Genomic DNA, 71566 nt, shown 5'->3' on the forward strand with positions numbered 1-71566 from the left:
CTTTTGAGGACCTCTTGACACAATAAAATTTTTCTTTCCCGGGTCAAGTAGGGCCGATGGAAATGGAACTTGACTCGGTTCACCCTCAACTTTTTCATTCTTTCCACTTTCACCCAAACCCGGTTTTTTAATAATTGGTTCTTTTGGTTTAACCGGTGAAAGTTCATCATCACTTTCCATTCCCGTGATGTCCTCAACCACCCCCTCGACCAATTCGGGTGACAAATTGGCCTTAAACTCTTTCCCACTTCTTAGAACACTAACATGGTTAATATTAACGTTACCTCGTGACGAACCATGTGAAGGGTTTACCTTAGTGTCGCTTGGAAGTTGACCCTTACCTTTCTTTAATTCCGCCACATCGGTTGCTAGTTGACCCATTTGGGTTGTTAGTGATTGGATGCTTTTATCACGAACTTCATCTTTTTGCATTCGCACTTCGTCTAGTTGGTTCCGTTTTTGCATCTCCATTTGCATGCTCTTTAGCATCTCCATCACCTCGTTTCCACCCGAAAGCCCCCCTTGTTCTTGACCCGTTTGGTATTGTTTTTGATACCCTTGGTTATTTCCGCCTCGGTATCCACCTTGATTATTGTAAGATGGCCGTGAACCAAAATTACCTTGGCTACCTTGAAAATTTGGGTTCGCTTGATTTGACGGGTTCCCATATCTAAAGTTCGGGTGATTCCTCAATCCGGGGTGGTAGGTATTAGAATTCATGTTGTTGTAGTTCCTACCACCTCCTCCTTGACCTTGACCTTGAACCGCATGGACTTCTTCGTATTGTCCTTCCAACATCCCTTGGCAGTTTTCAGCCGCATGACCTATTTCATTACACAAAGCACAAACATTATATATTTGGTTAGTGGTTTGAACATTACCATCATCTATGGCGTGCACTTGTGGTCGGTTAGTGGTTGGTCGGGCTCTTCTTGAAGCTTGGGCCTTCCTTTTTGATGTAGTTGCCATGCTTTCCAAAAACTCCCAATCTTCATTCTCATAATTCGTTCCAAACGTCCCTCCGGTGATAGACATTAAATCACGTGCGTCTTCGGCACTCAACCCCTCATGAAAAGCGTTCATCAACTCCCATAACTCAATTCCATGATGAGGGCAGTTTTTAATCATCATGTTAAAATGCTCAAACGCCTCATGAAACATCTCACCGTGTTGTTGTTGAAAGCTTCTCAATCCCTTCCGCGCATCATTGGTCTTTTGGGTGGTGTAGAATTCATCCAAAAAGGTTTGTTGCATCTCCCCCCATGTATATATTGATGCCGAAGGCAAAGTGTAGAACCACTTCTTTGCCTTATCCTCCAAAGAAAACTGAAATAAGACCAACTTGACTTCATCGGCCGAAAAACCTTGACTCCCAAAAGTGTTGCAAATTGAGTCATAGGCCTCTAAATGGAAATACGGCTCCTCCGTTGCTAACCCTTTGTACTTCGGTAAACTTTGCAACGAGTTTGTTCTTACTTCAAAAGTTCTCCCTTGGTTGTTGTGAGGGATAACCACCGGTGAAGGGTTTTGAGTAATGATTGGCCTGAAATGTGCCTCTATTCCCCTTGCTTGTTCCCTAAGATGCCTTCTTGGAACACCCAATCGACCCCTCGGACGAATAGGACCCATTGGTCTTGGTATAGGCCCTTGTGGTGCAATTGGTTGTTGGGGCATCGGTGGGTATTGATTCGGCCTTTGAAATTGTGGTTGTACATGTTGTGGCCGAACTTGTTGCAATGGAATGGGTTGTTGGATTGGTGGCCCTTGTGGTCTTGGCCGAATGTGTTGTGGTATAATTTGTTGTTGTGGCATTCCACCAACACTTGCCATTCCTTGAGATTGACTTTGCAAATACCCAAACTCCCCTTGATCACCATAACCTCCATAACCGTACCCATCATCTTCATAACCTTCATAATCTTCAAATCCCTCATCATAACCATCTCCTTGAATTCTCGAGGTCTGCCCAAATGGGATGGTCGAATACTGAAAGCCCGACTGTTGTTGTTGTGGTCTAAAAGATGAAGTAGTATGCACGATAGTTGAATTGGGTGCAATTGTGAAGGTGGATGATGATTGACCCGTAGTCGGGGGAAAGAAGTGAGATAATGGTGGGATTGTGGTGGATGGATCGTAGGTGATGGTAGGCTCAGTTTGAGTAGTGATTGGTTGGGTGGAGTTGGATGGTGTAAATTCAGCAGTGGAGGATGAGGTTGTTTGACTGGTTGTAGGTGGAATCTGAGAATCAGCCATGATGTTTCTCGGTGTAATGGGTGAAGTGGGTGAACCAATGATTTTGTTTTCTCGCACTAAAACTCGGTTTTGTCGTAGCGTTCTTTCAATTTCCGGATCAAACGATAGCGGTGATGACCTGTGAGAGCCTCTAGTATGCATACACCTGAAGTACCTGCACACTAAACACAACCAGCGTAAACCCGAAAATAACAAACAAAACTATTAAATTAACACACGTTGCGCACTACTCCCCGGCAACGGCGCCAAAATTTGACGTGATGTCATGGGTCACGCAAATTTAATCCCTAAACAACTATAGTTAGTGGTAGTAGGGTATCGAACTCAGGGAGTATGTGGAAGATGTGTCGATTATATAGTTTTGTACTTAAACTAATGATTAAACTAAATTGCAGAAAATTAAAATTCAAGATTGTGGATTGTTGTTTTAGAAAACTAACTTAAGAACTAATTCAAATCAAAGTTGGTTGTAAACAATTAGGAGAGAACAATGATCACCCTAGGTTTCAGTTTCTTTAAACAGTTGTGTGTAATTTTGCTAGAAAGAGTTACATAGACATAACTCGTGTATATGTGATTGAAGTGATAAAAGGGAACAAAGTACTCGGATTAGATAACGCGAGGTTGTTTCCCGATGACCTATTAACCAATAACCAACCCTAACCCTTCCCGTGATATCTCGGTTGCCAACGGCACCAAGAACGTACGATTAAGACTAGAAATTGCAATATTGATTAACAAACTACAAACAATCAAACATACACCATGACATTCAAGCAACGCAAGATATCATTCTAGAAATGCGAAAATTAAACACACAAAAGTTTCAGAAACATTCACCTAGGATGATCACCGAAGAGTTTAGCCGGACATGGCACGGTGAATCATCATCAACATCAAACTATTGTTCATACGAATCGAAATAACAAACCGGATGATAGAAATTGTTCACAAACTAAGTCACAAGCCAAAATTCGCCCCTATCCTGTCCAAGAACCGTCCAATGATGAGATAATGTGAAAAGACACTCAAAAACGACTTAAAAAATGGCAGTTACACTTTTTGCTCGCAGGCTCCACCGTAAATTACGGCTCCACCGTAATTTACGGTGGACATCAAACTTTTACGGCTCCAACAATCTGTGTTACAGTGGTGACAAGATGGAAATCAGGTCTACCGTAAATTACGGTAGAACCGTAATTTACGGTACTCAGCTGCTTTGACTTCTTTGTTCTTTCTTTTGTTCTCCTCTCGACCCATTCTCCACCAAAGCCTCCAAAACTGCCTTTTATCCATCTTTTAGCTCCTAAATCGTACCTGAAACATAAGCGTCGTAGTTATCTAATTCAAGATAATTACACGGTTAAATGGAAGATTATTTCATCTTTTAACGTGCTTAAGGGTTGTCCAAAGGACCACCCGTCAGTTACTGCACAGGCTCAAGTTGCGCAAAATCAGCCTGCGCAACCGCTTGCCAAGAAACCATACTTTGGCAATGCACCCTTGTGCAATAGGTGTAACGGTCATCATCAACCACACCATCAGTGCCATCAATGCACCAACTGTGGAAGATCTGGTCATCTTGCTGCTACATGCCGCATTCCTGCCAACCAGAATCGGGCAGCTCAGAACCCGGCTCAACAAGTTGCTCAGCCTCTTGCTCAGCAACAAGGTCAAGCTGCACGACCTCACTACCCACCAGGTTCTTGCTATAACTGTGGGGATCTGACCCACTATCGAAATCAGTGTCCAAGACTGGTTAATGCAAATCAGAACCAGGCTCCAGCTCGAGGTTGAGTTTTTAATATGAATGCTGCTGAGGCTCAGGCAGACAATGAAGTGGTCAACGGTACGTTCTTTGTTAATAATCAACCTTCGTCTGTTCTTTTTGATTCAGGGGCCGATAAGAGTTTTGTGTCATTGTCTTTTGAGCCCTTGCTTCGCGTGTCTAGAACGAAACTAGGTAAGCCTTTGACAATCGAAGTTGCAAGTGGAGAACCCGTTGTTCTTGATTCTGTTCTTCGCAACTACCAGTTGAACCTTAACAACCATCTCTTTCCTATTGACCTCACGCCTATGCAACTTGGAAGCTTCGACATTATTGTGGGTATGGATTGGTTAGCCAAGCATCGCGCAGCGGTAGTTTGTTTTGAGAAGATCGTTTGTGTGCCGCTTTCATCAGGTGAGATACTACAGGTTCGTGGTGAGAAACCTGCTAGTAGCCTCAAGCTTATGTCTTGTTTTCAAGCTCGGAAGTATCTGCGAAAGAACTATGTGGCCTTCTTGGCACATGTTACAGCAGATTAAGGCAAAGGTAAGCCTATTCAAGATATCCCTGTTGTTCGGGATTATCCGGAGCTGTTTCCTGAAGAGTTACCTGGTCTACCCCCAGCACGCCAAGTCGAGTTCCGTATTGATCTCGTACCTGGTGCAAATCCTATTGCCAGAGCTCCATATCGTCTTGCACCGTCTGAGATGTAAGAACTGTCTAAGCAGCTTCAAGAGCTTTCTGACAAAGGTTTTATTCGTCCTAGCTTTTCACCTTGGGGTGCTCCCGTTCTTTTTGTCAAGAAGAAGGATGGATCCTTCAGAATGTGCCTCGATTATCGTGAGCTGAACAAGCTTACCATCAAGAATCGATATCCCCTACCTCGCATTGAGGATCTCTTTGACCAGTTACAGGGTGCTACTTGCTTTTCGAAGATCGACCTTCGTTCTGGGTATCATCAACTTCGTGTGCATGAAGAAGATATTCCCAAGACAGCATTCCGCACTCATTATGGGCATTATGAGTTCACAGTCATGCCATTTGGTTTGACCAATGCTCCTGCTGTTTTCATGGACTTAGTGAATAGGGTCTGCAAGCCTTATTTAGATAAGTTCATCATCGTTTTTATTGATGACATCTTGATTTACTCTAAGACGCAAGCTGATCACGAGCAACATCTTCGTCTTACTCTGGAACTCCTGAAGAAAGAGCAACTTTTTGCCAAATTCTCCAAGTGCGAATTTTAGCTTAAGGAAGTTCAATTTTTGGGACATATTGTTAACGAACAAGAGATCCCTCCAAGATCAGTGCGATTAAGGATTGGGATATGCCTACTACTCCAACTGAGGTTCGTTCTTTTCTTGGTCTTGCGGGTTATTACCGCCGCTTCATTGAGAACTTCTTGAAGATTGCAGTTCCTCTAACTGCTCTAACTCAGAAGAACAAACCCTTTGAATGGGGTTCTAAGCAAAAAGAAGCGTTTCAGACCTTGAAGCAGAAGCTTTGTGATACACCTATTCTGACTTTGCCTAGGCAATGATGATTTCGTCGTTTATTATGATGCATTGAAATTGGGTCTTGGCTGTGTTCTGATGCAAAGGAACAAAGTCATAGCCTACGCATCAAAGCAATTGAAGGTGCATGAGAAAAACTACACAACTCATGATCTTGAGTTAGGTGCAGTTATTTTCGCTCTCAAAATCTGGAGACACTATTTGTATGAATGGCACAAAATGTGTGGTTTTCATTGACCACAAAGTCTTCAGCATATCTTCAATCAGAAAGAACTCAACATGAGGCAAAGACGTTGGGTCGAACTCCTAAACGACTATGATTGCGAGATTCGCTACCCTCCTGGAAAAGCGAATGTTGTGGCTGACGCATTGAGTCGTAAGGAACGTACTAAGCTTCATTGTGTTCGTGTTCAATCCGATATTCAAGCTCAATCCGATATTCAAGCACGCATTTCTCAGGCTCAACATGCTTGTGTTTCACAAGATTTGATGGGTAAGGAATTACCCTATCATATTAAGCCTGATCTTGTGCTGAAGGAAGATGGTTCGTATTATTTCATGGACCGTTTGTGGGTCCCAAGCCAAAATGATCTTCGCGCCTTACTTATGGATGAGGCCCATAAGTCTCGTTATTCTATTCATCCTGGCTCAGACAAGATGTATAAGGATCTTTGTACTCGGTATTGGTGGCCTGGTATGAAGAAAGACATAGCCTTATATGTTTCAAAGTGCCTTACTTGTCTCAATGTTAAGGCTGAACACCAACATCCTTCTGGTCTTTTGGAGCAACCAGAGATTCCAGTTTGGAAATGGGAAAACATTGCTATGGATCTCATTACTAAACTTCCGCGCACTAAGAAAGGTCATGATGCCATCTGGGTAGTTGTTGATCGTCTTACTAAGTCAGCGCATTTATTGCCAATCCGTGAGGATTTTTCTGCTGAAAGTCTAGCTAAAATCTATGTGGATGAAATCGTATCTCGACATGGTGTTCCTTTGAACATTATTTCTGATAGAGATGCTCGCTTCTCTTCTCATTTTTGGAGAACCATGCAATCCGCTATGGGTACCCAACTTAATCTGAGCACAGCATATCATCCACAAACTGATGGCCAAACTGAAAGAACAATCCAGACTTTAGAGGATATGGTTAGAGCTTGTGTGATCGATTTTGGTGGTAGTAGGGATTCACATCTTCCCTTGATTGAATTCTCCTACAACAACAGTTATCACTCCAGCATCAACATGGCTCCTTTCGAGGCTCTCTATGGTCAAAAATGTCGTTCACCAGTCTGCTGGAATGAAATAGGTGAGGCTCAGCTTACTGGACCTGACCTCATTCTAGAGACAACTGACAAGGTTAAGAAAGTTCGTGATAACTTACAGACAGCTCGAAGCCGTCAAAAGAGTTACGCGGACCGACGATGCAAGCCCTTGGAATTTCAAGTTGGTGATTGAGTATTACTTAAGGTCTCACCTTGGAAGGGTGTGATCAGATTTGGAAAGAAAGGAAAACTTGCACCTAGATACGTTGGGCCATTCAAGATCGCCGAAAGAATCGGTAAGGTAGCCTACAGACTTGAATTACCTCCTGAACTTGGAAATGTTCATCCAACCTTCCACGTATCCAATCTCAAAAAGTGCCTAGCTGATGAGAACCTCCATATACCGCTTGACGAGGTTCGTGTTGATAAAACACTCCATTTTGTTGAGAAACCTGTGGAAATTTTGGATCGTGAAGTCAAATGGCATAAACGCAAGCGCATTCCTTTGGTTAAAGTTCGCTGGGAATCTAAACGCGGACCTAAGGTTACTTGGGAATGTGAAGATCAAATGAAGGCGAAGTATCCGCATCTTTTCCCACGAGTTTCCTCTAAATAAATTTCGGGACGAAATTTCCGCAAGTAGGGGAGACTGTGACATTTGTGCTTGTAATCATTGTGAACAATTCAGTTATCAATGAAATAAAGTTATTTGATCCCAATGTTTGTTTGTTTGTGTTTGATGTTTGTCATGTTTTGACTTTTATCCAATTTCAAACTCTATATTGCTTTCTAGAGAATTATACGCAAACTGGTGCGTAAACGTACTCAGTTTAACGCGAAAAATACTCCGGAACATCAATTTATGCTTAACATACCTTAAATAACCTTTACATAACTTAGAAGTAAGTTTTAAAGGCTTTGGTATGGCAAAATCAAGTTTATTCGCTTACAGGGACTAAAATTGACAAACTGTGAAAGTATGCCAATTTGAACTGTAACAAACATTCTGGAACATGCCCATAAGTTAAACACACCCTAAATATCCTTTACATAGCTTAGAAATAGGCTTTGAGGGGTTTGGTGTGCTAAAATAAACTTTTGGGGTCATTCAGGGACTAAAAGCGTCAAAAAGTGCATAAGTTTGCATTTTCGTGCATAACTTACGTTCTGAATACATCTGGACATCCAAAAATTTATGTAATCATTAAAATATTATGTTTTAGTGATTGTCTTGTCAAAAATCCATTCGTCGTGCAATTTGGACCGTTTTCGCGTCCGTTACGACTTCCGTCGTAATTAACCGAACAACGCAATCGTACGGCCAAACGAACCGACATCCGGCATATTTTTTAGCATATTTCATGTTCCCTATGCTTTATCATCCTTGTAGAGCTTAAAAATCGGTTTGACGGGTGTTAGAGGTGCCAAAACACGACCATACGCGCACATGGACCAAAGCTGCCAAAACTGAAACTTGGCTGGTCTGCAGGGTCCTTACGGACCGTATGGGTATGCTTACGGTCCGTAAGCCATGCCCAGAATAGCAGAAAGTTCTTTCCAGCTTGATCCAGCTTTTACCCACTTGTGCACATGGTTTTTGATAAACTATGGGCTGGTTTGTGTGCCCATCAAGGTACCCAATCAAGGTATGGCAAGTGTACGGTTTAGATCGTGTCCCCTTCTCCAAGAAACGATCTTATCGGTAGTGCTACACCTATAAATACCCCCACTCTTTTCATTCATTTCCCACATTTGATCTGAGTTTTTCTCTAAGTGGTTGTGTTTGTACACTTCCTACCTGAGATTACTTGGAATCAAATCTTGCGGGGACACGTTGTAAGTTTTCTTTCGTTTTAGCGTTAAAGTCAAACTGTGTTTGACTTTCTGCATTGACCAGTTTATGGTCAACGCGAAGTTCGTTTGAACTTCATAACGTGAGCGTAATCACGATGGTTGTAGTCCCTAGTGACTATACCTACTGATTACCACGTTATCTAGGCTCAGTGACGAATCGTAGTTTCGGCCAGAATACGTTTTCTCGCATATTTTGTAACCAAACTACTCTAGGGTATTAAAATCGTTTGTTTTAATACCAAACCTGTTTTCTAACTTTACTAAACATGTTCTAACATGTTTAGCTCGTCACTTTTAGATTTGTGCTTGTCTAGGGTTGTAAGGTAAGCGATCTAAACAATCGCTTATGCTTACGAACCCGACCCATTTGGTCGATCTTTAGGATCCGACCAAACACTTTGGGTGACCATAGTTGTATTGGGAATAACCTTCCAAGGTTATACCTTATGGTCACGTCGTCTAAGTAGTTGTATGATAAGTAGTTCTTATGCCTTAGGAAAATTACCAAAAATACCCTTTTTGCACTAAAATTCATTTTAAGCCTATGTAACGAAATTTTTGACATCTAAACTGATTTAGCAACAATATTAAACATGTTAAGGCATATCTTGCTTGTCATAGGGCTAGTTAGGCATTCCGAACGCGTTTTACGCAAACGACGCGTTAAAGTGGCATAAGCTACCTAAACGGGTCAAAAGCACTTAGGATAAGTTTCGTTTTAGTATGTAGGTTTTGTTAAACCATATTACATAAGTTCCTACACTTATGTGGTTTACGAACCCTCGTACTACCCGATCCTCCGATAGGTCCGTTATTAATCTAGATACCTATATTAGGTGCCGTTTGAATCTGTGATCTTCTAGCTTGCTTGGTGGATATCTAAAGTCTATTGAGCAATCTCAAGTGAGTACATAGTCCCCTCTTTTACTATTTTTCAAACGTTTTGGGGTGAAACACATGTGCCTACTTGTTACTTTCATGCTTTCCTGTTTTCATATCATATACTTGCTATATTCATTAGTACACTTATAGTACATGATTTCATTATGTTTTGCTATGTGTGTTTACTTGACATGCTAGCACATTGTTTTACATTACATTTGTTTTGCTATGTGTGTTTACTTAACATGCTAGCACATTGATTTACATGACTTTTCTGCTTTGTATGTTTACTTAGCATACTTAGTACATTACTTTCACATAACTTGTTTACATTTGGTATAACATTTGGTTTGTTTAACGGATCTTTATTACATTCATTAACACCGATCATGCCTCTCGGTAGTAAGTAGTGGTACCATAGGACTTGACAATTCCCGTTCCTGACATCCTAGGTTTGTTTGGGTGTAAGGAATGACTGAATCCGAAAACATTTTACTTTGATAACCTTTACTCTAAGGTTATCCTGCTGTCTCAAGGCTTGGATGTATGTGTTAACTTACTACATAAGTGTTTGTATCCATAAAACATGCATTCATTTTACAAAATATAACTTTTGATTTATTTCAAATACTTGTTTTGTTCATTTTTACTTATGGTTTAAGTAGTCTCATTTTTACTTACCATGCATAACTTTTGTTTACACTTTACATGACTTATACTTAACTTGGGTTATACTATGACATTTAACTATTGGTTCAAACATGAACGATTACATTGTTGGTTGGTTTGGGTGACTTGAATAACGAGGCATGTGTAATATGATACAAACATGGTGGATACGCCGCTGGTACTTCCTATATATAAGTGTTTGTATGATATTACATATCGAAGCGTTATTTAAGCCATTCAGTTTAGACATGTTACTTTTACAACACATTTTCACTTAAACATTTTTTTTACAAATAACTTGGTTTATACAAACTCTTTTTACTTGGTTACTCTTTTAACCATACATTACTCTTTTACATATACTTATCATCCGATTTTGCTATCATTTTTCAAATGATTTATAAAAGAAAACACTTAACAAGGTTCATGACTGATTTTCATTAAACATTTTCTTTAAACTCAAGTCATGAATCCTATTTTCACAAAACCTATGTATCTCACAAGTATTTTTATGCTGACGTACCTATTTTCACATGTGTTTTCAGGTGCTGTTGCTTAGGATGATCATGACATACTAGGGAGGACCTGTGCCTTAGAAACTTAAAATGAAGATAGACTTAGTTTAATATTGTGATGTACTTTTGTTTCTTTTTATTTTAAAAAAATGTAAACTGTTGGTTCTTGTTTTGAAACAATATATTCCACCCTTGGGTGATGAATAAAATATTATTTTAATTACCCTGGTTGTGGAACAATAATTCTGTTACAACACTCCCCGACGTTTCCGCCACGATTTGACGTTTTACGTGGTCGGGGTGTGACAGTAAACAAGTTCATTTATTTGAATCTTGAAGTTTTTAAAATCAAAAACAGTTTGTGAGATCTCCAAGGTCATTAATTTAGACTTGGAAGTTTATTTGTGAAGTTTTGGATTCTTAAAACTGTCATATATAAAGTAATTTGATAGGGGGAGTGAAGTCGAGTAATTCTGGAGAAATTCATACTGTTACATTTGTGTAATAGAGCCAGATTCTTGATCTAAAAAGATTTTAAAAGTCAGGTTATCGTTCTTGGAAAACCGAAAAAGCTTTCACTGTCACATATTTGAAATGCTCCAGCTTATGCTAAGCGTTAGGTTTTCAATCTTATATTGTTAAATTACTTATAAATGTTTGAGATTTGCAGATGATAGTGCCAGATTACGATCCCAATAGCTGAGGCTAAGGGGGAGTCTGAAGACGAGCTTATCGCAAGGGGGAGCTTGTAAACGAAAAACCAGGTGCCGATCCTTAAAGCACGAAAGCTTTACGAAAGGGGGAGCCTGAAGATAGAGTCAAGAGAAAGGGGAGCTGATTCAGAACGCAGAACAAGAAAAGGCTGAAGAGGGAGTATGTGATTGCTAAATATGTTAAAGCTTTGAGAAGACTCGGAGAGAGAAAAAAGACAGAAGCTACGAGATTGACTCCGGCAATATCCAAGGGGGAGTCTGTGAGTGCACGAATGTCTATCGCCTCCGTTAATCCGAACCATAGCAAGAAACTGATGAAGATAAGGTTTTATATTACAAAATATAAAGAAAAGTCTAGTTTAACTGAGGAGTGGCAAACTTGTAATTAATTAGAACTCCTTTAGAGCCTTGCCTATAAATAGGAAGCTTAGGTTAGACTTTGAGGACTTTTGCTCATCTAGTGACTTTTGGAGCTTTGAAGCTTAGAGAGAGAGTCTAGAGAGAGAAAGTAGCAAAGGTGAATATTCAAGGTGTAAACATTGTTAGATCTTTCAATAGAATCATCGTTTATTACGGTCTTGTGTTCGGTCCACACATGTGCACGGATTTTGCACGTCGTACGTGTCGTTTCGCAATCGTTCGGGAGTCAAAACCGGTCCTACAACATGTTAGGATTTGTAAACATTATGTATGATTAATGTAATTATTGAAGACAAAGGACCATGATTTGCAATAACATACATTCATACATAAAGGACGAGTTTTGTAATTTACTCTAAAGAATCATTGAGATTGGATTGTTTTTTTAGATGAAGTGGTATTTTATGGAATTATAGGGTTAACTGGTAACCTGCTTGAACCATATAATTGGTATTTTATGGTCATTGGTTGTGATGTGACATTGGTTCTATTTAACACGGCTTTACGACATGTCGTAATGCATTAGAGGTGAAGAGCTTAATACTAGTTATTCACAAATCATATTGTCTTATTTAGGGGGTGTTTGATGTTGCGTTTTCAAAATAGATTATGCGTTTTCAAAATAGATTTTGCGTTTTCAAAACTGCGTTTTGAAAAAGCATGTAGTTACATGCTTTTCCAAAGATAATCACATTTTCATCCAAACATTTAATAATCACTTCAAAACCTAATCCGAAACACCCTTTTATAATTATTATCTTCTCTATTATTCCCTAAGCCCATACGTAATGGGGCGGCATGTGAGGGCGGTATGACCCATAGCGCCGCCATAACCCCCCGCACACCAAAACTAGGGGCGCCATGTTTCAGAAATTTGGGGGAGGCGGTATAATTATCCCGCGGTTATGGGGGAATCTTTCAAAATTTGGACCAATCAAATTTAAGCAAAGTTTTTTATAATTAATTAATAAAATTGAAAATTAATAATTAGGTAATGATGGATAGGGGCGTTATGACTACGGACTCAAGTGATATAACGTCCCATAAAGCTCCCGTGTGACGTGACACGACACGTGTCGTATAACGCCCCACAAGAGGCTTTATGACTACGGATGACCTAACACAAACAAAACAAAATAACCGAGTTATAATATAATCCAATTCCTGAATCGGAGTGAGTAGAAATTGTGTCTCTCCCCTCTTTTCGATCATCAACAAAAGCAAAATGGATCATACCATAACCTAATTTTAGAAACATTTTTCATAAATCCTCTTCTTTTTCTCTATTTTCTTTCCAATTTCACAACCTCAGATCTGTGACCAAATGAAGAAATCTGTTAATCTCAAACCCTAACACATTCATCTTCATCAGATCGATGAAACTGCAAAATCTCACTCTAACAACAACAATGTCGTCGAATTCGGACCACCAGACTCATCACCACCGCTCCTTTGGATCTAATCAGCAACCACAATCAACGCCCGTCATTCTTCCACCGCCCTGCGTCCACTTGACGGAGTTTAAAGCCGATACAGGTACGACGTCGTTCACCAACTTGTTACAACGCCTTCGGGTGAAACCGTTGGGACGCGCGTCCGTACGGAGTGAAGCCGGTCAGGTTTTCCGCTGTGGCGCGTGTGGTCACGCGCCACCGCGGATCTACGCGTGTGTGACGTGTGATGCGGTTGTTTGTGACGTGCACGCGCCGGATCACGTACATCAGATTGTGATTGATGTGGATCGAGCGGAGTTGTTTTGTAGCGCGTGTGGGGACCAGGTGTACGATCGTGACTTTGATTCCGCTGTCGTGTTGGCGCAGACGGCGGCGGCGACGTTAGGTGGTTGTAACTCGCTTCACGCGCTACCGCCGGAGAGTTTGAGGAAGCGGCGGCGCGTGGATTACCGTCCGTGGACGCCGGATTCACGAGAGCGTGCATTGCTAGGGTTACACTCAAGTTTGTTGTCTGGAAACAATGAAGAACGAAATAATGAAGATACAAACTTTCCGTTGGGATTGAAAGGATTAAACAATTTAGGAAACACCTGTTTTATGAACTCTGTATTGCAGGCTTTGTTGCACACGCCTCCGTTGCGAAATTATTTCTTAAGTGACCGGCATAACCGGTTCGTTTGCCAGCAGAAGAATGGTGTTAGTTGTAATAAGAATGATAGGAAGAGTAAAATTGTACAGAGGCTGTGTTTGGCATGTGATACGGATGCGTTGTTTTCGGCTGTGTTTTCGGGTGACCGGAAGCCATATAGCCCCGCAAAGTTCTTGTACAGGTCTGGAACTCTGGATTTGTTATTTGGAAATATGCTGCAATGATGAATGATATTAGATTTTTGTCTGTTGTGTTTGTTGAACTAGTCTAGAGGCTGTGGGAGATTTACATGTGTTTGTAGAATATTAGAAATGAGGATGAATAAAGTTTTGAAATTTGATAGGAACATGTGGTGTGGATTGATGATGTTTTAAAGTGGGGCATGTCTTTATATTTTGCTAAAATATATTGTAGCTGTCTTAATCAATATTTTTAAATTAGGTGGACAAAGATAGGTGGTTGATATTTTTGAGAAATGTTTGAACTATAAAAAATCTGATTACTTGCGGTTGTTTTCCAGCTGGTGGCAGCATGCGGGAAACCTGGCGAGTTATGAACAGCAGGATGCTCATGAGTTTTTCATTTCCATGCTTGATGGGATCCATGAGAAGGTGGATAAAGACGAGCGTAAACATCACAGTCAAGGTGAGCTTTGTTTTGATCTGTTATTAATCGTTTTCTTGTTGAATCTGCAACTATTTATGTGGGTCATGTCTTGGTGCCATGCAACCTGTCTGTCCTGTGTTATTCTCAACTTATCTTGAATGTTCATTCGATGCCATGCTGCTAGTTTAAACAAGTTTTTCAAGCAGTCTTCCTGTAAATAAATTATCCGCAACTGATGCTCCTGTATAGTATTATGTGATTCTCTGTTGAATGATGCACTTTTGTTCTTAACTAGAGCATTCTCTCTAACAGACACACACGCGTAATATTTGTAGCACAACTGTCTGCAACTTAATTGGACCATGGAATATATATATGAAATTTTAACTTGTTTATTTTCTTGTCTGCTTGTTTATTGCTATCATCAAGCTCTAAAGACTGAATAACTTCCTGTAAGTTTGCACGTGACAAGAATATAGTACTCTTAGATAGCCGGTGGTTGTATTCGCTAAGAAGTAGGAAGATCGTTATCCCCTATCTTTAGGGGAACGTGGATAATCTTTTTCGCTGCTAACGTTTAGTTGTAAGATTTAGGAAGCTTGCATACGGTCAACTTCAGTAAGTCTAGTCCCGTAGGATTTTCTTGTGTCACATCTCTTCTTTGGCCATTGATAGGGTCTTTTATGTTTTGATACAGATTATCTGGAGCCTGGAGGAAGTTCAAGGTTTCCACTAGATTATCAAACTTTCCTACGTAACATCAACTGGATGAATATAGAAAGAGTGTGATGTGGCACAAGAATCCTCTAGTTTTCAGGATTAGTGGATCATACAGCTAACTTAACCAACAACTTCCTATTTTCACGTGTAAGACCTTGCTTGATATTGTTTGTAATATGTTGATGTCGTTTTCTTGTTAGTTCATCTGCTCAAACATTTGGTATGTTACCATCATCCCGTCTCGTTTTGTTGGACTTAATGACTTATTTCCCCTCTTTCTGATAGGTAGTGGAGACTGCTGTATCGCGCATAGAGTATTCTCCGGAATATTGCGGTCGGATGTCATGTGCACAGCATGTGGTTTTACTTCCACCACATATGATCCTTGCGTAGACATCTCACTTGATTTGGTACCCAACCACGAAGGCCCCAGAAAACCATCCTCCAAAACCCTTAATTCTTGCAACGGGAACACAGAAACTGTAAACCCGGGGGTGTCTACACTACTTGGGTGTTTGGACCGGTTCACAAGACCAGAAAGATTAGGTTCTGACCAGAAGTTTTTCTGCCAACATTGTCAAGTGAGACAGGAATCCCTTAAACAAATGTCGATACGCAAACTCCCATTGGTTTCTTGTTTTCACATAAAAAGATTTGAACACTCTCCAATCAGAAACATGTCAAGGAAAGTTGACCGCTACATGCAGTTTCCGTTTTCATTAGACATGTCTCCTTATCTCTCATCGTCTATTTTAAGAAGTCGATTTGGAAACCGTATATTTGGGTTTGACGGGGACGGTAATGGTAGCGCTAACGACCCGGATTGTTCAAACGAATCGACTTCAGAATTTGAGTTGTTTGCTGTTGTGACCCATAGTGGGAAACTAGATGCTGGACATTATTCGACTTATTTGAGGTTGAGTAACCAATGGTACAAGTGTGATGATGCATGGGTGACTCAAGTGAGTGAGAATATTGTGAGGGCTGCACAAGGTTACATGATGTTTTATGTTCAGAAAATGCTTTATTACAAGGCCAGTGGTACCTCATGAGAGAAACAAACTGTTTTTTTTTTTTTTTTTTGATGATTTTAAGGTTATTGTTTGGCAGATTTTTATGATTTTGTGTCGGGTCAAGTGTTGGTTCTTTTTGTGTTCTTTTTACCAACCCTTGAGATGGATATTGCAACAGTTGAGTTAAAAACATGTACATTTACAGCTTCATTACAGGAGATTTAACTTACTGTTTTTGCATTTCCTTTTCGGTTTCGTTAATGGTATTGTATACGTCATTAGTCTGATCCTTTGTAGGAGCTACCCGCAATAACGAACTTGCAAAACGCAGTAACTAGAAAGCCACAATAACCCAAAAACAAGATGACATGATTGTATATATTCTAATATAAAATTCCTACATCAACTCTTCCTCAAAATACATTTACAATTATTGCATTTGCCTCCCCTTCCAACTGAAACAAACCATTTATGCTTTATAAAAAACAGAACCGCAAAACTAAAAGCAAACAGATCAAGCAACTTCAGGGTCCTCCTTAACTGAACCACCATGTCGCGCTCGCCTAAAAAGAACCCTCAAAATCGAGGCAGCTGCAATCAAAGCTATTTCCAAATGCTCAGAACTACTTGTTTTGATGGTTAACTGCCCCATGTTTCGGTTGTTTATATTAGCGTTTATGGACATATTTGTCCCTCGCCCCACCCTAAAATCAGACTCTATGTTCCCACTCAAAACCGTCTCTTTGTTCATAGATAACACCGTCATAGTAAGGCTAATCTTGTCATTTCGCACAGGGTAATCCCTCCCTCTTATTACCGTCTGCAAACTCCCACCATAAGCCGCTTGTTCCCGACCCCTCATTTGACCACCATTGATTACAAACTTCACCCTATTCCCCACTAAAAAACTATCTTCCAGTTTCACAGCCGCATAGTAACTATTCCCAAAAGACAACAATGAGACTCCACATTCCGCTATATTCCGCTCTAACACACGCATTTTTGTGCTACTATGAAGAGTGTAAATTAGCTCTTTACCTGAGGATTGAACATCCAACGCAGCGCTATAAGTGGGCCCCCGTGGATCCAAAAAAGCCACACAACACTCTGATTGCACATTCAAATCCTGCTTGTCCTTGCTGATCTGTCCGGTAACCGATGCATATAAGTTTTTGCTTACTTTGGTAGCCGACTCTAGGTTTATTCCATCAAACCCGACATCATGGTCCCAACCATGGGGGTCAAGAACCGGTCTAGCTAGCCACTGGTCACTTGTAACAAGGCACCGATATCTATGCAACGGGTTATCAGAATCAAAACTAGGAGGAACTGCCATATCTGGTAAAAGCACGGGCTCCGGAGGATCAATATTCCCGTCACCATCTAAGTTACCATCTTCAGAAATCTTCTTCTCTTTACGTGCACGTAATTCTTCCTTTAACTGTTTCTTTAAATAAAGGGTCTCTCGATAATCCAGCTCATCAAGATAGTCGTTTTTCTGAGAATTCGACAACTTTTTGAACTGGGATTTTGTCAAGATTCGTATAGGAGGTAACTGATCATACTCTTCATCTTCTTTTTCCAAATCTGAAAGCGCAATATAGTCGATTTCACTTTCGGTTACATTAGGGTTTGAAATACGATGGCGAAGAAAAGACGAAAGAAGATGAGGTAAAGATGGGACCCGCGCACTATTCGACACCCCCAATTCAATTCTATCCTGGAAATCCAAAACCTTGTTAACATCACCCAAGATTTTTGTGCATAAACATGACAAAATAAACTGGGATTTCCAAATTTGCCCGTCTGGAAGAATCTTATCACCATTGACGTTGGTTCTACATTCCGGATGATTCTCCACAAACAGAAACGGGTTTTCAAGTTTCGAGTCGGAAATCGCCTGGTGAATATAGCGTTGTATAAGATCTGTGCATTGGGTACGATAAGATTCGTAAGTAGCAGGGTACCCATTTGGTCCTTCGGGAAGCGGTGAACACGAATGAGTCATGACGAGCATGGTATTGAACCAGATTCCCGTACCAAATACCTCGGTTATAAGCTTTAATAAAGGCAAATCACTGTAATTGTTATTAATCATGTCGAGCCTTTCAAAATACAAAACCATATCTGGAGGCGATTTTCTGATACGTTTCTTGATCTTGTGTAGAATCTTCCGGTTTCTACCGATAGTATTAGGCGATGACGGTAATAAACCGGGTGTATCTACGAAAGAAATCTTGATTCCATTGACGGTCCCCGCAACTTCTTGCACACGATCGGTAGCAGGTTGGAATGCATTTGTTTTCGCTTTTGCCTGATTAAGTATAGAATTAATGGTTGAACTTTTGCCAACACCTGTTTTACCGAGGACTAGAATTGTAAATTCGAAATCCAACTCCGGAACACCGGATGTTTCTTGTTGTATTGCGATCTCCTTGGCTTTGTCACTTCTGAGATTAACCCTTTTAAGATCAGATTCTCCAGCGCGTATTAACGTTGCCAGGTGGATCCGGTATAAAACTTTGGCCACGATGAGATCGTCTTGTGGGCGGCCCAAACGATGAAGAAGACGTAAGAATTTGATTTGAAGCATCTCAATCTTGGCTAATGGATCCAAATTCTTTTCCTTGGTTGTATGATGGTGCTGGCGAGGGTTCTCGAAAGCGACTTGGCGTAGCGGTGGTGCGGTTTCTTGGCTAGGAACCGAAGGATGTGATAAATCGGCCGACACCTCGGGTGATGGAGCGTTGGCAGTTTGCGCAGAACCTGAAAGTAAATAAATATACTAATTAGGGATCATGCCAAGAAAGCAAAACTAACCATCTTTAATGTTAAATATGGACGGACAAAAATATAAGAAATTTACAAGAGAAAAATGTGTAAATATGTATTGAACACTATGTAGTTAATATCCTGATATAACAACCGATATATCAGTGATATATCGGTTATCGGTCATCTGCCGAGATAGTGGTACAAAATATTGGTCGGAATATCGGTACCGATAATATCAGCGATATTAATGTCCGATATTTGACCAATATAGGACCGATATTTGATCGATAAATCATCGATTTTCCCGATATCAGTACCATTCTTCTTATCTCTACCGTTCATTTTTCTTCTTATTGCTGCTATTAGTGTTTTAAGTCTAAATTGTTAGTTGTTACTGTTAAATGTTAGTGTTTTAAGTCTTAGTGAGTTGTTACTTGTTACAATTGTTAGTGTTAAATTGCTATATATATAAATTTAGTATGATATTAAAATGACCGATATCTCAAATATCGGTCCTTGACCGATATCCGATATTTTACCGCATTAACTATTAAGATTGAACACACATGAAAAGTTATCTAAAATTATCATAAGATAGATGGGGATGAGTCGTATATTATATATACCATGAACATTATCATTAGCAGGGTGGTCACCTTCAAAGAAAGTGTCATTGCCAGACAATGGTCTTGCTGAGGCTAATGAGTTTGAAACCAACTGAGATACAACCCAATCCTTTATGCTCATCATGATTCCTGACAACACAGGAAAGAAACAACTATCAAAATCCTTAATTCTTCTTGTAAATATCATAATCAAAATTGTATCCTAGGGTTTTAGAAATACAAAGGATTATATTATAAAGTAAAAATAGCTTACTGTCTACCATTTAAAACATGGGTAACTAATTATTTGGGGTTGAAAGGTGCATTTGTGAGAAAGCTCATCAGTATCAAATACAAAAAAGGATTGATCCTCACATGACTGAACTTCCTTAAAAAATGCTTGTTTTAAGTTCAGCACATAAAGATTCCATGAATCACGCAGGCACAAAGACATGCCTGCATAATAATAATAATGCCTATCTTCTAAAAAACATGGATACAAAGGATTGATCCTAGTTAATCATCAAATGACTTGAATTCAAAACCAGACTCAATAGAAACAACAAATTGGAGTGATTTAACTGATACCTGACTTGTAAATCGATTCTTCTTCTACAACAGCTTCTTAATTAATTAATTAATTAAGCGGTACCAGCTACCCTCTTCCATCTAATTTGACTGAAATTACAACACGAACAGATACGTAGAAAGGAATTGAAATAAAAACCCTAGAAAGTGGATAGGGTTTGAGAGAAGGAGACGCGTGGGTGAGTTTTGTTTGTTTGGTTGGTAGCGAAGGAAGACCAAATCGCAATCGGAAGGCGTGATTGTTGAGAACTAATGTAATGTAATGTAATCATGTTGTTGCTCTTGGCTTCCTTCTTCTTTCTTTTCCCAACAACCCCCTCCACTTTCAACAAAATGCACTCTCTATATTGCTTGAAATCGTTTGTTTACAAATGAGTCTACCTCACTCGTTTAACTAAACTTGTTTAACTTATGGAGAAGGTTTATTGGGTAACACTAAAAAAGTGGGAACAACGGAGAAATCGACTCAAACGAACTCCGATTGGACTCATTCCAGCGGCGTTGGAATCGGCTCGTCGAACCCTAACTAGGATCTCTTAACCCTAAATCCTAACTCCTAAACTCTAAACCCTAAAGCTAAAAAATAAGGCTAAAACCTAAGCTAAACCGTAAAATCTAAACTATAAACCCTAAAAGCTAAACCCTAAAGGCTAAACCTAAAGCTAAACCCTAAACCCTAAAAGCCAAACCCTAATATATTTAGGGTTTAGGGGTTATGATTTAGGGTTTAGGGTTAAGAGATCCTAGTTAGGGTTCGACGAGCCGGTTCCAACTCCGCTGGAATGAGTCCAATCGGAGTTCGTTTGAGTCGGTTCCCCACTGTTCCCCACTTTTTTAGTGTTCCCCAATGAATCTCACACTATAACTTATAACCTGTTACACCCTGACTTTTGCGGGAGCGTGATTTGGTGTGACTTGCTTAATATCATTGCATTCAACCATAACAAACAACTATATGATAAAACCAAGATGTTCATCCATTGATAGTTTTCAAAATAATACAACCGTCATTGTTTAACATCAAACTAAGACTTCAAGTTTACATAACCACCCATTGTTTTAAGTTCTCTACTGGACTTCACAAAAGTTACTTAACAAAATAAGGCTTCAAATCATGTATCCTATCAAAGATATAATACATGATCCAATCCCTTCAACGTTGGATGGCATCATTTATAGAAGATTGTTATGGGTGATTTTCTGAACATATATCATGACTAATATTCTGGCTTTGATTGTTTATCTGTGATCAGGATACCGTAGCAGGATATTGGTAACATCCCGATACGATATCCTGGTAGTGACTAATTTAACCACGTGCAGATTAGAAAGTGCAAGTCTCCAACGTTCAAGTGGACTTCTTCTCCTCAATACTCGGGCGAATCAGTTGGGTTATAGACGTTGAAGCCGGAAGACGTGGACTACAACGTTCACTTGAGGAATATTCGAAACATCTCGGTTTTATAACACAGTTTGTTATTTTCTTTTTACTATAAAAGGGGATTGATCGGATCAGATTAGGGACACACAATCTCTTGCACACTTTTTCTCTCCAGCTGCAAACACTCGCAACTCAGTTACGCCTGTACTCAGATTACATTGTAACACTTAGTTGATCGGCATCATATCCTGCACTGTATCCTGATATTTGAAGTAATAGAAGAACAAGGCAGCTGCGATTGTCAGCTCCCGAGGTTTTGTGCCGGCAATCTAGATTGATCAAGGGCTTTACCCGTACATCATGTGTCACCCTTTACATTTTAGCTCATTGTTTGATCATAAATACAGCTCTATATCCTGAGCCGTATCCTGAAACTGTTTTTGCAAACAACATATTTTTCACACATTTCTTCAGCACACTACCTCACTTAACTAATTTGATCACTTAATTGCTTCGGTAATTTTTGACCAAAACAATTTGGCGCCCACCGTGGGGCAAGTGGTGCTATTTCTACTAAAAGCTTTTGCAAAATCATTACTTGGTTTTCTATTTTCAAAACTTTTTGCTACACTGTTTCCAATGGCCTCGTGATCAAACATGAGCTCTTCCACCGTGTCTGCTACAACCTCTGCAACAATTGGTTCGGTGCTTCCACCACCTCCTCCGAGATCTCAAGCTTCTTCCCAAGGAACTGAAATTCATATGGCTCAGGATGTTATCCCCGCTCGCAATACCCAGGGATCTGGTCCTGTTTTGGCTTCTAATGAGCAAATTCTAAATTTGTTTGGTAGTGTACAGGAACAGATGAGGTAGCAGCAGGAAACTAATCAGATGCTGATGAGAGAAATACAACTCTTGAAATCCAGCTAAAGCAGACCTGCTGAAGATACTGTCACTCCCTTGCAACCCAGGGCTTTGAACTTCAGTTCTGCAGTTTATGTTGAGGATAACCGGGGAATATTGTGCCTAGCCACTCCCAGAATCATACTCCTGAGATACCCTCTTCAGTCAGAGTATCAACTGTGAGAAGCTCAGGATATGCTTTAGGATATGGCCAGAATCCTCAGACTTGTAATGTATATAATAATAATAATAATAATACTCTTGCTACTAATGGTGTTGGATCTTTGCAGGATTCAGGTGTGACATCAGCATTATCTAGGGAGCTTCAGAAATTGAAGGACATGATATCCAGTGTGCCTGGGGTGGTCCAGCCAATTCCAGAAGTATCCCAGGACAGCCACAGGATATCCCAGTTCGCGTATCCCATTTGTGATGCTGAAATCCCAAAAAGATTTCAGACCCCTAACATGAAGCTCTATGACGGAACTACGGATCCTGAAGAGCATATTGCTCAATATAGGGAAAGGATGGAAATTAACCCTATCCCTCCAGATCTCAAGGAAGCATGCCTCTGCAAGGGTTTTGGTTCTACCTTAACAGGATCAGCCTTGAAATGGCTCTTAAACGTTCCTCCTCATTCAATTACTTCTTTTGCCCATTTGGTTAATTTATTTAATAGTCAATTTTCTTGCAGCCGAAGTTTTGAGAAACTGACCAGTGATCTTTACAGGAAAACTCAAGGACCCCAGGAATCCTTGAGGGATTATGTGAACAAATTTAGCCGTGAATCCTTAGATATCCCGCATCTTGATGTTGCAACAGCTGTGCAGGCTTTCAAAATGGGATTGCAAAAAGATTCTTAATTTTACCAGCATCTTGTAATGAATCCCTGCAGGAATCTGGATGAAGCTCGTAACAGGGCTTTAAGATATATTCGGTTGGAGGATGACAAAAAGATGCAAGAGAGGATGAATTCATCCACAATTTATGAATCGACCAATAGGAAATCAGAATCCTCGTACAAACCTGTTGGTGCATATGTCTGTCGACTTCATCATGTATCGAGTCTTGTAATAGGTTAGATACATCAGGGCACATTATACGAGAAAAACGAGAAAAATATGGGATGTAGCCATTTCGCACGAAATGGAACATGTCCATTTCGTACGAATTGGAACAGGCCATTTCGTGAGAGCCATTCCATGCGAAATGGACTGCCTATAAATAGTTGCCTTGTTCATTTCATTTGTAACTTTTCTGATTCCGGTAGCGAAGCTCTGCCGAAGTGTCTCCAGCCTGTAAAACGATCTGAAATCAATACAAGAGATAGTTTAAGTGATTATGTATGCAAATCAGCTGAAATAACTCCAATACGTCTGTTTCTGCCTTTCGTATTGGATGAGATCTCTTCTGCACGACTCGTTTGGTCGTGCAAACGATCCTACAAAACCATATCGCTCTAAGCCATACGATAGAAATGACAGCAAAAAAGTGAATGCTGTTGAAGACGAGGATCCTGAGGAGTATCCTGAGTTGTCTGAATATTGTTTTTCTGTTAATATACCAAAATTGATGTATGCTATGCAGGGTTTAGGAGACAAAGCGAGATGGCCCCAGAAGAATCAACAAAAAGCTGATTGGAAGGATAAATCCAAATGGTGTGCCTTCCACGAGGATTTCGGACATGTTACTGAGGATTGCATTGCTCTAAGGAAAGAAATAAGCTATCTCTTGAGCAAGGGATATCTAAAGGGTCTCCTTGGAAGAAAGAAGAATAAAGCTTAGGATCCTGAGAAGGATCCTGAACGAGCGGCATCACCTCCTACGGATGCAAAGATAATTAACTTTATCTCAGGAGGGTCCGACATTTGTGGGACTTCATATTCTGCGGCCAAGAGACATGCAAAGGAGTCTAAGGCCGAAAGAGGAGAAAAGCCAACCAGGGTGACGACCCTCACGACTGACAAAGTGATCACATTCGACAGCGATGACAGGGATACCGTCCAGGATCCTCACCATGATGCTCTTGTAATAACATTATATGTTGCTAACCACTTTGTGCGCATGATACTGGTGGATAATGGCAGCTCCGTCAACATAATTCAGCTAGAGACTTTGAAGAGGATGAATGTATCCCCGATGGACATCACTTCGAAATCCACTGTGCTTGTTGGTTTTAGTGGAGAAGCCAGAAATACCGTAGGAGAGATAAAGTTGCCTGTGTATGTTGAAGGGGTCAACTCAATACAGCGCTTTTGTGTCATGGATTCCCTATCCTGCTATAATATTATATTAGGTAGGCCTTGGATCCATGATATGAAAGTTGTGCCGCCAACCTATCATCGATGTATCAAGATCCCTACCCCTTGCGGAGTGGTCAAGGTGGAAAGTGATCAACAGGAAGCGAAGGAGTGTTATTCTTCTTCAATGAAATCCTCAACAAAGCCTAGTGCAGTATAGCAATTAAAGATGCGGGGCCAGGATATCATGATCCTTCATCCTTTTTCACTAAGTTCTGAGTTTTGTAGAACTGGGTTGTAACACCTCGAAAATTCCTGCCCAATAAAATAAAGACACGTGTCATGAGACAAACGTGTCAGTAACCCGGATCAAATAAAAAGATGTATGGTAGGATTTTAAAGAGGGCGTCATGTTATTAAAAATACCCCTGAACGACCCAAGGGCGACATGTTATTAAAACACCTCTGAGCGACCCAAATTTATAAATCCCAAGATCCTTAAATCGTTTGATAAACATCTTATATATTAACCGGTTGTTTTCTAAATAAATAAAATTCCATCCTTTATATGGAAATTGGGTTATTAGGAATGTTACTACTACAATTCTGATTTAAATCCTAGTCTAATTGGAGTTAGAAGTAGTTGATTAAACTTGTTCAACTATTATGAGAATCCAAGACATGTTCTTGTAATTTCCGTCACTTTAAACTCTCACATGGATCCAAAAGCATGTAAGGGACTTGCAAGCATGCAATGGCTGAGCTAAAGGACCCACAACTGAAAAGGATAGCATGTAAATTCGGACTTGTAAGTTGCATGGTCAATACTTGGAAGTTTGTAAAATTTTTGGCTTCTGGCCATCGGTTACGGACCGTATGGCTTTAAGCTTACGGTCCGTAAGATGCATACCTGGGCGATTTCAGCAAAGGTCGGTTATGGACCGCATCAGTTCAAGCATACGGTCCGCAAGAGCTGCATACGGACCGCAAGAGCTTAGGCTTACGGTCCGTAAGCCTGTCGCTGGCAGCAGAAAATGGACAGCTGCCTGTTCAGCCTGTTGCACCGCCTTATTGAGATGGTTTTCGAAACAAGGGACTTGCTAGGCAGTATTTAGCCACATAGGGACATCTGGGATGATCTTGTAACTATCCTAGACTACCTTGGCATGATCTTGGACCCTAAGGTTCACTATATAAGAGCTTGAGTTGTGAACATTTCATTCATTTTCAACTTTGCATAAGTTCACTCCTGGAGCTCCTCTGGTCAGCAACAAATATTCTTAGCATCCCTAATCCTAATTAGGACTCTTGTAAGTGTCCTTAACCTCCCTTAATTCGTTTTAGCTTAGTTAATTAGCGAAAAGTCAAACCATCGTAATTAAGGTTTGACTTCGAGATTAGTCCATAATTACTCAGTCAAATCTCGAATTAAAAATACCTATAAGTAGGTAATTATGTGGGTAACAAACTCTTAAAAGGGTATTTCCAGATTTCCACTCTAACCATGTTAATTGTCGAGTCAAAGTATACTTTAAAAAGTAAACAGAATGCTTAAATCCAATTTAACACATAATTAGCAATGTCGGATACGTGCAACATGTTTGATCATTAATATAACTTGGTAACTAATGTAAGAACATGTCCCAACATGTTCAACTCGATAATTTTCTGTTTAGACCCGGTTTGGAACCGAAAGTCGCATAGTTTGACTTTCGCTTTGACTTTCAGTTCTGACCCGTTTTAGTCAAGTTTAGTATTGCCTTAGAGCTTCTTTTGGACCTAGTTACATGTTAGTATAACCCTCCGTGATTATACGGCTTGGTTCACTAGTTGTCTAATTATTATGCAAGTTTCCGTTAAATGCCGTATGTTGACCATTATGCCCAAATATCCATAAAATGTGATTTTTGAAAATATGAAAGGGTAAACATCTTAGTTACTGAATTATAAACTTGTACCAAAAATTTGACATCAGTTGAAGGTCTAGATTAAGAGTTATGCTCATTAGCGTAATTAGAAGCTTTCTTAGTAATTAATTAGTGTAATTTGCATATAGCCTATCTAAACCCAAATTTTTGTACAAAACTTTATACTCACTGATATATAATAATATTTTGGGATTTTTAAAGGTTTTTATTTATTTTTAGGCTGAGCATAACTTAGAGTTTTAAGCTTAATTCGGTAATTGCCGGTTTTGCCCTTTTGGGCCATAAAATGAGTTTTATAGATCCTTTTGACCCCAAACCTTTTTCTACTAATTTATTATGTTAAATATATTATTTTGAGCCTGCTGGAATTATAAAAATATCAGCTTTTCTTTCAGAACCCGAAAATGGCTCCAAATCGCCTTTTTAGGCATTTTTACGACATAGTATGTATTAAAACTAGTTTATATATATAAGGGTTGATACCTACTGATATATTTAGTAAAATTTTGTATTATAACAGTAAATTAAAGTTTCAAACTCAGGTTTCCAGTTTTGACCTTTTTAGGCTTAAGTGAAATTACCAAAATGCCCTTTCGGTTCATAAGATGGTTATAATTAATAAAATTCACATATATTTGATACCCTACTGACATAACATAGTAAACTAAGTATATTTACTGATTTATTCAGACATGTAACTCAGATTACTAGTTTAACTCTATTATACCCTTTAAAATTACCAAAACACCCTTATGAGGCATACTTTAAGTTTAAACTTATCTTGGGCATAATTGGACATATCTTACTGATATCACAACATGTTTAGTGCATATAATCTCAGGGAACTTGTATATGATTTATATGGTTACCCGTTACGCGCTTTCGCGTTCGGATCGGCTTACGTAACTAGTTTACGCATATTAGCCGAAACGGGTCAAACCATATCATCTTTGTCTCAAAATCCAGATTATGTTTAGTTTACCCATAGTATATAAGTCTCCAAACTTGCTGGGTCTAAATCACATTCCTTTCGGTTTTCTCCTTTCATGCGATTAAACCGCATTTATTTTTGAAACTAACCGGTCTAAGCTTAGGCTAAGTAAAAGACCCGTTAGGATTCTAATAGGTTATTATAAACCTTCGTTCCAGAATAGGAGACCCAGTAAAAGATACTTGCACTTGCTTGTTGTGGTTATTACTTGCTCAGGTAAATACTTTTAACTTATTTTCCCTTATACGGGCTTGGGGTACGGTATATAAAATACCGCTTGGTCGGGCAATTGACCCTAACTCATTAGTAGTTGGGTATTATCAATGTGACCCGTTTGAAAATTGGTTTTGTTTGTTTTACGCCTTTGGGAGTTTAATGACCATGTCCCGGATATCCTTGGCATCATTCATGAAATGGCCACGACCTTGACACGCGGGTGTAGGCGTACACCCGACAATGTGTCCATATTTATTAAGGTATAACCGTTGGATTCCCGCTGCGGTTTTATACTATATGGTGTGCCTATTAATCTTAAACCCGGCACGAACCGGGCGACTGAACGCATAACAATCATGTAATTCTTTTACAAGTTTAAAACTTATTAATTATCCCAAGTTATAAAAAGTTTTGTGCCATGTGCATCCAAATAAATTTTTATGTTTTCAAAATGAGTCAGTTAAATTGTATTTACCAGTGTAAACTGACGTATTTTCCCCAAAAAGATTAAGTGCAGGTTCTACACGTAATAGGCTGGCCACTCCTTAGCATCGTTAGAGTCTCGCAAGCTTGGATGCCATTATCTGTTGAACAATTTCTCCTTTTTATTTTGATCCGCCTGTGGATCTATTTCAGCTACATTGTGATACTTGGATATTACAGTTTGTTTGGTTGAAATAAATCTATCTTTATGCTTCCGCTGTGCATTATAATTTGTGTTGTTTGACTATGATGATATCAATTACGTCACGATACTCCCTCACCGGGCCCACTGGTGACACGTGGAAATTTGGGGTGTGACACGTGCATCTTTAACAAAGGATCAAGTATCCACAAAAGTCTCCTAAGTTTAATGGGCTTGTCCCCAGTTTTATGGGTTTATCCCCAGTTTTTGGGCTTGTCCCCAGTTTAAGGTATCTACTACCTTCGCCAGTAGCGCACGATTATCCTGGTGCATTTAAAGGCAATGGGACCAGTACCTGCTTTAGGGGCTGACAATTTCATTGTACTGGCTGTATTCAGGATCCTAAGTATAATGGTAGACGCACCATACATCCGTTCCTAAGGTTTCTAGCGTTTTCACGTTAGCTAAGGTTTTGGCATTTTCATGTCACTAAGTTTGGATAGTCACCAGTAAGGGCCATACTCCAGTTTACACAAGATCCTTTGGGCTTGTCCCCAGTTTTTGGGCTTGTCCCCAGTTTTTTGGGCTTGTCCCCAGTTTTTGGGCTTGTACCCAGTTTTTTGGGCTTGTCCCCAGTTTTTGGGCTTGTCCCCAGTTTATTGGGCTTGTTCCCAGATTGTTGGGCTTCTCCCCAGATAATAACTCTTTCTTTACAGTTGGCTTAGTCCCAAGTTGTGTCTCATTTCAGGTTTCTAAAGCTAAACAGTTAAGGATCCTGGATCCTAACTATGTACAAGGGTTTGTCTTTTGGTTATCCCAATTGTAAGTATCAAGGATTTAGGATCCTAACTTGGATTCTCTGGTATGATCGGTATTTACCTTGTCTTTATTCTTGATTTATCTAAGTTACCCTTATTCTTTCACAACAGGATATGTGATCCTAAAGTTATTTCACTTTTTTAACTTTTCGATTGTAGGATATTTGATACTTGATCATATCCTAAACTTTTTGACATAATCTAATTTTTATACTTACATTCTTGACTTATAAATTCAAAGAAATTGTACAATAACAATTGATAAGTAAATCTACACAGAATGAACAACACAAGATAGCCAAAGGTTAAAGTTTTATTTATTTATCATAGTTAACCCTTCAAATGGTTGTCAAAAATTGCCTACCCAAACATATACCAGCAAAACGTGGCCTGTCCGCTTGGGTATGCAAAGGGTGTCCATACTAAAAGTTCGATAAACGCAGGAAATAAAAGGCGAGGGGCATCAAAGGCTTCATCCTCCACAAACAGAAGGACCCATCCACCTTTGTTACCCCCTATTGTTCGAAGGATCGGTGATCCTTAAACCCTAATACTATTGTTCACCATACAAACCATTGTTTAAACATCATCAAACAAAAACCATTGAAACCATAAAAAAATGGGCTCTGGCCGTGTCTAGATAAATCCATTATCGCCCATTGTTGCGGCCTAAACCTTCGCTGCATCGTCACCACCAGCTACCTCTTCCACTGGATCCTTCAGCCCACTGCTACCAGCCTCAATTGCCAAGACCTCCTCAGCTTCCTCTCATCATCCAGCTCCGCTAGCTTCTGCTTCCAAGCCTCCTGATTCCAGGCAGACCTGTCAAAGGAAGGATCCTCAGCCTCCTTAGCCATTTGTAGCTTGATCTTGAGCATGGCGATTGTAGCAGAGAGCTTTGCCCCTTCCATCACCTCTTCCATCTCCTGCTGAGCAGTGATCTGGGTCAGGGTCAGGGCCAACTCCTTCTTCACCAGGTTAAAATCCTTCTCAAGGGAAGAAATCTTCTTGTCCTTGGCCAAGAACATTTGCTGGAAGTCCAGGTTCTTCTGTTCAGCCTCTGCCAGATGGTGATCCAAGATCATTTGGATCTCAGCAAATTTCTGCATAAAAGAAGTATATGTCAGGATCCGTTATCCTCAGAAAGGGAAGTTCAGATTTAAGGATCCAGGATCTTTACCTCAGAGACATACTCCTCGAACTGGTGTTGGATGAGAGGGAGGCCTTCAGTGGGCTCAGAGGTCTTTCTTTTCTTGGCACCCTTGCCCCGTGTGCTCATGCCTTTAGGGTTCAGGATGTTGGGACTGGCAGCTAGTTCCTTCTTGATGGACTTTGAGGAAGCAAATGCATCAAGATCACTGACACTGAACCTGGAAGCTGATTTTAAGGATTTTCCAGCGCCTACAAATGCAAAACACAGATAAGTATTCATATTTTACTTTCACTTAAATATTTATTCAGACACAGATTTGAATACTTACTTGACATTGTGAAGGAACCGGAGGATACTTCTTGTGAATCCTTTTCTTTGGCTTGAAATGTCCTTACAGCGGGATCAAGGTTCCAGAAAGCAGAAACCCTTTCTTTTGTTGTAGGTGTTTCTTGAATGTGAGAGAGCGAGATAGCTGCACAACGAAAACAGAAAGAAGGATCAGTTATCCTTAACAGAAAAAGAATCCTACTTTGGTCCTTGTCTAAGGATCCCATATCCTACCATGGGTGATCCACTTTTTGGGAAGGTCTTTCCCATCTGGGATTGAGTACCTCCTCACAAAGAAGAAATAGCTCTTCCAGTGGGTATCATTTTTGGTGGTTTTGAGGATTGGATGAGGCTGGACAGGTTGTATAACTGACTCAACTCGGACAACCCTATTTCAACACCCTCCTGCTCGATGATGTTCTCAAGGGTATAAAGAACTCTCCACATCATTGGCATGGCTTGTATGTAGCACATGCCCGTGAGTGTGAAGAAGGATTGTGTAAAAGCAGGGAAGGGATAAGAAAACCCTATCAGAAAAGGGGTTGCCGGAAAGGAGATCCAAGCATTAGAAACACAGTCACTCTTCATTGAAGAGTCAAATGATCTGAAGACGGCTCCTGCTAGGAAACAATGGTGAATCCGATCAATTTCAGGATCGGTGAAACGACAGAGTTCCAGTGAAGGATTTTTGGTGACACCTTGGCTTTTCAAAGGGCTGTCCTTCTTAGGATCCTTAGCAGGTGAGGATCAGAGGGTCATCTTCGCCATGGATGCTCGGAAAACAGAAAATCGGAAGAAGAAGAAATCTTAGAGAGAAGGATTAGAGGGATACCTGTTGGAGTCTCCGAATGAAGATTTAAAGGAGAGAAACGCTCGAATTTAAATGCATCTCGATCCTTATCTCTAACCCTGTATATATAATGATGATTTTGCAAGAAGTCTTGTCGCTGATGTCACATTCGCAACGGCTAGTCCGTTGGCAACAGCTAGTTTTTCGCTAACCAAGTTGTTCCGGATCAAATAGAAAATATGAGTCATCTAGTTACAATTAATTCCTCATATTTTGGGGGCAATTGTTAGGGATGGATTTTCATAACGTATGGATCACGGATCCTCAAGTGCAGCCAGGATCACGGATCCTCAGTTCTCTTTGAATTAAGGATCCTCAGAAGACGTTGCAGAATTAAGGATCCTGGATCCTCATTATTATCCTTATACTAACAGTTGTTTCCACTATATTTGAACTTGTTTTGCAAGAGTATTCGAGTGGGACTTGGTCTTGCCGAGATTCCAGAGGAATATACCTTTTAATTCTACACATGCATGGCCTTCGTGACCGTTGTGCAGATCGTGGGAAGCTAGCATCTTTTTTGGATTGTTAGTTTGTTAGCTTATTTCTATTTTTATAAGGGGATAACAAGCTTGATTAGATAGAACAATTAGCAACACACACTGCTCGAGAACTCTCTGCAACTTATTGGCGATTACACACTTTTTGCACACTAGTGATCCTTGTAACAAGCTTGTTGTTATCCCGAATTGTATACATTGTTTGTTTAATATTCTTGGTGATCGGTAGTTTCCATCACCCGAGATTTTTTGTGCCGGAGATCATACATTGATCAAGGGTTTTTTCCTCGTATAAATCCTTGTGTACAACATGCATTTCATTCATACATTGTTCATACATTTGTCCATTTATTCAAGCATCACACCTCACAAAATCGGATTTGGTTGCATTATCCTTGAGTGATATTTGACCAAAACATCCATCACCCGAGGTTTTTTGTGCCGGAGATCATTCATTGTTCAATATAGTTGGGACGCGATGCTCTTTATGACTATTGCATATTGGTTGCATCAAGTTGTAAAACCAATATAAAAACCGAGTGTCCAGAGGTGAATGGAATATACAAAAGGAACAACAATTCACTGGAAATACAGGTAATATTATCTGCTTCTAGAAGCTATTCCGGTTAGAGGTGGAAAAACGGGGCGGGTTGCTTAACGTGTCAAGCCGGTGAGACTGGCTTAATGTTGTTTTTAGTATAATTAAGAAAATTATAATCTTATTTTTTAAACAAAAACAGTTTAACAAGTTTATAGACTTCACCAATAAAGCATAACCTACGTCAAACCATTTACGTTTAAATGGGTTGAAATTGCCACTTTTATTTCTTATCCTCCAAAAAATAAAAATGAAGATATTTTCATTACAGTTATGCTAATCACATTCTGAATTACAGAAATCTATCACAAAACGGGTTGAAATTGCCACTTCTATTTCTTATCCTTTAAATCTTTGACTTAAAAGTTTGACCCATCTGAAAAGACAACCCAAATCAACTCATTCGTAAGTAATGGGCTCACAACTACTGTTTCTAAACAAAATAATATTGAGACCATTTTCTACAATTAATACTGATTACTGCGACATTACACAAAGGTTTCATCTTCTGAGGGTGGCACAATTTGTGTTTAAGGCTACAAAGTGAAGCAAAGCAATGCAGACATTCTTGAAGCCGTTTTTGGGAAATACTGGGACATAGCAGCTGATTGTATATTCGAAACATCTTTTATGAGGCCATCGATCCTAGAGGTTGTTTGTGAAGTTGTAAGAAGAATTTAAACCAATGAAGTTGTTGAGAAAATGGAAGATACAGAGCGCCTGGTGTCAGATGCAGCCATTCGCAAAAAGACGGAGTGTTCGGAAAGGTCAAATAAGCTCAGGGAAACAATAAAACAATTCCTTTTGGTTAAAATAGGGGTCCGGAAGGATTTAAAAGAGATGGATGCCGAGTGCGTGGCTGCTCTAGAACGGGTCGGGCAGACTGAAATGTTGGTGGATGAGCTCGCTATTGATGAGAAGAATTTGGATGACAAGCTGGTGGAATGTAAAGCTAAACTAAACAGTCTTGACTCGTTGGTACGACAACCCCTTTTATAGGTTAATTAAGACGAGTTAAGTTTTAAGGATGTAGCTTTTCCTATAACACTTAAGATTAACTTGTTAAAGATCACAAGACTATGGACTTATTTAGAGTGATGACACACTTATTATCTATCCTCTCTAATAAAGGAATAAAAACTTGGACACGTGTCACTCTCACAGACAACCCCAACCTTTTTTTTCCCGCCCATTACCCACATAACCCACTTGGTTATATCGATCATTTTTTTTACCCGGAAACAAAACACAAGAACATTTCCTACCCTTTCTTCTAGACCCTTTCTTAACTAAACCCTAATTTTATTCCAGCCGCACACACATTCACCCTCTCTTCTCTCTGTACTCTCCATTGAAACACATCTCAATCACCTAAAAGACAAATACCCCCTAACGATTCATTGAGGTATCATCCTTCAAACCTTTTACGTCATCCTTCCTTTGCTAATCTGCTAATAATCTTCTATTTGAAACCCTAGCGCGCGCGCACACACACACACTCTCTCGACTTTCTTCGGCCATGTCATCCCGGCGGCTCATCGCCAACCTCATCTGCTCCAACCTCCATTGTTCCCCGTCCGGATCTCCGTTCACTCACCCATAGATAAACAGAGAGAGAAACAAACCCACCCCCAAAAATCATTCCTTTTGAAGATCTTGATCGACAAAAACGGTGTGTGTTGTTGGTGTGTGTAAACTACAATTGGGTTTGCCATTGTTACCGGTAAAGAATCAAGATTTTTACAAATATGCAAAAGAAAAGAAAAGATGGAGGAAGTTCGATAAAGCTCCTGATCCTTATAAGCTCCCTACGGTGATCATCTTTAACTTTTTTTTAATATAAGTAATGATTCTTGAATGGTGTAATGGTGTAACTAGGGTTTAAGTGGTTTTTTTTTTAATCCTAATTTGTTAGTTAGATTTATCGTTTGAAATGTTATTGTTTGTTTGTTGTTAAGCTAATATTAAAGATTTGTTTTGCTAAAAGTTTTTTGATTTTTTTGGGTAAAATTTGATTATGGTTCCTCTTTTTTAAATTAAGATTGCTGTTTAAAAGTTTAGTCATTGTAAAAGTTGCCAATTTGGGTAGATCATTGTGAAACTGTGCTATTTTATGATTTTAGATGTTAAAGATGTTAATTGCAACGTTTGATTTCTTTGTGCTAATGTGTGGATTTGTTGTTTAATGTTAGTTCAGAAAAGCAATAAGTAATTCGAGTCCTGTAAGAACAGTTTGGTCCATCAAAGGTGTTATTGGTTGATTTAGGAATGATTATATGAATGAGTTGTTATTTTATTTAAAGTGGATGTTAAACAATATTTTTATATAAAGTGGTTGTTAAATAATCAGCACAATTGAGCGTTTCCTTAGGCTGGGTTTTAAAAAGCGCGTTACTCTTATCACAAAATAAATACAATAATATATTGGGGATCTTTAATCTTTAATGTTTAATTTAATGAACCAATTCTTGGGTAATCGCAGGTCATATTTATTTGTTATTTTTCTCTAGACTTATTAATAATATTTGTTATTTTCCCTATAGTAATTCTTGAAATTCTTGAAATTTGAATTGTTATTTTGATAAATTATAAAATTTTGTGGGTTACCAAAATTATGTTCCCAATATATTTGGTAACGTGGAATCTTATATTTCTAGAAAACTAGAAAATGCCATATTTATCATTCTGATTTTGTATTTTGTCATAATTTACTACATTTTGTGATGCAGTCATCGATTCTAAAGATGCAGTCATCGATTCTACCGAGAGGCCACAATTGCCGCGAGCAAACATATTAATGACGAGGAACGCGTTTTTGTTATGCTACTGATACTTGTACTTGCTCTGCTATTCTGCCCCATCCTCCTGGCTGAGGAAGAGTTACGGGCGCGTAAAACAAAAAAATACGCTGATGGGGGACGGGCATACTATGTGTAATGCTTCACTCATTTACGATAAATAATAAAGAAAAAGGCCATTCCATTTCGACAAAAGACCCACACCCAAGTTCCATAGCTTTTGGTCCGCTATCCCGATCATGATTTTCCTACCCCCAGAGGGAAAGGCCCTTCCCTTTTGGGCCGGTTGTGGGCGAGGAGGGATTCGAACCCCCGACACCGTGGTTCGTAGCCACGTGCTCTAATCCTCTGAGCTACAGGCCCCACTGCGTCTCCACTGGATCTGTTCCCGGAAGTACCCTCAAAAAAAGGAACCTTTGCTCTCCTTCCAAAATTTTTGGTAATAACCTGGCCAATCATGTTTTTAATGTCGGATTGACCACGTTCTAAGGTAACTTCTCTTTTTAGAGTGTTTTTTTAATTTTAGACGGCTGAGATTTGATCTCAGCATGCACAAATCAGGATTAGTTTTCTTAGAAACAGTTTCTATTAACGCGGGTTAACAAAATAACTTCCTATATTTTTGGAATTTGAAATCATTCAGTTTTTAAAAGACAACTATAAAAACCATCAAACACCACCTCTTATCTAATCTGCTACTACAACCTTTTCTCCTCTTTAAGCCAGATTGCTACTGGTAAGTTCTTTGTATAAATTCTTATGTTATTTGTTCACTATCATCGTATATAACACTTTCATTCATACTTCGTGTTTGTTTTATGTTATGTTGACGTTCATTAGACTTAATTTTTCATTCGATTCACCATGATTTTCTACTTTATTACAGGTTTGATTATGGAACCTATGGATATCACCTTTCTGAACCACCTTGATGTTTCACACGACAACTACACACTCAAAGTTCGCATTATCAAACTATGGAGGCAACCTTCGTTTAAGGTCCCTGGGGAAACATATGCAATCGAAATGATCCTTATGGATGAGGAGGTATTTTACATATATTCAGACCAATATATATTAATTAATATACATTTTTAGGGTTTTAATGTTTTTATTTGTTCAAGTTTTTAGGTTTTTTTTAAATTTTCGTTAACCTTAACATCGTTACATTTTATTTACTGTATTGATATCTTAAAGTTTTTTAATGTTCAGACGAGATTTACTGTATTCACTGTATGATATCTTTGGTATATTATTCTTTATTATTTGTTTCAGGGCAATAAGATCCAAGCAACTGTAATGAACAAGTACTTCGTTAAGTTTGAAAAGCTGCTGGAAGAGAATGTTTGTCTACTGATCAAGAAACCCTCCTTAGGTGACAATACGTCATCATACAAGTGTGTGGATCATCCACATAAACTTTTTCTGAATTTCGACTCTACAGTTAAAAAATGCAATGATTTCGTGGGACCTATACATGGGTTCTCATTCACTGCCTTTGATCAGCTTCGTGGCAACCTCATTCCTGACGATTCAACTGTTGGTTAGTACACATCATGATACATGATCTTTTATTTCCGCTTTATTTTTGTATTATATCAAGTTGTGTTTATCAAATTCTACTAACTGCAAATTTACTTTAGTATTTGGTTTAGATCTCATTGGCTATGTTCATACCTATTTTGAGATTGAAGAATTCAAACGGAAAAATGGCAAACTATCTAAAAAGATGAACCTTCAGTTACATGATTTAGAGCGAGTCACTTTTTAAATTCCATATTCTTTTTTATTATATATTGTTATGTTATGCACTATTTAAGTTATCAAATTTTTCTAGAGCCCGTAACATTTTTGTTACCTTATTCGATTCCTATGCTGAAAAAATGTGGAATTACCTTTCTAAGAAGGAGGATGGTGTTCTTGCTGTTATTATCTTGCAGTTTGGAAGATATAAGTTTTTGAGAGGTTTTTTAGTCTCCCTTTTTATTCATTTTTAAAAATGGTGTAACGTTTGCTGCTACTGATATTTAGCTTTAATATTTATTAACTCTTAATTTTAATATATGTTTTATTCAGGTCGTGCTTATGTCTCAACGTTTTACAGCGCTAGCAGTCTTTACATTGATGATGACATCGACGAGATTACGGTTTTCAAGAAAAAGTTCGATACTCTCTATTTTAGACAATTATTTTCAATGCATATTCCACGTTTTACACTTATTTGTTTTTACAATATAATTCTATATAGTTTTATCAACAGCTTGCTTGCCAAAGAGGGTGATGAAACTGCTTCAAGCCATCGTGTAACTTCTTCGCTAATGCTTCCCAATTGGCGCGATGATTTCTTGACGAAAACGGTTTATCATACTATGGCAGAAGTCAATGAAATTGATCAGGTACTTTCTTTTTATTTTATTTTTATGTAGATTGTTAACTATGAAAGAATAATAACTGCTTTCACGCCTCATATAGGTCACGACTGTTATTGTTGTTGGTACAATCAAGTGCATTACGCAGGGTATTGAGTGGTTATATAATGCTTGCAAGAAGTGCAACAAGAAGGTTATAACAAAGCACATTGCAAGTGAAATACCTGATGGGTCTGATCAGTTTGAGGAAAAACAAATACTTGAATGCACCAATCAGAGTTGCAATGAACAAGTTGTTTTTGCTATCCCAAGGTTTTATTTTATTTATTGCTATGCTTATTAGTCATCTTTAGATTGTTACATTTTCATTTTCTATCTTTATAATTTTTTTTTAAATTTTATAGGTTCAAAATCCCTTTAAGGGTACAAGATAAAACTGGAGTTTTGTCTTTGACTTTGTTTGACCGTGATGCCCAGAAAATTTTTAAGAAGTCTGCTAAGGAGTTGGTTGATAAAATTTTAGATGTATGGTTTTCTCATTGTGAAATTTCTAAATATTGTGATAGTTATTTCTAAATATTTTCATATTTATACATAGTTTATAATTTCATTTTTTTACAGGGGGAAACTAACATCTTTCCAAATGAGTTCAAAGATTTGGTTGACAAAAAGTTTGCCTTCACGATCGATATAGCCAACTTCAATTTGAAAAACAATTACAAGTTTTTTACAGTGATCAAACTAACTGTGATCCAGCCATAATATCAGATCTCGAAAAGAAATCCAAAGTTGAGCAGGTAATTACTTTTAAAGTTATTTCGTTATCAAGTTTGCATCAATGTTTAACACATCCCTTTTTTTACAATGCAGCCTTCCAGCTTAGAGTCATTTGATGTTCATTGCACTGATTCTCAGTCCCAAGACATGGTTAATATCAAGGTATCACATATAATAGATCTTATCCATAAGGAAGATCCTGGGTCATCACATTATTTATTTCTTTGAAGTTAATAAAACTGTAGAAATGTATCATTTTTTTGTTATTCGTGGCTGCTATTTATTTTGTATTACTTACTTTCGAATATTATGTTTTCAGGATTCAATATCCGGTACCGGTGAGAATGAAACGCCTTTATCAGTTTTGGACATAAGCACCCGAAGGACTTTACTGCAAAATGAAAACACAAAAAAGACAAACATCTATGGCGAATTGAAGCGTAACTTGGTTGAGGTGTACGACCTTGACGAATCCCCCGGTCGATCAGCAACTAAACCCCGTCAAGATCCTACTGAAGGTCTGAAAGGAGATTCCGAGCCAACTCTCTTGGTTCCAAAGATCGAAAAATAATTATGTCTCCCAATTTTGAAGTTTTAAATTTGGTGGTTTTTTAAGTTATCATCGTATTTGTGTTTTCAAAGTTCTCGGATTTTAGTTGTTAATGTTGTTGACTATTTGGATTCTAAGTTTGTTTTTAATGAATAGCCTTTGTTTTCAAATTTTCAGATTTTAGGTATTGATGTTGACAGTTTGGATTAACTTTTGTTTTAATCAATGGTTTTCTATTACGTCAGTGTTTAAATATTTAACTATATAAATCATGTTGTAATTTGTCTTTATTAAATATTAAATATGGTATAACTAATAATTGTTAATTTTACATCTAATAATAATTATATTCACCTTTTTAAATAATTATTTATAACTACACCTAACATCCTTTTTAAATTATTTTTTATTTATAAGTACGCCTAACGTACGATAATATTATTATTTGTATTTCAGTTGCTTTGTATTTCAGTTACTTTGTCTATGATTTTTTTTATATTTGTTTCAAATATTTTAATACATGTATTATCTATAAATAAGTAATTTTTTTATTTACAAACAGTTATCTTATTAATTATTTTTTAACATGTAAAAATTTATACACTTATATGTTTGAATTGAACATTTAAGAAAATATAATTTAAATTAAATGACATTAATGATCATCATTACTTTTGTACAGTTTATAATCGCAACATTCAACATGAGGAGGTTGCCGAAAGAAGAAAAGCAAGAAGACTGTATTTGAATAACAAAAAATTCAATAATATGCGAACCTCAGTTAATGGTCAACATTCTGTGTCGCCAGCCAATAATGTCAATGTATCAATGCATCACAAAGAGAATTTTAATTCAAATAAATCAGTTACAGGCCACCATCCATCATCCAGTATTGGTCTAACAAACATAAATGTTTCAATGCCGTTTAATTGCGTTAATTCAGGTAATTTTGTCACTTATTCAATTATTATATCAACCATGATTTTTATCTATACTTTATTTAATTCATTTTTTTCTTATAGGTGTGTTTAGTTGTAACAGTAAAGATAAAACATCATCAACTTCAAGTTTCATGAGAAGACCTTTATCTTCAATTCATATTACACCAAAAAGTACATTGACATTAAATCAAAATTCAACTTTGACAAGGTTATCATCTGGAAAGCGTAAATTCATAAGTAATCGTGGGACCGTAAGGCCTATACCTATGGTTGACTTGACAGCAAATGAGGATAACAAAGTTCCTGAAATCAACCAAGACACATTAATAGGCATATCAAAAGGTATCACGTAAACTTTTTTATGGGTCTAATTTTTTTTCATTTATTCATTTTTAGAAACTAATTATATAATGTCTTTCGTTTATGCAAAATAAAAAACAACAGATTACTTGGATCATGGTGACCAGATTATAGTATGTCAATTATGTCATGCTAAATTATGGAAATCTGAGGCAAATAGGGGACCAAAAAAGGCAAACAAATCAGACTTTTCGCTTTGTTGTGGCTATGGTAAAGTTGTGTTACCAGAACTAAAAGAACCTCCTCAAAATTATAAAGATCTATACTTTGGTGGAGATTCCAAAAGCAAGTTTTTCTTAAAAAATATCCGTCGCTATAATTCGATGTTCTCATTCACTATTCACTTCAATGGGAGGGAGAATTGACAGAACTGTCAATCGTGGAAACGCTCCATTCGTCTTCAGATTAAGTGGACAAAATTATCATACAATAGGAAGTCTTTTACCCCAGGAAGGTGAAGAGACAAAATTCAGCCAGTTGTATATATATGACACAGATAATGAAGTTTCCAACAGGCAAAGTGCTTTTGGGTATGTGTTTACCTTTTCTATGTCAATTCATATTTATGTTATTAATTACATTCTAAATATAAAGTCACTAATATAATTGCCTTCAAATTGTTATAAAATAACAGTAATTCAAGGAATTCGTCTTCATCAAATGAACAAGCTATTGATGTGGAAATTATAGAAGAACTAAAATGTATGTTAGATTCTCATAATGCGTTGGTTAAAAGTTATCGGATGGCTAGAGATTGTTTTAAACATAATCCTCATATTGATCTAAAGCTCCGTCTTATTGGTAAGAGATCGTAAGACGGAAGAACATACAACCTACCGGAAGCATCTGAAGTTGCTGCATTGGTTGTTGGAGACATAACTCAGGCTGTTGAAAATCGAGATATTGTTGTCAAAACTAAAACAGGGCGTATAGAGCGAATTAGTGAATTACATCCTTCTTATCTTGCTCTCCAATATCCTCTGTTATTTCCTTATGGGGATGATATGTATAGAGTTGACATTCCGCACAGAGGTGTTACACCCTCAAGTGATAGCAAACGGCCTATGTGTACAATGAGAGAATTTTTTGCTTATCGAATCCAGGACCGGTGAATACTTTCTCACTCCTTCATAATGCAAAACGGCTTTTCCAACAATTTGTGGTTGATGCATACACTATGATTGAGAGTGAAAGGTTGTTTTACATACGCAGACAACAAACTCATTTGAGATCAGATTCTTTTGAGAACATACGGAACGCAAATAATGAGGGAAACAAAGATATGTCGAAAATGGGCACTCGTGTCATACTTCCTTCTTCTTTCACTGGCGGTTCTCGCTATATGATGCAAAACTATTTAGATGCAATGGCTCTATGCAAATGGTTCGGCTATCCAGATTTCTTCATTACTATTACATGTAATCCAAAGTGGCCGGAAGTCAAAAGATTTTTGAAAGACACTATCATTAAACCTGAAGACAGGCCAGACATATTATGCAGAATTTTTAAAATGAAGCTTGATTCCATAATCAAAGACTTGAAAGACAATGAGTTACTTGGAAAAGTTAATGCAGGTATGTTTCCTTTCAAATACATATTTTTACTATTCGCAACTTATAACTGTTATGCGCTGTTATTTGAATACTTTTTATTTTTGTTTTTGAAACATTTTAATTTTTTATTATTCAATATTTTTTATTTATAAATAATAATATTTAGTTTCTCATACTATGTAGTGGTTTATACCGTTGAATTTCAAAAACGTGGACTTCCTCATGCGCACATTTGTATATTTATGCATTCGAATAGCAAGATAGCGTTTGTTGATTATCTAGATCCAATCATTTCTGCTGAAATTCCTGATAAAAGTGAAGATCCCGAATTGTATAGACTTGTGGGAGAATTCATGATTCATGGTCCTTGTGGTGTTCACAATATGAATTGCCCATGCATGATCGACCGAAAATGTTCCAAAAAGTTTCCAAAGAAGTTCATTAATGATACATGCTTGGATAAAAAAGGCTTTCCATTATACTGTAGAAGAGATTTGGGTTCATTTGTTGAAAAATCTGGTGTCAAATTAGATAACAGGTATGTCGTTCCATATAATAAACTGCTCTTAAAAAGATACCAGGCACACATTAACGTTGAGTGGTGCAATCAAGTTGGTTCTATCAAATATTTGTTTAAGTACATTAACAAAGGTCCAGATAAAACAACTCTTAGAGTCGTGGAAAGTGACAATCAAGATGATCAGGAACCAGCAATAGATGAGATAAACCAGTATTATGATTGTAGATACATTTCTGCATGTGAATCATCATGGTGAATTTTTTCATATGATGTTCACTATAGGCATCCTTCAGTTATGCGACATCCTTTCCATCTACCTGGTCAACAAAATATAATTTACGGTGCAGACGATGACATTGATAATGTTCTCAACAAACCATCTGTTGCTTCTTCAATTTTCTTATCTTGGATAAAGTGTAACGAAAAATTGCCAGCAGCACGAGAACTCACGTACGTTGAGTTTCCTACAAAATTTGTTTATAAATTGAATACTCGGACTTGGGAACCAAGGCAAAGAGTTGGTTCAATGGTAGGATTCATTCTGTGTTCCCTTCTGCCGGTGAAGGATATTTTTTAAGAATTTTGTTAAACAAAGTAAAAGGACCCAAATCATTTGAAGATATTCGAACAGTCAACGGACATGTATATCCTACATTTAGAGATGCATGTTATGCTCTTGGACTTTTGGACGATGACAACGAGTATATTGAAGCTATTAAGGAAGCAAATATTTATGGAAATGCTTATTATCTACGAACATTATTTGGAACAATGCTAATGTCTGGTAGTTTGTCTAGACCGGATTTTGTATGGGAAAATACATGGAAATATTTGTCAGATGAAATTATCTACAAACGAAAAAACGCTTTAGATGTTGATGGTACGCTTTCTTTTTTCATTTTATCATTATTTAATAATTGGTTAATTTCTTTAAAATTATTTATCACTAATTTTAATGATTGTTGATTCATTTAATTTTATTATTGTATCTTTACACATTGTTATAACTTATATATATATATATATATATATATATATATATATATATATTGTTTACATTTTACAGAATTACCGTATTCAGAATATCAAATCAAGAATTTGGCTTTGTTAGAAATCGAGAAATTCTTACTTCGTAATAACTCATCGCTGAGAAACTATACAACTATGCCTTATCCTGATGACGAGTCTATTTCTTCAGCAAACAATCGTTTGATTAACGAAGAGTTATCTTACGACCAAAGTACACTGGAAAATGAGTTAAATACTATGTTAATAGCTTTAACAGATGAACAACGACACGTTTTTGATGATATCATGGAAGTTGTTAGGCGAAACAAAGGAGGTGTTTTTTTTCTTTATGGATACGGTGGTACTGGTAAGACTTTTCTATGGAAGTCATTATCTGTAGCCATTCGAAGTAAAGGTGAAATTGTATTAAATGTTGCTTCAAGTGGTATTGCATCTTTGTTACCATCAGGAGGTAGAATAGCGCATTCTAGATTTGCCATTCCTTTGAATCTAAATGAGGATTCTCTTTGCCGAATTAAGCCTGGGACCGATATTGCACATCTATTACAAAAAACGCAACTTATTATTTGGGATGAAGCTCCGATGATTCACAAACATGCATTTGAAGCATTGGATAGAAGTTTAAAAGACATACTCAGTGATGATTCTTCAAATAACATAGATTTACCGTTTGGAGGAAAGGTAATTGTGTTTGGCGGTGACTTTCGACAGATTCTTCCGGTTATTCCTAATGGTTCTAGACAAGACATTGTTAATGCTTCATTAAGTTCATCGTACATTTGGAACAAATGCAAACTTCTTAAGCTAACAAAAAATATGAGATTAACCATCGGAAGTGACAAATCGGTTATTAAAAAGACCAAAGATTTTGCCAAATGGCTTCTGGATTTGGGAGAGGGAAAGGTTGGTGGAGCAAATGATGGTGATGCTGTAATCGATATACCTAAAGATATCTTGATTATTGATTCTATCAATCCGATTGATAGTTTAATAAACTTTGTGTATCCTTCAATCCTTGAAAATTTCAAAGATCCAAATTTCTTTCAAGAAAGAGCAATTCTTGCTCCAAAAAATGAGATTGTGCATGAAATCAATGATAAGTGTTTCCTGGTGATCAAAAGGAGTATCTTAGTTCTGATTCAATATGCCAATCCGAGAATGTAAATGAGAATATACAACACAATGTATACCCTCCGGATGTTCTAAATGGTCTTAAACTTTCAGGGATGCCGAATCACAAGTTAGTTTTAAAAGTTGGTGTTCCGGTAATGCTTTTACGTAACATTGATCAGAAAAATGGCTTATGCAACGGGACTAGATTACAAGTCATTACACTCGGTGATCGTGTTACAGAAGCGAAGATCATTTCAGGAAGTAACATTGGAACACAGACTTTTATTCCAAGAATCAATTTGTCACCATCAGATAAACGAATTCCTTTCAAGCTACAAAGAAGACAGTTCCCACTTTGTGTTTGTTTCGCAATGACAATAAACAAGAGCCAGGGTCAATCATTATCAAAGGTTGGTTTATTTCTAAGGCAACCTGTATTCACTCACGGTCAACTCTACGTGGCACTCTCAAGAGTTAAAAGCATGGACGGTTTAAAAGTTCTAATCTTAGACAGTGAAGGAAAAATTACAAATAAAACAACCAATGTTGTTTACAAAGAGATATTCTCAAATTTGTAGTTTTTCTTGGATTTTTTCTCACTCTGTCAATGTTTTCTTATCATATGTAACTTTGGATTGATAATCAATTTGCTTGAAGTTTATTGTTTCCATATTTATTTTGTGTTTTATTTAATTGCTTCTTACCTATTTGAAAACATATTATTTTGTCCGCCCCGTGAAATTCACGGGTATTAGCACTAGTATTATTATAATTATTGACATATATTAAAATTTCCCAAGCTTTATTTTCCTTGTAATGTCTCAAAAGTGTTCTGAGTACAAAGTATACAATAATTAGCAACCGAATTCAATATGTTGTATTGATTAGTTTTTACACACGGACCGTCCATGTTTTGTTGGAATCAAGGGTTTTTTTTTCGTTAAAATAAAAACTAAGAGACTCAAATAAAACAAATATGAAACTTGATTTTTATTTTCAATTATAAGCTAAAATAGCAGTTGATGGCTACTTTGGGTCAGCATTCGTTAAGGGACGAGCCAGATAAGTGGTTGTGGAAGTCGAAGGATGTCAAAGTGGATTAGTGGAATTCGGAGTCAAAATAGGTTCGCGTGGATATAGAAGAACCGGGGGAAGTGGATGGTCAAAATTGTCGAAGGTGACTTGCTGTGTGTGGAGGGCGTTAAGCGGTAAGATTCCCACAACCATGGTGTTGGCGGCTGGAGAGGTGGTAGCTTTTGGAGACGGAAAATGTCCTTCATGTGACGTTGACGATGAGACCACTGACTACTTGTTAGTGTCTTGCACTCTTGCTCATTTGCTAATAAGATGGTATGGTGGCAAGTGTGCGCGTGGACTCGAGTCCCATCTAGGCCAGCTTTGATTTGGTTTCGCAGATGCTTTAACATGGAGCTGAACAAGAAAATGAAACTGGTGATATATGCGATTTTCCTCATGACTATAATACTACTTCATAAAGTAGAAGTTCAACATAAATCCTAGCCACTAGTACTTAATAACTTGCCCATTCTCCCTCACAGTAGTACTACTTCATTTTCAGGTTCTGGTTCCACAGTCACTGTAGCATCCTCCTCCTCCTCCACAGCCTGATTTATGGCGTTTGACCCCTTTCGTATCATTGTTTTCACCATCACCTAACATTTAGCCGCATGTACAAAGCCATTACTACAGAATCTTGTTGTTGTATCATTAATTAATTAGGAGGCTTCAAATATTAGTAGTAAAATAATCAGACAGAGAAACTTACTTTGGCGTTTGGTTGTAACATGCTCCTCCTCTTCTTTGGTATCATGATCACCTGACATTTACAAAGCCATTAGTTCTGAATCTTGTTGTTTGTATCATTAATTATTAGGAGGCTTCAACTAATCATAGAAAGAGAGAGGAACTTACTTTGGCCTTTGTCGACAGGCGGCACATACCAGGAATCTTTATCAGCAAATGGATGATCCAGATTCTTTGTGTAAAAAAACTTCAGCTGGACTTTACCATCCTCATCATAAGTGGGGTAATGAACCTTACCATAGCCATGTATTAAAAGCTCACGCTCCTCACTATCAGTATCAGAAAATACGCGCTCCTCTGGATTGTCCGGTTCCAGTCCCAGGATCTCTACCTTGTACTGCTCAAAAGGAATACCGTCCGCATAAGTGTCCAAAGACGTCACTCCTTGCGGTCCGCAAGGAGGTCGCTGGCAGCAAGTTTTGAGCTGGCATTGCAGCCTGCTCCCTTGTGCCACCTAGCTCCGATTTGTGCCACATTTCTCCTTCGTCCTACACCTGTTGAGACACTAATCAACACCTTAAAGCTCCAGGGACACTTGGCATCACCTTGTGATCCTTGCTCAAGTATAAATAGAGGTGTTCTTCATCCATTCCAACTTGCACCTTCAATCTTAAAGAAATTGGTCGGTACAGTGATGGTAAGGATGATGTCGGCTGAAGGAGAAGTTGAGGATGGTGTCGGCCGGAGGAGAAGCAGGGGAGCAGAGGATGAGGGGTGAAGCAGAGGTTGAGCAGCGACGGGTTATCTGAAGTATTTCTCTCTCTTGAAAGCGACAGTGTGATAAGTATGAGGTTACAGACACGCAAGCGGGACACGCGGCTCCCAAAGAAAGCTTACAATGAAAACAGCACAGCTTACAACACTTGTAAGCTTGAAACACGCCTAAAGCTAAATGTACAACTACATTAAGCAATTTTATGTTGCTAATAATAATTTATAGTTATTAATAGGGGTAGTTTTATAAAAACCTATCAGTTATAAACCATTTTTATAATTTAAAATCCACTTTTAATTATTCTAAAATTGATCCAAAAACAAAAACATAGAAAAAGAATAAAAAATAATAATAACGGGAACATCCAAAGTGTAACAACAACGAAACGATCCACTGGACTGAAACTGTTTCTTGTGTTTAGATTATGTTCGTTTTATTCTGACTTTGCAGACTTCCATCTTCTTCAATTCAATAATAGATACCCAACCAGAACCCTACTCGTAAATTAAACAACACCTTTATTGAAATTATATTATTAGGGGTTTTGATCTATAAAACAAAACGATTTGATAGAGATATTATGGTTTTACGTCAAGTAGCCGAATCTGAATTTCCGGCAAGATAAGAATGTGACGAGGTATGACCCGAATCGGTTAACCCGACCCGGTCATTACCTATTATTTTATTATAAATAAATAATCATAGACGTTTGTTCTAGAACATTCCATCTTGCATGGATAAATCACGTAACTAAATCCCCAACTTTTTGGGAAGATCACGGAGATCCCTAACTTATCGGAGCCCATCCTAGGTTAAGGAAACCCTAATGGTAAACTATAAATAGAGGTAAACATCAAAAGTATGGATCATCTTGCTCTAGCTTTACTCTCTTCTCTACACCTTCTCTTTTACTCCCAAAACCGAGACTTATTCTCACGCCGGAGGATGGTTGTAGGAATAACCCCATTCCTGTAACGAGTCCTAACGGTGTTCTGTTTTGCAATTAAGTTGTTTGGATCGCCAAACGTTGAAGTCCTCGTTGGATACTACCGTGAAGGTCAGCGTTTCTTCATTGGCGCCATCCGTGGGACTAGATTAGTAGCAACAACAAGACTGAACCCGATGGCAAGCGATCAGAACATAGTAGTAACACCAAGCCAACTAACAATCCGTTGTCGGAAACAAGCCCTGTTATCTCCATGCCGGTTTCACCGGTTGTAACCAGGTCACTCGACTTGGAGTTTGAAGCAGAGGGACCCCCACCAGGTTTTGCTGGTACTACCGTTGCCTCTTCTGGGACGAAGGCAACAGATTTATTTTCATACACTTTTTTACAACTCCAGTCGGCCGGACCAGTCACAACAGGCGTAAACGTTTTCGCCTCAGCCACAACCTCCAGTGTACAGACTATACGTCATAGCACTATGCCGGTTATCACATCAGTTAGCCCCAGCACCGTCATACCGCAGGTTGGCGCACCCCAATACTATCAACCTTCGGTCACTTATGCCATTCCACCTCTGTATTCAGCAGCACTGACAGCGGCGTTATCCACGCCGCCCCATCAACATGTGGTCATGCCGGCGGGAATAATGAACGCTCCGGTTACCCCAGGAAATCAGGCTTATTTTCCCGGGTATTATTTCGCTCCCCCGTACGGGTACTTACCCCAATACAATACCCCAACGTATACTCCCCAGGGAGGACCACAAGGTTACTTTCAACAATCACCATACGCGGCGTATATGCCGCCTTTGTGGACTTTCCCAGTATCTCAACCAGTTTACAGTCAAACCCCTCCCTCGGCGGAACCCACATATGATAGGGGAAATACGTCTAGGCCTCGTTTCTCTCCAGGAAGAGGCACAAGCTCAACAGTGAACATTACTCCAATTCCACCCCCTGTCACCCAGGGTGTCAGCTAGGGCGGGATAACCCCCCCTGTGCAACCCATCAATGTGGAAGAAGACGAACTTACCAGACCTTATAAGCCGGTAGATGCTACTTTCAAATCCAAATTTACCAGAAGAATAGCAGAAGCTCCTATCATGGAAAAGCCTAAGATGCCTCAGACGGTAGGCAAATATGCCGGGCTAAGCGATCCAGATGATCATCTTAACCTATTCAAAAGTGCGGGGGAAGTAGCCTGTTGGCCTATGCCTCTCTGGTGCAAGATGTTTGTCCAAACACTGGTAGGCGCGGCTCGCGTTTGGTGGGACAGTCTGCCCACGGGGGAAATTGACAGTTTTGAAGATCTAGAAGCTAAGTTCATCTTACAATTCAGCTAGCAGCGCAGGCACACAAAAGATCGAAATGAGCTCCTCCACATTCGCCGGCGAGACAATGAAACGGTGGAAAGTTTCATCGTTAGATTCAATAAAGAAAGCCTGGCAATCCCGGGTGTCACAAATGATCTGGCGTGTGGAGCTTTCCTACAAGGAGTAAACGACGACGAGTTGTTAAGAACACTTCATGGAAGAGATGGCGTGCCTCCCACCATCGATGAAATACTGAGGATAGCTAAAGTGTACGTTATACAAGAAAAGGCCGTAGCCGCCAGTCACGCGGCCAACAGGAAAAAGGAGGCTCTGAAAAAACCAAGAAGACAGAGAGCAACGAGATTCTAAAGGTAAGGGTAGAGGAGACCGATACCAAAGGAATGATAGGACGGACTCACGATATGATAGATCCAGAAACGCCTATTCAAGGAATGAGTCCTCTAAACCGCGATCCGACTACCCCAACCTGAGCAAGACACCAGCAGAGATCATAGCTTCAGAGAACCTCAAGTTTAATCCTCCAAAGCTGCTGAAAGACAACCCCAACAAAGATACAAGTAAATATTGTGAGTACCACAAAGGAAGCGGCCACGATACAAACGACTGCTTTCAGCTAAAGAAGCAGATTGAATACTTCGTGAAAGCAGGTAAACTGGCACATCTAGTGAGGGATATCAAGCAGGGCCCGCCCCCCGTCAAGGAAGAAAACGACAAGGCGGCGGGTAAAAGACCGCAAGAGCTAAATATTGTATACGCAGATAAGGGAAAAAGGGCAAAGCGGAGTTTCTCAACGCTCGAACCCTGGATGTTAGCGACCATGACCATCGAGCCTCGCGTAGAAGATTTACACCTCACCACGGATGCTCTGATCATATCCGCTGCAGTAGGGGATTGTCACATGAGAAGGATCCTGGTAGATACCGGGAGTTCAGAAGACATTATCTACGAACACTGTTTCAATAGAATGCAACCAGAAGACAAAAGGCTGATTGACTCAGTGCACGCCCCTATTAAAGGTTTCACAGGAGAAAAGGTTGACCCTATTGGTCAGATTACCTTTCCAGTCACATTTGGACAAAACCCTCGGGAAAGGACCATACTCCTAACATTCCTTGTGGTACGTGCTGAGTCGTACCACAATGTGATCATTGGAAGGTTCACCCTAGGAAAATTGGACGCTATAGTCTCCACGGCGCGAGGTTTTATGAAGTTTCCTACCCCGCAGGGTGTTGCAACGGTGTTTCGTGACAAACTAAGGGAGGTATTGAACACCAAAAGATGTCGCCAAGGACCTACCGGGGCCATCGGCCCGGAAAGATGGGTATTAAGCACACGCCACCCGGATCAGACAATTACGATAGGAGATAGCCTTTCCCCTGAGGTTAAAAACGATTTGAAACAGCTGCTGAGAAGGAATGTAGACATCTTTGCTTTCGAACATTCTGACATGACGGGAATACCCCGCGATAAGGCAGAACACAAGCTAGCAACACTCCCCGGCATTAAGCCAGTCGCATAGGGTAAGCGTAGTATGGCTCCGGATCGAAAGGCAGCGGTTGTCAGAGAAGTACGAAAGTTGGTGGAAGCCGAAATCCTCAGAGAAACACAATATCATACATGGGTATCAAACCCTGTGATGGTAAAGAAACCTGATGGCACATAGTGGATGTGCATTGATTTTAAAGATCTGAACAAAGCATGCCCCAAAGATGCATACCCACTGCCCGAGATGGACTTCAAGGTTGACTCCCTGGTCCCTTATAGGTATAAGTGCTTTTTAGACGCCTATAAAGGGTATCACCAGATCAAGATGTCCAAAGAAGACGAAGAAAAAACGGCGTTTCACACCGACGTGGGCATCTTTTGTTACACTAAGATGCCTTTCGGCTTACGAAACGCCGGAGCCACTTACCAGCGACTCATGGATAAAGCCTTCGAGACACAAATCGGTAGAAACTTAGAAGTATATGTTGATGATCTGGTAATCAAGAGTAGGGAAGAAAAACAAATGCTGGAAGACATTGAAGAAACTTTCCAAAGGCTCAGAGAATACAATATCAAACTCAACCCCAAGAAGTGAATGATCGGGGTAGAGGAAGGAAAGTTCTTGGGCGTGGTAGTCACCCGGGACGGATTTAAAGCTAACCCGGAAAAGGTAGCCGCCATAACGCGGATGCCCTCTCCCAAGACTTTGAAAGAAGCGCAAGCGTTAAATGGGCGTTTAGTGGCTATAAACATATTCTTAGCAAGGCATGCCGAAAGATCTTTGCCATTCATAAAGATACTAAAAGATTGCCTCAACAAGAAGAATTTCAAATGGACCAGCGAAGCGGAAGAAGCCCTACAAGACATGAAACGCTTCATCGAAAAACTACCCATGTTGACAGCGCCATTCCCTAACGAACTGCTTAAAATGTATTTGGCGGCAGCCCATAATGCGGTAAGCGTGGTACTCATGGTGGAAAGAGATGGGAAGCAAACACCTATATATTACATCAGCCGGGTGTTGGCGGGACCCGAAACGTGGTATCCAACCCTGGAAAAGTTGGTACTAGCATTGGTTCACGCCACCCGCCGATTGCGAAGATATTTTCAAGGACACTGCGTACAGGTCTTGACGAATTAACCGCTGCAACAAATTTTGCACAAGCCTGAAATATCCGGAAGATTGGCCAAATGGGCGATTGAATTAGGAGCTTTGGATATCGAATATCGAAAACGAACAGCAGTCAAAGGGCAGGTGATCGCCGACTTCTTGGCTGAAATTTCTGAGGGAGAAACTATATTGGACCCCGCTATCCAGGACATCCCGGAATCCAGTACTGCCAGGCAAACCTGGAAACTTTACACTGACGGATCATCTAGTGGAAAAGGTTCCAGGGCAGGTCTAATGTTGATAAGCCCAGACGAAATAAGACTGATGTATGCTGACGAGGTGTGACCCGCATCGGTTAACCCGACCCGGTTACAACCTATTATTTTAATATAAATATAAATGATTATTCTAGAACCTTCCATATCTGCATGGAAGTTACACAACCAAATCTCCAACTTTTTGGGAAGATCATGTAAATCCCTAACTTATCGGAATATATCCTAGGTTAGAGGAAACCCTAATGGAAAACCTATAAATAAAGGTAAACGTATAAGGTACGATCATCTTGCTCTCACATAACTTCCTCCCCTTAATTTCTTTTACTCCCATAAACCGAGACTTATTCTCACGCCGGAGGGTGGTTACAGGAATAACCCCATTCCTGTAACGAGTCCTAACGGTGTTTCTGCTTTGCAGCCAAGCGTTCGGGTCACTGATCATCAAAGCCCAGAACCACTATATAGGTCAGTGTTTCTTCATTGGCGCCATCCGTGGGACCTATTTAGTGACAGAACCTCATGGCGAGTGATCAGAACGTGGCAGATCAAATGGTGATAAACAATAATTTGACGTTGGGGGCGAGTCTTGGTACCGTACCACACTCTTCCCCAGCCGTTACGAGGTCGCTGGATCCGGAGTTTGAGGCAGAGGGTCCACCTCCAGGCTTTGACAACATCACCACCGTCTCTTCCCAGACTGTGGTTACGAGTCCGTTTCTCTATATGCCCTCACAACTACAGTCAAGGGAGCTGGGGGGAGCTAGCAGTAATATGTTCACCCCGGCGACAACAACTAATGCACAGGCCTCACGCCTCTTCTCCACCCCAGTCATTACATCGGCGAGCCCCAGCACCGTCGTGTCAGAGATTAGTATGCCTCAATACTACCAGCCACTGGTTTCCAACTCAATGCCGCCGCTATACTCAGCGGCGCTCACGGCGGCATTGTCTACCCCGCCTCATCAGCCGGTCATCATGCCAGCCGGGGTAATGAATGCCCCTGTCACACCAGGAAACCAAGTATACTTCCCGGGGTATTGCTACTTACCCCCTTATGGGTATTTACCCTCATACGGGGGTTCGGCGTATCCCCCCCCCCAGGGAACCGCGCAAGGAAGCACTCAATCGCCATACGCGGCTTACATGCCGCCATGGTGGAATGTCCCAACTCCACAACCAATGTATACCCAAGCTCCGACTGAGCCCATGTACGACAGAGGAAACGCGGTCAGGCCCCGGGTAACCCCTTTGGGAAACTCCAACCCAGTAGTGGGACCTGCCCCGGGTATGGACGCTACACCGGCACAGCCGGTAAATGTGGAAGAAGATGAACTTACCAAACCGTACAAGCCGGTAGACGCGACGTTCCGGTCCAAATTCACTCGTAGGATCGCCGAGGCTCCTATCAAGGAGAAACCCAAAATGCCCCAAACGGTCGGCAAGTACGATGGTCTCGCCGATCCAGATGATCATCTCAACTTATTCAAGAGCGCCGGCGAAGTGGCCTGTTGCTCCATGCCCCTATGGTGCAAAATGTTCGTACAAACTCTAGTGGGAGCAGCCCGAGTTTGGTGGGACAGTCTGCCCACAGGCGAAATAGACAGCTTTGAAGATTTGGAATCAAAGTTTATCTTACAGTTTAGTCAGCAACGCCGACATACGAAAGATAGAAACGAACTCCTCCACATCCGTCGTCGGGACAATGAGACGGTAGAAAATTTTATTATCTGGTTCAACAAAGAAAGTTTGGCGATCCCAGGCGTGACGAATGATCTGGCTTGTGGAGCTTTCCTCCAGGGAGTCAACGACGATGAGCTATTGAGAACGCTGCATGGAATGGATGGTGTACCCCCAACCATAGACGAAATACTTCGAATAGCCAAAGTATATGTTATACAAGAGAAGGCGGTAGCAGCCAGTCACGCAGCCAATAGGAAGAAAGAAGCCCTGAAGAATCAGGAGGAAAAAGATCACCGGGGATCCAAAAGCAAAAATAGGGGGGACCGATACCAGAGAAACGACAAAGACTCGCGATACGACAGGCACCGAAACTCCTATTCAAGGAACGAGCCGTCGAAACCTCGGTCTGAATATGCCAACTTGAGCAAGACACCGGCTGAAATTCTAGCCTCAGAAAACCTCAGGCTTAATCCACCAAAGCCGCTGAAAGACAACCCTAACAAGGATACGAGTAAATACTGCGAGTACCACAAAGGAAGCGGGCATGACACCAACGACTGTTTTCAGCTTCAGAAGCAGATCGAATACTTTGTGAAGTCAGGTAAGTTGGCACACTTAGTACGAGACATCAAGCAAGGCCCGCCAGTGGTCAAGGAGGAGAACGACAAAGCGGCAGGCAAAAGGCCGCGGGAATTGAACATGGTACATGCGGATATGGGAAGGGGGCAAATCGGAGTTTCTCCACGCTCGAGCCTTGGATGTTGGCAACAATGACCATAGAGCCTCGAATGGAGGATTTGCACCTCACCACAGATGCCCTGATCATATCCGCGGCAGTAGGAGACTACCGCATGAGGCGAATCCTAGTCGACACTGGGAGCTCAGAAGACATTATCTATGAACATTGCTTCAACAGAATGCAACCAGAAGATAGGAAGTTGCTTGAATCAGTACACGCCCCCATCAAAGGTTTCACAGGGGAAAAGGTTGATCCTATTGGTCAAATCACTTTCCCAGTAACCTTTGGGCAGTCACCCAAAGAAAGAACCATACTACTAACCTTCCTCGTGGTCCGCGCTGAGTCGTACCACAATGTGATAATCGAAAGATTCACCCTAGGGAAATTGGACGCCATAGTCTCCACGGCGAGGGGTTTTATGAAGTTCCCCACACCGCGAGGTATCGCTACTGTGTTTCGTGATAAAATTGGAGAAGTACTAAGTACCAAACGGTGCCGCCAGGGGCCCACCAGGGCCACGGGCCCAGAAAGATGGGTACTAGGCACACGCCATCCAGACCAAATAGTCACAATCGGGGACACTCTGTCCCCGGAAGTTAAAAACGACCTAAAGCAACTGTTAAAAAGAAATGTGGACATTTTCGCTTTCGAACACTCCGACATGACGGGAGTCCCCCGTGATAAAGCAGAACACAGGCTCGCCACGCTCCCAGGTGTTAAGCCGGTTGCTCAGGGTAAACGCAGCATGGCCCCAGACCGACGGGCGGCGGTTGTCAAAGAAGTACGAAAGTTAGTGGAAGCTGGAATCCTCAGGGAAACGCAATACCATACATGGGTATCCAACCCGGTCATGGTAAAAAAGCCAGATGGCACGTGGCGAATGTGCATCGATTTCAAAGATTTAAATAAAGCATGCCCAAAGGATGCGTACCCGCTACCCGAGATTGATTTAAAGGTTGACTCCCTGGTACCCTACCGATTCAAATGTTTCCTGGACGCGTATAAGGGATACCATCAGATTAAGATGTCCAAAGAAGATGAAGAAAAAACAGCATTTCACACCGATGTGGGCATTTTCTGTTATACAAAAATGCCTTTTGGCCTACGCAACGCAGGAGCTACCTATCAGAGGCTAATGGACAAGGTGTTCGAGACACAGATTGGGCGAAATTTGGAGGTCTATGTAGACGACCTTGTAATTAAAAGCAGCGAAGAAAAGCAGATGTTAGCAGATATCGAAGAAACTTTTCAGCGGTTTAGAGAATACAACATAAAGTTAAACCCAAAGAAATGCTCTTTCGGGGTGGAAGAAGGAAAGTTCTTGGGTGTAGTGGTCACCCGAGATGGCTTTAAAGCCAACCCAGAGAAGGTAGCCGCCATAGCGCGAATGCCTTCCCCACGAACACTGAAGGAAGCTCAAGCTCTAAATGGGCGATTAGTAGCGATCAACAGGTTCTTAGCAAGACACGCCGAAAAGTCATTACCCTTCATAAAAACGATAAAAGATTGCCTCAATAAGAAGAACTTCAAATGGACCAACGAAGCAGAGCGAGCCTTGCAAGACATGAAACGTTTCATAGAGGGGTTGCCCATGCTGACAGCGCCAAGGCCCAATGAAGTACTAAGGATGTATTTAGCGGCAGCTCATACGGCGGTAAGTGCGGTGCTCATGGTTGAACGGGATGGAAAGCAAACACCAATATATTATATAAGCCGGGTATTAGCGGGACCTGAAACGCGGTACCCCACACTGGAAAAACTAGTCCTAGCACTGGTACACGCCACAAGGCGACTAAGAAGATATTTCAGGCACATCGCGTGCAAGTCCTAACCAATTGCCCGCTGCAACAAGTCCTGCACAAGCCGGAAATTTCTGGCAGGTTGGCCAAGTGGGCTATTGAACTTGGCGCTTTGGATATTGAATATCAGAAGCGAACGGCAGTTAAGGGGCAAGTGATTGCTGATTTTCTGGCTGAAATACCGGAAGGAGAAGCTATTGTGGACCCAGTCGTCCCGGACATCCCGGAATCCAGCACTGCCCGGCAGACTTGGAAGCTATACACTGATGGATCATCTAGTGGAAAGGGATCTGGCGCCGGCTTAATGCTGATAAGTCCAGATGCAATCAGGCTGATGTACGCCTTACGTTTCGATTTCGAATGTTCTAATAATGAAGCGGAGTACGAAGCACTACTAGCAGGTCTAAGGATGGCAAAATCCATGGGGGCAGCAAGGGTAGATGCGTACGTTGACTCGCTGCTGGTCAACAACCAGGTAAACGAGACGTATGAAGCTAAGGACGAATCAATGGCGAAATACTTGGAGAAAACAAAAGAACTCATGGCTTCTTTCGACAACGTCACGCTCAACCATGTACATAGAGGCAAGAATCAGATAGCAGACGCTCTCAGCAAACTCGCCACCTCAGGTATGGAAAAGGAAGTCAAAGTCGAAACGCTACAGACACCCTCAATCGAACCACGGAATGTCTCCGCCGTTACAATGGAAGACCCTTGCTGGTACACTCCGATTCTACGTTTCCTTGAGACTGGGGAGTTACCTCCCGCCAAGGGCGAAGCACAGAAGATACAGACGAAAGCGCTGCAGTATGAAATCAACAATGGTGTCCTATACCGAAAATCTTACCTGGGCCCTTTGCTGCGATGTGTTTCCCCAACAGAGGCAAAGTACCTCATCAGCGAGATCCATGCGGGTCTATGCGGTATACACGCCGGACCTCGAGCAGTAGTAGCCAAAATCCATAGCGCGGGGTATTACTGGCCAGGGATGCACGAAGATGCCGTAATGGAACTACGAAAATGCCGCAACTGCCAGAAATTCGCTCCTCAAACAATAAGGCCTAAGAACAGCCTAGTGCCGGTGACAGCGGCGTGGCCTTTCCAGAAATGGGCCGTGGATATCGTAGGACCTTTCCCGCCAGCCCCCGGAAAGTTAAAGTACCTGATTGTGGCGGTTGATTACTTCACCAAATGGGTGGAAGCCAAGCCTTTGGCCAAGATAACGGCGGACAACGCCAAAAAATTCCTCTAGGAACACATAGTGTGTAGGTTCGGATTACCACTCTACCTGGTGAGTGATAATGGAACACAATTCATAGACAGAATTTTCCAGGAATGGTGCACAAATCTCCACATCCAACAGATCTTCACGTCGGTAGCACACCCCCAAGGAAATGGCCAGGTAGAGCGGACAAACAGAAGTTTGCTGGATGGCATCAAGAAACGACTAGGACACGAAGGAAGCTCCTGGGTGGAGGAATTGCCAAATGTCCTCTGGGCACATAGAACAATGCCCAAAACCAGCAACAACGAAACCCCGTTCAGCTTAACCTATGGAGCGGAAGCAATGATACCCGCTGAAGCGGGATTACCGTCACTACGCCGTCTCAACACAGGCGATGACAATGACAGATCTCTAAGGGAAGGCCTGGACCTATTAGAAGAAAGGCGCGAGGCAGCCGCCATCAGCGAAGCAAAATACAAGAAAGCGTTAGAAAAGTATTATAACAAGCGAGTGGCCAAACAGAACTTCAAAGAAGGAGATTACGTCATGCGTGACAACGAAGCAAGCAGGATGGAACCTTCGGGTAAGCTGGGCCCAAACTGGGAAGGCCCTTATGTCGTCCAAGAAAATCTGGGCAAAGGGGCCTATCGCCTATCTAGACTAGATGGCACACCAGTACCACGCAGTTGGAACATCGCCCAGTTAAGAAAATGCTACCTGTAAAACCTTGCTCCTAACAGCAAGAGTTAACAGTTTTTCGCAGTTCAGAATTGTAACTCACCCTCAGCGGTTTCTTTTCGTTTTTTATTTCAGTCCAAGTTTAATAAAAAACATTTAATTTTGTTTTAAGTTACCATCGCACAACGAATACATAAAACGGTAAAAATACAAACAACACCCTTAAACACGAAATACTTTCACTTGCATATGTCATAGGGTTAACAAATAAAGCGCTTACGGCGGGTATCTTGGTAATAGATACATACACCGCCACAAAACAGATAGGCATTCTTACATACACATAACCTATCTCAAACAAAACCAAGTACTTGTCCCTGTCGTTAAAAACCAAGACATGGGAACCAAAATACAGAACATGTTCAAAATATCTACTGATGGAAGTTAGGTGCCATCACCACTGCAGGGGTATGCACCACCACACCATCATCAACAAATGCAGCTGGATCAACTGCCAAGTTGCCAGATGGTTCATCACCAACCACCGGGACCACCATACCTGACCCGTCCATCTGTTGCCTTTTAGGGTGATCACCAGAGCGACGTTTGTACGTCAGGCGGTATCGTTGATCGTGATCCACCGGAATAAGACCCGTCAGGACGTCCGCCGATAAGGATGGCACTCCGGGATCCACCGGCTGAGGGTCCTCGATGACAATGCTCTGGCATGCCCGATTAGCACGGGCCGGAACAACATTGGGAACTGGTCTCCTCCTCCGAAGCATTAACCTTGTTACCGGATATTGTAGCTGGAGCAATCCGTCGGCAGTATCAAGCACTCGGAAAATTTCGGTGAGCCTTTGCCTATACCGTTTTCTCTCCATCTTGTCCAAACTACCAAATAAGGAAAAGGGAGACAAATTTATAGAAAGATTAAAAAGGTTTTGACAGTGATGCCGTTGGATGCATTAATAGAAAATAATCATTACACGCCACAGGGCCATATTTTCAAAATACGGCGGTGTCAGAAATCATGACATTAGCATTAAAACGGCTGTCAAATCAAAATAGATATGGACACTAAACCCAAGTAAAATAGTGTCATTTGCAAGGCAACAAAAGTACATAACAAGTAACAAAGAAACAAGGTTATCATTCTTCTTCAGACTCCTCCGCGGGGTCCAGCATCAAACGCAGTGACTCTATCCCATCCTCATTGACTTTGTCCATCAAATCGCCATAACAGGGCGGCGACTTGGTGTATGCCGCTTCTAGGGCATTCGCCATATCAGTTTGAAGTTTACTCTTGACGGCATGAAAGTCTAGCGATATCTTATCTAACTGATGGCAATCCATATAGCCCTTATGTCACACCCCCAAAATCCCACCAGCGGAGTACTACCGCTTGGAGGCGTGACTGACCAGGATCCAGCCACCAATCATACTGAACAAGCATATAAGTATTTATAAAAGTTTAACCATCACGATTGGTGTTCAAAAACAGATGAGTTTAAGTTGCAAGCGGAAGCATAAGTTTAAAGTTATAACATAAGTTCCAAAAGTTTCAAGTTTAACATAGTCTTGTAGCAATCCCTGTCCCACAACGATCCTCCTCCATGCAAGCTCCCACTGCGTACCTATGGTCCTGCAAAGCATGTAGTAACGAGTCAACAACTAGTTGAGTGAGTTCACGGGTGGGCGTTCGTTTTAGTTGTTTCGAAAACAGTTTACTTTATCTGGCATCCTGCCGTGGGGGTTACCCCATATTTTAAAAACGTGACATGTTCGTTCCCAGTTACTCCGGCTCTCCAGCCGTGGGGGCTACCCCATGTGTATACTAGACTCGTTACCGTATCGATTGCTGACTGTAGTCATGTTTATGTGCCCTGAAAACATCAATGTCTATCATCATTGACGTGCCCCAGATCCATTAGTTCACGCCCGTCCTCTGCGGCACGGTGTGAGGCTTGTCAGACCTAAATAGCGCTATCTAACTAATGACCCGCTCGCCATTGGCCCGGCGATTAGTCGATACAAAAAGGAGGGACTTCGTGATAGAGTTTTAGTCTAGTACGTTTATCCGTCCATCCGGACGAGGAATCACATTCCTGAACCACTGACGTCCTACCCAAAGGTAGACGAGGAACCCACGTTCCTGAATCCCGTTCCCAACCCAGGGAATCCCATGCTTTGTAAAGGGTGTGAACTCACCTTGGTTTGCTCGGCAGTTAATCACAGAAAGTCAATCAAGTCGCAAGTAGTCAATAACGTCCTAACACGGATATCACGTATAATCAGATTCGAACCAAGTAGTGTACAAATGTTCAACACGTTTGGCAAGCACGTTTAGCAGTAACAGTTCACAGTATCAACAGTAGCTCATAAGGTTCACAAGTTCAGCCCAACTACTTAGGCCCAAACACGTAAAAGCAGATAATCACAGAAGCCCATCAGTCTGGCCCATTAACTAAGGCCCAAAAGTGTGGTCTCGAGTCGCAACCGGACTCGCAAGCATGGTCTCGAGTCATGCTGTGTGTTGATCATGGATGGTTGCGAGTCGCAACCGGTGTCGCAACCGTAGTCTCGGTTCATCATGCTAAGGTCTCGAGTCGCAACCGGACTCGTAACCTGTGGTTTCGGCTTGTCCTGTTATGGTTGCGAGTCGCAACCGTGTGGTCTCGAGTCATCACGCTGTGGTTGCGAGTCGCAACGGGTGATTGCGAGTCGGTAACAGTCGTTTTCAAGTTCACGTGTTGATGCAGATGTAGTCAGATTAGTGGTACAGTATAATCAGGCCCAAATCCGGAAATAACCAATAGAATTCCACTAACATATTTCCTAATCAGGTTATTAGTCAAAGATGGATCAAAATCACAAGGGTTTTCAATCTTCAACTATCATTCAAAGTGTTCTTCCTATGTTCAAACACATATTCATCAAGTATTCATCCTTTATTCAAACAAAACTATGAACAAGCATCAAAACACTAAACATAGCACACAACTCGGTTTCTATATATGTCCGATTTCATCACAAGTGCAACCCGATTTCATCCTTCATTTTTATCATACAATGAATCTATTTTTTTAACATCAAGCATTTATGCAAATTTCAACATATAACAAGAGCATTCATGAACCGATTTCTTTTCAAATATCATGCATAACTCAACTACCATATTATCACATAATCTTATCATACATTTATTCAAGCACAAACACATCATGAACATATTTAACACTAAGCATTCAACAATAACCAACAAGAAATACTAACCGGTTGGTGAGGTGTGTGTGTGTGCCGATCCAAAGTCCAAATCCGAGAGTTTCTTGTGTCAACCGAGTGGATCCGAGAGTCTTGGAGATGTGTTTGTGTGCTAGAGTTCTAGTGGGAGAGAAGATAGAAGTGTGTGTGTGTTCTAATGTTCAACAAAGTGGTAACAAGTAACTAGGGGTGGTGTATTTATAGTCAAGTTCCAAGTGTTTGCACCCTTAGTGGGTTTCGAGTGGGGGTTCACGGCCCAAAGGCCCAACCGGCCAAAGGTTCTCGGCCCAAGGCCCAAAACCGATTACTATTCACTCGAGACCTCATGGTCTCGAGTCGGGTTCCTTGTTGTTTCGTGTCGGGTTCTCGGTTCACTTATAATACATATGAATATATACAATGCACACATAACAAGCACATATCATGTAAAAAGGTTCACGTTTATCATTTTAACTAGTCACAAAACGTACAAGCAAGTTACAACGAAAGGTTCTAAATTTCGAGTTGTCACATCATCCCCAAGTTGAAAGAAATTTCGTCCCGAAATTTGATGGCACTCACTGAGGAAGCTAGTCAAGTTGCAAGGTTTTCCCGGTTATCCTGGGGTGTCACATCCACCCCCCGTTGATCTGGAATTTCGTCCCGAAATTCCGTAGCTTCAGCCTCAGTAGCGTTTGTACTGTTCTCAAACAGTTGGGGATACTTTTGTTTCATCCGATCTTCGCGCTCCCAGGTAAACTCTGGGCCGCGACGTGAGTTCCAACGAACTCGAACAAGAGGTATTCTAGTGTTCTTGAGGACCTTAACATCCCGGTCCGTGATTTCGACAGGTTCTTCGACGAATTTCAACTGTTCGTCGATCGTGAGTTCCTTCAGAGGAACTACGTGCGTCTCATCTGACAGACACTTCTTCAGATTTGACACATGGAAAACGTTGTGAACTGCCCCGAGTTCTGCTGGTAATTTCAGTCTGTAGGCCACCTTGCCTATTTTCTCAAGGATTTCGAAAGGTCCAACGTATCGTGGGTTGAGTTTGCCGCGTTTACCAAAACGAACCACACCCTTCCAGGGTGAAACTTTGAGTAATACCCGCTCCCCAACCTGGAGCTCAAGTGGTTTCCTGCCCTTATCGGCGTATGCCTTCTGACGGTCACGAGCGGCCGCCATACGTTGTCGTATTTGAGCAATCCGCTCAGTAGTGTCTACCACATGTTCTGGACCAGTGATCTGACTATCCCCCACCTCTGCCCAACAGAGGGGTGATCGGCATTTACGTCCGTACAATGCCTCAAACGGAGCAGCTTTAATGCTGGTGTGGTAGCTGTTATTGTACGAGAATTCTACGAGTGGCAGATGCCTTTCCCAGCTGTTGCCAAAGTCGATTACGCAAGCGCGAAGCATATCTTCTAAGGTCTGAATAGTTCGCTCGGACTGCCCGTCCGTCTGTGGGTGATACGCTGTGCTCATATCTAGACGTGAGCCAAAAGACTTGTGCATTGCCTGCCACAGTTCCGAAGTAAAACGTGCATCTCGATCAGAGATAATAGAAGTGGGCACCCCGTGCCTCGAAACAACTTCCTTGAGGTATATCTCCGCTAGAGTGGAGAACTTATCCGTCTCCTTGATTGCCAAAAAGTGTGCGGATTTTGTGAGTCGATCCACGATCACCCAGATAGTATCGTTTCCGCGCTGTGATCTAGGTAGGCCAGTAACGAAATCCATGGAAATTTGCTCCCATTTCCATTGTGGTATCTCTGGTTGTTGGAGTAGGCCTGAAGGTTTCTGATATTCCGTCTTGACTCGCGCACAAGTCAAACACTTGCTGACGTAAGTTGCTATGTGGGCCTTCATGCTAGGCCACCAATACGTAGTTTTAATATCGTGGTACATCTTGTCCGAACCAGGGTGTACCGAGTAGCGAGATTTGTGCGCTTCATCCATCACAAGTTCGCGTAAGTCGCCATAGAGTGGGACCCAAATGCGTCCTGTTACATAATAAGCGCCGTCTTCCTTCTGTTCTAAGCGTTGTCTTGACCCGCGTAGAGCTTCTGCTCTAACGTTTTCTGGTTTCAGTGCCTCTATCTGAGCAGCTCGTATTTGCGAAGGTAGACTAGAATGGATCGTGAGTTGTAAAGCTCTTACGCGCTTAGGCGTAGTGTCCTTTCGACTGAGGGCGTCTGCCACAACATTGGCCTTGCCCGGGTGATACCTGATAGAGCACTCGTAATCATTCAGCAGTTCGACCCATCGTCGCTGCCGCATATTCAGTTCCTTCTGCTTGAATATGTGTTCTAAACTTCTGTGGTCGGTGTAGATGGCGCACTTGGTTCCGTACAGGTAATGCCGCCATAACTTAAGTGCGAAAACAACAGCTCCCAGCTCTAAATCATGTGTCGTGTAGTTCTTCTCGTGAACTTTAAGTTGTCGTGAGGCGTAAGCTATGACTTTATCTCGTTGCATCAATACACAACCAAGACCTTGAATTGATGCATCACAGTAAACCACAAAATCTTCTGTGCCCTCTGGCAGTGAAAGGATAGGTGCACTACAGAGTCTATCCTTTAGATGCTGAAAAGCTAATTCTTGTGCATTTCCCCAATGATAAACAACGCCTTTCTGTGTTAACAAAGTGAGAGGCTGCGCGATCTTAGAAAAATCCTTAATGAATCTCCTGTAGTAACCTGCCAATCCCAAGAATTGGCGAATCTCCTTTGGTGTACGGGGTGCAGGCCAGTTCTTAATAGATTCCACTTTGGATGGATCAACGTGAATCCCATCCTTGTTCACCACATGCCCTAGGAAATGGACTTCACGAAGCCAGAAGTCGCATTTCGAGAATTTCGCGTAAAGCTGTTCCTTCCGAAGGAGTTCCAAAATAAGTCGTAGATGTTGTTCGTGCTCTTCTTTGCTCTTAGAATAGATCAGGATGTCGTCGATGAAGACTATAACAAACTTGTCCAGATACGGTTTGCACACTCGATTCATCAAATCCATAAAAACTGCCGGTGCGTTCGTCAGCCCAAACGGCATGACCAGAAACTCATAGTGCCCATATCGAGTCCTAAAGGCCGTTTTGGAGACATCCTCTTCTCGAACTCTCAACTGGTGATATCCCGATCTCAGATCGATCTTTGAGTAGTAACTCGACCCCTGCAACTGGTCGAACAAGTCGTCAATACGCGGTAGAGGATAACGATTCTTCACAGTCACTTTGTTGAGTTCGCGATAGTCGATACACATTCTGAAGGTACCATCCTTCTTCTTCACAAATAACACTGGAGCTCCCCAAGGCGATGAGCTAGGACGAATAAAACCCTTATCCAAGAGTTCTTGTAGTTGCGTGGAGAGTTCTTCCAACTCTGATGGCGCTAAACGATAAGGTGCACGAGCTACAGGCGCGGCTCCAGGAGCTAGATCAATCTGAAACTCGACTTGGCGATGGGGCGGAAGACCAGGTAATTCCTCAGGGAATACCTCAGGATAGTCGCGTACAACGGGAAAATCTTCTAGCTTCTTCTCCTTCTCTGTGGTATCAGTAACTAGAGCCAAAATCGCAGTGTGGCCCTTTCGTAAGCATTTCTGGGCTTTAAGAAGAGAGATGATGTTCTCAACAGCACTTCTCTTGTCGCCACGAATCATGAGAGGTTCACCACCTAAACCAGGAATACGAACGATCTTCTCGTTGCAAAGAATCTCTGCTCGGTGTTGGGATAACCAATCCATCCCAATGACAACGTCGAAACTACCCAAGACAATAGGAATAAGATTGATAGAGAAGGTCTGGTCATCGAGGATAAGCTGGCAACCCTTGACTACGTGTGAGGCTTCCAAACTCTTACCATTAGCTAGCTCTACAGTGTGCTTGTCGCTCAGGGGTGTAGGAATACGCTTAAGCATCTTACTAACTTCTAGTGACACATAGCTAGCATCGGCACCCGAATCAAATAAGACTGTAACATAAAAGTCGTCGAGAAGGAACTTACCCGTCACCACGTTGGGATCATTCCTTGCTTCACCTTGACCAATCACGAACACTCGTCCCCTAGCACCATTGTTGTTGTTGTTCCCATTGTTACCATTCCCCTGATTGTTGTTGTTGTTGTTCTGGTTTAGTTGGGGACAATCTTTCTTGAAGTGACCTTCAGCTCCACACTGAAAGCACCCTTTGTTGTTACCCTGCTGCTGTCGCTGATTCTGCTGAGGTTGCTGACGATTCTGGTTGACGGGGTATGCGCTTCTGCAATCCTTTGCAACATGACCAGGCTTGTTGCATCGATGACAGTTGCCCCTGGTGCATGGCCCACTGTGGTGTAGGTTGCAACGATTGCATTTGGGGTGATTTCCTTTGTACCCACCATGACTTTGACCACCGGACGATTGCTGACTGGGGCTCTTGTGATCGTCCGTCTTTCTCTGCTGAGACTGAGTTTGCACTGTAGTTGAACCCCTGCTTGAAGTTCCATCCCATTTCCGTTTATCCCCACTAGAAGCACCAGAAGTAGTTGCAGCACCTATACGCTTCGGTAACTTGTTCTGCTCCACCGCTTGGTCAGTGAGACGGTGAGCTAACTGTACAACCTGCTGGATAGTAGTCAACCTCGCTGAAGTCACATGACTTTGGATTTCTGGCACCAAGCCCTTGAGATAGAGTTCAATTCGCTTATACGGAGGATCCACCATAGTAGGACACAACAAGGCAAGCTCATGCGATCTCTTAGTGTATGCCTCGATTTCTGATCCCGACATCTTAAGATTGTAGAACTCATCTTCCAGTTTGTGAATGTCGTCACGACTGCAGTATTCCTCCCTGATCATTTCCTTGAAGTTTTCCCATGGGGTGGCGTTGGCAGCAACCAACCCTAACATCTGCACCTGAGCATTCCACCACGTGAGGGCCAAACCCTCGAGAGTACCAGTAGCATACTTCACCCTGCGCGCTTCAGGGCATTCGCACATTTCGAACACAGACTCCAGTTTCTCAAACCAGTGTAGGAGACCTACTGCTCCTTCAGTGCCGCTAAAAGTCGTGGGTCGACAGTCCATAAAGGTCTTAAAAGTGCACACCGGTGCCTGAGCATACTGACCTAAGGTAGGTGGAAGAAAAGACAGAGTTTAACACAAAGGTTGGTTCACGAGAGTAGGATCCAAACGATCCTAGAACAATTTCGGACTGCAGGATATACCTCCTGCGTGTGCAGCTGCGAGCGCTGCGGCAACTCGTTCGTTGATCAAAGCCGTCAACTGGGCTTGTGTCATGTTAACGCGTCCAGACATGGTTCTTCAAAACAAGAGTAATACGTGTGAGAGAGGTTCGCGAAAGTACGATAGTAGGACAGAGTAAGCACGCACGTGATCAAACAACAGTAGTTATACTAGTCAAGCATACCATGAGCAATGTACTACGCAACTAACAAGTAGGCAATATACATACATCATATTACCTAGAACGTCGAGCCTTGCATGAGGAGCGAAGTGTCGTTGTGGACCGTTGAGCACTGTTCCGGTTATAGTCTGGTTTTAACAAAAACGTTTCTTCTTTATTAAAACCAAGTTCACTATAACCAATGGCTCTGATACCAATCTGTCACACCCCCAAAATCCCACCAGCGGAGTACTACCGCTTGGAGGCGTGACTGACCAGGATCCAGCCACCAATCATACTGAACAAGCATATAAGTATTTATAAAAGTTTAACCATCACGATTGGTGTTCAAAAACAGATGAGTTTAAGTTGCAAGCGGAAGCATAAGTTTAAAGTTATAACATAAGTTCCAAAAGTTTCAAGTTTAACATAGTCTTGTAGCAATCCCTGTCCCACAACGATCCTCCTCCATGCAAGCTCCCACTGCGTACCTATGGTCCTGCAAAGCATGTAGTAACGAGTCAACAACTAGTTGAGTGAGTTCACGGGTGGGCGTTCGTTTTAGTTGTTTCGAAAACAGTTTACTTTATCTGGCATCCTGCCGTGGGGGTTACCCCATATTTTAAAAACGTGACATGTTCGTTCCCAGTTACTCCGGCTCTCCAGCCGTGGGGGCTACCCCATGTGTATACTAGACTCGTTACCGTATCGATTGCTGACTGTAGTCATGTTTATGTGCCCTGAAAACATCAATGTCTATCATCATTGACGTGCCCCAGATCCATTAGTTCACGCCCGTCCTCTGCGGCACGGTGTGAGGCTTGTCAGACCTAAATAGCGCTATCTAACTAATGACCCGCTCGCCATTGGCCCGGCGATTAGTCGATACAAAAAGGAGGGACTTCGTGATAGAGTTTTAGTCTAGTACGTTTATCCGTCCATCCGGACGAGGAATCACATTCCTGAACCACTGACGTCCTACCCAAAGGTAGACGAGGAACCCACGTTCCTGAATCCCGTTCCCAACCCAGGGAATCCCATGCTTTGTAAAGGGTGTGAACTCACCTTGGTTTGCTCGGCAGTTAATCACAGAAAGTCAATCAAGTCGCAAGTAGTCAATAACGTCCTAACACGGATATCACGTATAATCAGATTCGAACCAAGTAGTGTACAAATGTTCAACACGTTTGGCAAGCACGTTTAGCAGTAACAGTTCACAGTATCAACAGTAGCTCATAAGGTTCACAAGTTCAGCCCAACTACTTAGGCCCAAACACGTAAAAGCAGATAATCACAGAAGCCCATCAGTCTGGCCCATTAACTAAGGCCCAAAAGTGTGGTCTCGAGTCGCAACCGGACTCGCAAGCATGGTCTCGAGTCATGCTGTGTGTTGATCATGGATGGTTGCGAGTCGCAACCGGTGTCGCAACCGTAGTCTCGGTTCATCATGCTAAGGTCTCGAGTCGCAACCGGACTCGTAACCTGTGGTTTCGGCTTGTCCTGTTATGGTTGCGAGTCGCAACCGTGTGGTCTCGAGTCATCACGCTGTGGTTGCGAGTCGCAACGGGTGATTGCGAGTCGGTAACAGTCGTTTTCAAGTTCACGTGTTGATGCAGATGTAGTCAGATTAGTGGTACAGTATAATCAGGCCCAAATCCGGAAATAACCAATAGAATTCCACTAACATATTTCCTAATCAGGTTATTAGTCAAAGATGGATCAAAATCACAAGGGTTTTCAATCTTCAACTATCATTCAAAGTGTTCTTCCTATGTTCAAACACATATTCATCAAGTATTCATCCTTTATTCAAACAAAACTATGAACAAGCATCAAAACACTAAACATAGCACACAACTCGGTTTCTATATATGTCCGATTTCATCACAAGTGCAACCCGATTTCATCCTTCATTTTTATCATACAATGAATCTATTTTTTTAACATCAAGCATTTATGCAAATTTCAACATATAACAAGAGCATTCATGAACCGATTTCTTTTCAAATATCATGCATAACTCAACTACCATATTATCACATAATCTTATCATACATTTATTCAAGCACAAACACATCATGAACATATTTAACACTAAGCATTCAACAATAACCAACAAGAAATACTAACCGGTTGGTGAGGTGTGTGTGTGTGCCGATCCAAAGTCCAAATCCGAGAGTTTCTTGTGTCAACCGAGTGGATCCGAGAGTCTTGGAGATGTGTTTGTGTGCTAGAGTTCTAGTGGGAGAGAAGATAGAAGTGTGTGTGTGTTCTAATGTTCAACAAAGTGGTAACAAGTAACTAGGGGTGGTGTATTTATAGTCAAGTTCCAAGTGTTTGCACCCTTAGTGGGTTTCGAGTGGGGGTTCACGGCCCAAAGGCCCAACCGGCCAAAGGTTCTCGGCCCAAGGCCCAAAACCGATTACTATTCACTCGAGACCTCATGGTCTCGAGTCGGGTTCCTTGTTGTTTCGTGTCGGGTTCTCGGTTCACTTATAATACATATGAATATATACAATGCACACATAACAAGCACATATCATGTAAAAAGGTTCACGTTTATCATTTTAACTAGTCACAAAACGTACAAGCAAGTTACAACGAAAGGTTCTAAATTTCGAGTTGTCACACCTTATACACACCATCATGATGCCCGGATTGATAAGCAGCCGCAGATAAGCGATCAATCAAACTGGTAAAGGGGGACGACTCGCGTAAGTACTCAAACGCCCCCACCAGCCCGTTGGTTATCAACCAATTCCTGTCACCACGAACACCCGCCAGCTGGCTAGTTAAATCATCCACTTCAGCGTTAGATTGTGCCAACGCATTTTCCACCTCCTTCAACTGAGATGTCGATGATGCAGCAAGTTTGCTATTCTGAGTGACAAGTGAATCGCAATGATCCTGCAGCTCCTTGACCTTCCCCTCTCGCTCTTCCAGCTCCGCCTGAAGAAGCCGGACTTTGGTATGGGAAGCTTCTACTTCGGCTGTCAAGCCTTGGTACCGTTCCTGAACCTGAGACACAAAATCAGTGTCAACACGGAATTTTTCCAATTGTGCCGATAACTCGAGTCTCACCTTTTGGGCCTCCGCTATGGCCTTACGCTCTAGCTCTTCTTGTATATTCTTAGCTTGAGCTAACACTCGATCTTTCTCCGCCATATCACGGGCCCACATAATCCGTTCTTCAGCAAGATGGGCAGTAACCCTCTTCAAATCTTCCTCAGCCTTGTTTTTCTTCGACAGATACCTGGCTTCCCTTAACCCCACAGTTTGAAGTTGACTCTCCAAGCGGTGCTTGTCATCGCTCAGCTCTTGAATAGTAGCCCGCGCCTGGTGAAGTTGGGTGTTATCATGCATCCACCTACGACGAATTTCAATCAGCCTTCGTGGTAGGCTCACAGAATCAGATATCGAAGAATTCATCAGATCTTCATTGTTCAAACCCTCTACATACGCCGCCTCGGCAGGGGGATACGCCCGCTCAACCCAGTGTTGAACCACGGGGGGAAGATTAGTCTTGAAGATTCCGCGATTTTCCAGTGCGGCTGATAGCGTTTGTCTTGAGCATTGGGATCCCAGCGAACGGTTGGTAAGAATAGGTCATCAATCAGACGGACGCCGTCATCAGCAATGCCGCTGCTTGACCCCCCAGCATCACTAGCAGTTGCACCACCAAGGCTGGTCACCTCCTGTGCCACTGACACGGCAGTAACATTTTTGCCCGCATCGGAAAAAATGCCTATGGGCGAGTCAGACAAAGATGTATCAACGCCACACGTCCGTGGTGTAGCAATAGGATCAATAGTCACAGCCACCGATAACGTAGGAGTAAGAAGCGGCATGGCACAGCTAATAGCAGCAGTAGCGGAAGCCGGAGTTTTGGGGTTCATGGATACGCTAGCACTGGAGCTGGGCACTGACAACGGCGTAGTTGACATGAGCATTGATGCAACACCCATAGGAGGTACTCCCGCAGAGGTACCTGCATAACAAAAAGGCGGGGGTTTAGCACCATGAAATTTTCCACCTATAACGGCGTGCTGAGTCGGTTAATATATACCTGTTGGAAAAGCATGAGCAGCTTGTATCGCCTCGAAGGCACTTAGGGTAGGAACAACGAACGTTTTCCTCTTTTTTAGGGCACGTACAGGGCTAGACAGGCCGGCGGACAGTGAAACAACCTGCCCAAGAGAGGTGGTTACCTCAGTAGAAACAACAGCAACATTAGTCGTCGTATGTTTCTTTCCGGTAAGCTTTATCCGAGCAATTTTCTTCTCCACCGCAGGAGCAATGGTAGTTGAAGCAGTTGATAGGGGGT

The 71566-nt window shown here is 41.1% G+C and overlaps 4 protein-coding genes, 1 long non-coding RNA gene and 2 other non-coding genes across 14 annotated transcripts; 4 read left to right on the top strand and 3 right to left on the bottom strand.

Moving 5' to 3' along the window:
- Positions 1-1099: 1099 nt before the first annotated feature.
- LOC118492888 lies at positions 1100-1205 on the top strand. The gene has a single exon (XR_004894889.1). It is a non-coding gene; the product is annotated as a small nucleolar RNA R71 (small nucleolar RNA).
- An 11787-nt stretch (positions 1206-12992) lies between these two features.
- LOC110940747 (ubiquitin C-terminal hydrolase 22) lies at positions 12993-16354 on the top strand. The gene is made up of 3 exons (XM_022182311.2): positions 12993-14137; positions 14477-14601; positions 15568-16354. The coding sequence occupies exons 1-3, from the start codon at positions 13230-13232 to the stop codon at positions 16332-16334; spliced, it is 1800 nt and encodes a 599-aa protein (XP_022038003.1). The 5' UTR covers positions 12993-13229; the 3' UTR covers positions 16335-16354.
- Positions 16355-16643: 289 nt separating this feature from the next.
- Positions 16644-20585, bottom strand: LOC110940746 (translocase of chloroplast 90, chloroplastic). Of its 2 annotated transcripts, none has more exons than XM_022182310.2 (3): positions 20264-20585; positions 19727-19825; positions 16644-19061 (listed from the first exon to the last, which is right to left on the bottom strand). In XM_022182310.2, exons 2-3 carry the CDS (start codon positions 19818-19820, stop codon positions 16810-16812), a joined length of 2346 nt encoding a protein of 781 aa, XP_022038002.1. In that variant the 5' UTR covers positions 19821-19825; positions 20264-20585; the 3' UTR covers positions 16644-16809. The 2 variants fall into 2 exon arrangements, with proteins under 2 accessions (XP_022038002.1, XP_022038001.1); XM_022182309.2 differs by having other exon boundaries at positions 19697-19825; positions 20264-20580.
- Positions 20586-34040: 13455 nt separating this feature from the next.
- Positions 34041-39457, top strand: LOC110940744. 7 transcript variants are annotated; one of them, XM_035990494.1, is made up of 12 exons: positions 34041-34606; positions 35523-36081; positions 36478-36638; positions 36867-37134; positions 37235-37556; positions 37668-37752; positions 37840-37987; positions 38064-38272; positions 38365-38485; positions 38582-38757; positions 38831-38899; positions 39057-39440. In XM_035990494.1, the coding sequence occupies exons 5-10, from the start codon at positions 37475-37477 to the stop codon at positions 38720-38722; spliced, it is 786 nt and encodes a 261-aa protein (XP_035846387.1). In that variant the 5' UTR covers positions 34041-34606; positions 35523-36081; positions 36478-36638; positions 36867-37134; positions 37235-37474; the 3' UTR covers positions 38723-38757; positions 38831-38899; positions 39057-39440. The 7 variants fall into 7 exon arrangements, with proteins under 7 accessions (XP_035846387.1, XP_035846388.1, XP_035846389.1 ...); XM_035990495.1 differs by having other exon boundaries at positions 37247-37556; XM_035990496.1 differs by having other exon boundaries at positions 37429-37556.
- TRNAR-ACG lies at positions 35881-35954 on the bottom strand. Its single transcript has one exon. It is a non-coding gene; the product is annotated as a tRNA-Arg (tRNA).
- Positions 39458-45723: 6266 nt separating the features above from the next.
- On the bottom strand, positions 45724-47470 carry LOC110940743. Its single transcript, XR_002593500.2, has 3 exons — positions 46736-47470; positions 46590-46640; positions 45724-46476 (listed from the first exon to the last, which is right to left on the bottom strand). It is a non-coding gene; the product is annotated as an uncharacterized LOC110940743 (long non-coding RNA).
- A 1920-nt stretch (positions 47471-49390) lies between these two features.
- Positions 49391-51140, top strand: LOC110943308. Its single transcript, XM_022185059.1, has 3 exons — positions 49391-49534; positions 49631-49869; positions 50030-51140. The coding sequence occupies exons 1-3, from the start codon at positions 49391-49393 to the stop codon at positions 51138-51140; spliced, it is 1494 nt and encodes a 497-aa protein (XP_022040751.1).
- Positions 51141-71566: the final 20426 nt, after the last annotated feature.

The sequence above is a fragment of the Helianthus annuus genome, chromosome 5 (genome assembly GCF_002127325.2).
Source record: "Helianthus annuus cultivar XRQ/B chromosome 5, HanXRQr2.0-SUNRISE, whole genome shotgun sequence".
In the NCBI taxonomy this organism is placed as follows: Eukaryota; Viridiplantae; Streptophyta; class Magnoliopsida; order Asterales; family Asteraceae; genus Helianthus; species Helianthus annuus.

Bases quoted from the DNA above. Each gene is read 5' to 3' on its own strand.
- LOC110940746 (XM_022182309.2), bottom strand. From the start codon at position 19,820: ATGATGAGCATAAAGGATTGGGTTGTATCTCAGTTGGTTTCAAACTCA. The intron at 19,062-19,696 runs GTATATATAATA...ATTTACTTTCAG, and splicing joins TGCTAATGATAATGTTCATG to GTTCTGCGCAAACTGCCAAC.
- LOC110943308 (XM_022185059.1), top strand. From the start codon at position 49,391: ATGGAAAAGCCTAAGATGCCTCAGACGGTAGGCAAATATGCCGGGCTA. The intron at 49,535-49,630 runs GTAGGCGCGGCT...CAATTCAGCTAG, and splicing joins AGATGTTTGTCCAAACACTG to CAGCGCAGGCACACAAAAGA. The intron at 49,870-50,029 runs GTACGTTATACA...ACGATATGATAG, and splicing joins ATACTGAGGATAGCTAAAGT to ATCCAGAAACGCCTATTCAA.
- LOC110940744 (XM_022182301.2), top strand. From the start codon at position 36,486: ATGGAACCTATGGATATCACCTTTCTGAACCACCTTGATGTTTCACAC. The intron at 37,753-37,839 runs GTTCGATACTCT...AATTCTATATAG, and splicing joins ATTACGGTTTTCAAGAAAAA to TTTTATCAACAGCTTGCTTG. The intron at 38,273-38,364 runs GTTTTATTTTAT...TAAATTTTATAG, and splicing joins GTTGTTTTTGCTATCCCAAG to GTTCAAAATCCCTTTAAGGG.
- LOC110940747 (XM_022182311.2), top strand. From the start codon at position 13,230: ATGAAACTGCAAAATCTCACTCTAACAACAACAATGTCGTCGAATTCG. The intron at 14,138-14,476 runs GTCTGGAACTCT...GTTGTTTTCCAG, and splicing joins CCCGCAAAGTTCTTGTACAG to CTGGTGGCAGCATGCGGGAA. The intron at 14,602-15,567 runs GTGAGCTTTGTT...TCTTTCTGATAG, and splicing joins GCGTAAACATCACAGTCAAG to GTAGTGGAGACTGCTGTATC.